General features: G+C 44.3%; 1 protein-coding gene across 2 annotated transcripts; it reads right to left on the bottom strand.

Moving 5' to 3' along the window:
• Positions 1-37,618: 37,618 nt before the first annotated feature.
• On the bottom strand, positions 37,619-68,088 carry ENDOU (endonuclease, poly(U) specific; the record flags this gene model as incomplete). 2 transcript variants are annotated; one of them, XM_081321964.1, is made up of 9 exons in its annotated part: positions 37,619-38,999; positions 39,928-40,070; positions 43,454-43,560; positions 44,658-44,777; positions 45,558-45,760; positions 46,914-47,079; positions 49,498-49,521; positions 52,905-53,039; positions 68,031-68,088. In XM_081321964.1, 9 exons carry the CDS (start codon positions 68,086-68,088, stop codon positions 38,891-38,893), a joined length of 1,065 nt encoding a protein of 354 aa, XP_081178090.1. In that variant the 3' UTR covers positions 37,619-38,890. The 2 variants fall into 2 exon arrangements, with proteins under 2 accessions (XP_081178090.1, XP_081178089.1); XM_081321963.1 differs by lacking the exon at positions 68,031-68,088 and having other exon boundaries at positions 52,905-53,733.
• Positions 68,089-72,089: the final 4,001 nt, after the last annotated feature.

Below are 72,089 nucleotides of genomic sequence, written 5' to 3'. Positions count from 1 at the left end.
GGGTGGGTGGGGGCGGAAGGGATGTAGGGCTCAGATGTTGCACTAATTTTACAGGGTCTTCAAATTCTCTTAGAACTGGTGATGACCATGTAAGTGGAGGGAAGCTAAAATGGACTCACGATGGGAGATCTGATCTTTGGACCCTGAAAATTAAGCTAAGGAGGACTAATGGTGGCAATTTAAAAGAAAAATACACCATTGTCCTCCAGGGGTTGTTCCTCTCTCTCAACCCTGTGAGGTAGGCTAATGCAGGAAAATCTACCCAAACCGCATGCAGTGACTTAAATTGTTGAGAAACTCTAGAAAATTCCTACTACATGGATAGGTAGATCTATGTTCTAGCACAGGGGTAGGCAACCTCGGCTCTTTTATGACTCGTGGACTTCAACTCCCAGAATTCCTGAGTCCGCTGACTCAGGAATTCTGGGAATTGAAGTCCACGAGTCATAAAAGAGTTGAGGTTGCCTACCCCTGTTCTAGTTAAACAGGAAAGAATTATACACTTTGCCTATTCTCTTCTACCTTGAATTCAAGGGTTAATATCTACTTACCTAAAACGTGTTGTGACAAAAGTACCTTAGCAAGCCTACCCACTCCCCACACCTCACCCCCCACATGCCCACACTTTAAGATATTGGAATGTTTCTCCAGATATCTTCCCTAAAGAAAAGTGTCAAAAAAGAAGGAGTCCTTTGAGGGATGGCACTGACACTGGACCACCCTCTGTGCCAACATTTTACACTTTCCCAGTTTTGAACACTTGTGCTTTTTCTTTTATTTTATTCAGCTGAACTCAAATAACTAAGCAAGGTTGACCTGATTACTCCTGGGATGGGAGACCACCAGGTATTTCAAGCTGTAGGCTAGATTAAAAAGGTAAAGTTTCCCCCGCACATGCGTGCTAGTCGTTTCCGACTCTAGGGGCCGGTGCTCATCTCTGTTTCAAAGCCGAAGAGCCAGCGCTTGTCCGAGGACGTCTCCGTGGTCATGTGGCCAGCATGACTAGACGCCAAAGGCACACGGAACGCTGTTACCTTCCCACCGGAGTGGTCCCTATTTTTCTACTTGCATTTTTACGTGCTTTCGAACTGCTAGGTTGGCAGAAGCTGGGACGCGTAACAGGCGCTCACTCTGTTACGCGACACTCAGGATTCGACCCGCCAAACTGCTAGATTAGGGAGCCAGAAAAAGAATCCTGAGGAAGCAAGTGGCAAACTACTTCTGTATTGTTGACGAGGAAAAAAAATGATAAGAACCTAACCAGAACTGAATTAAACTCAAAAGAGGCTTTATCTTAGTGGGATGTTGTTGTTTTTAGCTTTCACTTGGTTGAATCAATTCTGGTAGTATCTTTTTTTCAGTTTTATGGCTTGATTAAATCACTGATGGTTATTTCACCATACATAGATCTACTTTTGTGGATGAAAAGAACTCCAGAGGTTACTCGCTATCAGCAGCTTCCAGGAAAGATGGAAGAGGAAAGTCCTCCTCTGCAAAAGAGAAGCTGATGACTATGGCAAAGACCAAGGAACTGGTGAATAGAAAACTTGTCAGGTCCCCAAACCCTCATTGTTTCCCTTGCATAGTTATTCTACTTTTGGGGCCTGCCATTCTGCTGGGGGGAGGGGAAGCATGCTTTTGCTTGGGATAACTTTCACTTTCTACTTTCCCTCTCCTGTCTCTTATCATCCTGGGAAAGGAATGTGTCTCTCTTATCAGGGAGATGGTTACAGAGAAACGAAAGCTGGAGAAGACCTTGAGACAAACATACCAGTTACCCACTCATTGTGCCACCTGTGGATTGGCTGGATTTCAAATGGACATTATGACTTTGGCGGGAGGAGGAATACTGCTAGCTTAACTATACCGTTTGTGCAGGTTTTCCCCCAGATCTCGCCTTGACTTCCCTACTGTCACTGAACCCCCAATAAAAGTATCCTTTTGAGACGATGCCTGTTTGAAGAGTTCTGCTCTCTTGGGTGGTTAGTTGAAATGGGTCCTTACACAACTGTTCCTCACAAGGAGACTACAGGGCAGTGGTTTTCTGTGGGTTTGTGTACCGGGAGACTACAGTACTACAGGTAGTCCTCAACTTATGACCAAAATTGAGCTAAGTGAGAAATTTGTTAAGTGAATTTTGCCCCATTTTACAACTTTTCTTGCCACATTTGTTAAGTGAATCACTGCAGTTGTTAAATTAGTAACACCGTTGTTAAGTGAATCTGGCTTTCCCATTGTCTTTGCCTTGCCAGAAGGTCACAAAAAGTGACCACATGACCCCAGGACACTACAGCTATCATAAATATGAGCCAGTTGTCAACTTCCAAATGTAAATGACATGACCATGGGGATGCTGAATGGCAGTAAGTGTGAAAAATGGTCATAAGTCACTTTTTTCAGTGCCATTGTAACTATGAACAGTGACTAAATGAACTGTGGTAAGTCGAGGACCATCTGTCATCATCTTGCTTGAAACCACAGCAGAGACTGTTAAGGGACACTACATTCGCAAACCATACTTCCTAATCACTTTTAGAAATTTTCTACTAATTTTCTTAAAGCTATTAGAGATCTTCAAAACAACAAGCTTGAAAAGTCTTCATCAGGTGAGAAGGGAAGGGAAGGGAAGGGAAGGGAAGGGAAGGGAAGGGAAGGGAAGGGAAGGGAAGGGAAGGGAAGAGAGAGGAGAGAGGAGAGGAGAGGAGAGGAGAGGAGAGGAGAGGAGAGGAGAGGAGAGGAGAGGAGAGGAGAGGAGAGGAGAGGAGAGGAGAGGAGAGGAGAGGAGAGGAGAAGGGAAGGGAAGGGAAGGGAAGGGAAGGGAAGGGAAGGGAAGGGAAGGGAAGGGAAGAGAAGAGAAGGAGAAGAGAAGGAGAAGAGAAGAGAAGAGAAGAGAAGAGAAGAGAAGAGAAGAGAAGAGAAGAGAAGAGAAGAGAAGAGAAGAGAAGAGAAGAGAAGAGAAGAGAAGAGAAGAGAAGAGAAGAGAAGAGAAGAGAAGAGACATCTTTATTGGCCAAGTGTGGTTGGTCACACAAGGAATTCTTTTTCAGTACAAAAGCTCTCAGTGTACATACAAGCAACAAGTGATAAATCATTAATAAATAAATTATCTTTAACTTGAACAAAATAAAGATTAATTGCATGCTTAAGAACTTAAAGAATTTGAAATAAACAGCAAAAAGATTAATAAGATTATGATCTAAGAACGTTGTAACTCAAATAAGCGTCAAGATACATTTGGAATATTTTTACTATAAGAATTTGGAATTAACTGTAAAAAATAAGGAACCTGTTGTGGGAAGCAGACTTATTTTTGCTATCCCAGCAATTAGAAGTCATAAAGAAAGATTAATGATGATTTTAGAAACTGGACATTAGAGGAGATTAAAAATTTTAAGCAGAAAGAAAAAAAGAAAGAAATACAAGGTAACATCAATTAATGCTGGGATTTTAAAAATGATACAAAGCTTTTTAACACTGGAAATATTAAAGGGGGATCTTCAAAGAATGGAGCCAGAAATTAGTAGCTACAATATCAACAATGTCAATAATGATGTCTGACTGTTGACTACGTCCAAAATACGTTAACGAGAAAATGGCAGGTGTGGAGCAAATTTTATCTGACAAAACAAATTGAGTACCAAAAGTACAGCTACAAATGACAGGCCAAGACAATGTCTGGAAAAAGGAAAGTTTATTAGATATACGTAAGAAACTGGCTAACGTTTTAAAAATTAAACTGGAAATACAAATGACTAGTCAAGAGAATAAGCTGAAAAAATACTTCCTTATTGGGTCTATGAAACAAGCTTATTAAACCCTGAGGAAATACATGCAGTGGGATAAGGAAAATTGAAGAGAAATCAAAGGGGGAATGAACAGGGAAAAGAAAAGAATGAACACCAGCTCTTTGAAGCAGGCCAGGTCAGGAAAATTCCTCAAGTATGATAGGAATATTATGGTAGAAACCTGAAAGCCTCTGTTTCCCCTCCCTTCCTTTTACTATATTCCAGGGAACTAAACCAGAGCAAGTTCGAGTTTCTCTCTTATGTATTCTTCTGCTGTGGATTTAGAACAGGGGTGTCAAACTCAATTTCCTTGAGGGCTGCATCAGCATTGCAGTTGCCCTTGGGGGGGGCAGGGGGGCATGGCCTACTGGGTGGGCGTGGCTGGAGTGTATGTGGCCTACTGGGTGGGCATGGCCAGCTCTACATCTTTCACGTCAAGGGTACCTATGGGGGCCTGGGCAGGAGTGGGGCAGATCTGAAGAAGGAGATGGGACCGGGGCAAGTGCCAAGGCATGGTCCACTGGAGGAGCCTCACTGTTCCTCTTAGGCCATGTGGGGGGGAAGCTGGACGGTGGCGCAGAGGTCAAATGCCCAACCCAGCCCTCAAGCACTCGCGGGACTAAGCCCAGCCCCACTTCTCTAAGGGGGCACCCAGCTGCACTGCTGCTGCTGCTGCTGTGCTTGCTCTCCTTAGCCAGGTTGCTCATGATGGGTACGAGGGCAAAGTCAAGAGGGAAGCCCGCTCCTTCTCCATGTGAGGAGACCTGGCTTTGTATCCAAAGCTTCCTTAGCAATAGGATGGGAGACCCACCAGGATAGGCCAGGAGGAGGGGGCAAGGGGATGGTGAAAGGGCAGCAGGAAAGGACTAAGGCAGGACTTCCCTCAAACCCTCCCTCTCCTTCCTTCCTTCCTTCCTTCCTTCCTTCCTTCCTTCCTTCCTTCCTTCCTTCCTTCCTTCAGTGGTGGGAAAATATTTGAGATGAGGGAGGGAGAATGAAGAAATGCACCATCGCCTGGAAGTGGCCAGCACATGGCCCTCGCCTACTTCACATATCCAACAGTGTGCTCTGGTGGAGGGAATGCCATGAGCAGCATGAGAGTCGATGTTACCTGCGCAATGCTGCCCAGGCCCCAGCCTGCCCGGTTTTGGCAGGCAGCAGGGCGCTCTCCTCACAGTGCCGAGAGGCTGAGCCGGGTGGCATGAATCTGAAGAGAAGCGGAACGCTGCCCAGCCCCTAGCCTGCCCAAAATAGGCAGGGCCATGTGCTGGCCACTTCCAGGCGATTGTGCATTTCTTCATTTCTCACAAAGGGTGATACCTCCCCAGTGTGCACCCAGGGGGCAGTGCCAACACAGCATGGACCGGTCCCTCACTGTTTTCAGATGGCCTTGTGGAAGTAAGACTGAATGCATTTCAGCCTAGATGGCCACCATGAAATTGTACATTGGCTTCAGGCCTCCCTGAGCCAGGACCAAGGCAGTGGGGGCCGTTCCCTCACTGTTTCCAGGATGGGTTCGTGGGCCACATGAAACCACTTTGCGGGCCACATCCGGCCCCCTGGCCTTGTGTTTGACATGTCTGATTTAGAACATATTTTTGAAATGGTTAATTCATACCCTCTCTCCAAAGTCATCTATATAAGCTCTTTGCAATGAAAAGTCAAATGGTGAAAAAGATGAAGATCCTAAAGAAACCTGATTTTGCAAAGCCACTCTGTTTCTGAAGCCAATAGAAATTATTAGCATCTGTTCGCACAAGCTATTTGTACATCGGGGAAATTAGTTTGGATCTCAATAATTTTTGAGCCGTTTGGATTGGATTAGGTGTTCCAACTTAATACTTCTCCCTACTGAACTAGTGAGATAAACCATGAGAACTGGGCCTATAGCTAATTATTCTACATCTCTAGCTTTCTTAAAACTTTTGTATGTTAAGAGAAGATGATCTAACTCTCTCAGGATCTTACCATGAGTGGGAAAGTGAGCAGGTGCCATTTGCAAAATCAGAGTTTCAGACACAGCACTTGAGGACAGGACAAGAAGCAATGGTTGAAAACTAATCAGGGAGAGAACCAACCTAGAACAAAGGAGAAATTTCCTGACAATTGATCAGTGGAACAACCTGCCTCCAGAAGTTGTGAATGCTCCAACACTGGAGGTTTTTAAGAAGAGATTGGACAGCCATTTGTCTGAAATGGTATAGGGCTGTGGTGGTGAACCTATGGCACGGGTGCCACAGGTGGCACGCAGAGCCCTCTCTGTGGGCACGCGCGCTGTCGCCCCAGTCCTAGGCCTTCAGCTGGGTTTTATAAAATCTTTTCACTTCAGGCCTCCGTCACCATGTGCAAAAAAAAAAAAAGGTTCAATCAATAAATTTCAACTTCTTGCAGGAAAAAAAAGATCTCGCAAAGTTGGAATTGATTGATTGAACTTTTTAGTCCCACCCAGTCTGCCATTACCATGCCCAACCAATGGGCCACACCCACCCAATTGGCCATACCCACCCAATGGGCCACACCCATCCATCACCCGATGATACATAAGTGGGTTTTGGATTGCAGTTTGGGCACTCGGTCTCCAAAAGGTTCACCATCACTGTTATAGGGTTTCCTGCCTGAGCAGGGGGTTGAACTAGATGACCTCCAAGGTCCCTTCCAACTCTGTTATTCTGTTATTCTAGTATTCAGTTACTACTAGAACTGACACAGAGGTTCAACATTCAGAATTTCATAGCTCCCAGCTTCAACCCTAAGAATATCTTGTCCACCTCGGAAGATTAGTTTGGGGAATGATTTTAACGACAGGATTATGCCTGCACAAATTCTCATTAAACCATCCCCCAAATACTCATTGGGCAAGATTAAGAGAGCTCTAATCTCGTCAGAGCGGCAAGATTTGGAAAATAATTCCAAATCTCTCCTTTGTTAGTTTATCTGCCAGAGATTAAGTGGCGAAAGCTCTTGAACTGTGTGTTTATAAGTGGGACATGTTTGTTTGCTTGCAAATGACAGCTGTCAAGTTAGGAGTTTTAGAGGCAGGGGACAATTTTCTTTACCCCAATTATGGTTGTCATATGGTGACGGAGGTTTTAACAGTCTGGCCTTTCAGCTTTATCACTAGTCATATCTTGTGACTTTTATTTTTCATAAAATCAGGATGATTAAGTCCCCTAACACTACAGTGATCCTTCAGTCCTCTTTTTAGCCATGATTCAACTACATTTCCAGCATTAAATTGTGAAGAATATTTGGAATGGGCACGTGTGAAAATAGAGCATCATTAAAGTCAATTGTGATTACTTGAAAGAACCTTGGAAGAATTGGAATACCCTATAATAACAAATCATTGCTTGAGCATCTTAAATGTATTAAATGCTGTATCTTTTTATGGTCTTAAAATGAGATTAATTCAATAAAAGTTTTTTTTCCTATTTACTGTTTTAAAGAGTTTGTCAGCTTCATTTTGCTAGAAGTGTAAAATACTCTTGGAAAGAATAATATTTACACCATATTAGAGAATGAGATGTTCGATTATATACTAAATATTTGGAAGTTCTCTATATATGGAGAATTGTAGATTTACTGAACATGGGGCATATCAAGAGAATCTGTACTTTTTATAATGGATACACAGCACCACTCTGAATGTCATCATCAGACAGATTATATGAAGTTGCTCTTTGCATGTTAGCTTTTTTTTAAATTGATACAATGAAATGAATGTCATGAAATCTGGATAAGAGCTGGCAAAATATTTAACAGTTCATTTTGCTTATTTTATTATTGGGGAAGTTTTAAATGCAAGATTGGGTCTAAGTAACATGGTCTTTTAGATCCATTTTCAGCAGAGGAGTCAGATGTTGAATGTGATCCCCGTGTATTGACTGCAACTTTCATAGATATTTTGTTGATCTATACATGGCACCACTGGCATATACTGTAGGTAAGATTGTTCTTAAATGGAATTGTCTAAAGCAGGGGTCTTCAAACTTGGCAACTTTAAGACTTGTGGACTTCAACTCCCAGAATTCCTCAGCTGGCTGAGGAATTCTGGGAGTTGAAGTCCACAGGTTTTAAAGTTGCCAAGTTTGAAGACCTCTGATCTAAAGAGACTGTCTTGGCCAATAGATGCACTGGTCTAGGTGTAACCTCTCAATTGTTAATTATTTCTGTCTTTTTCCATAAACCTGAAATGATAATATTAGAAACTGCTGAAAAACCCAAGGACGATCAATTATCAAATAACAAAAACAGTAGCATTTTCCAATAGTATGAAGATGCACAAATGCTACACAGATAACTGGATTACATAGATGTATATCATGTACAATATGTAAGAGTGAGGTTCTAGAGTCCATATTTTAATTGGAGATATAGTTGGCACATTAGCTACAGTAATTTTCCAGTGCATTTCTTTCCTTTTTCCATTAATTCATTATTATTGTGCTAATCAAATACATTAATGGAGACATGTCTTGATGTGAAATTGAGTTTGAAATGTCTATAGCACTTTTAAGTCATTCATAATATATTAGGATATATTAGCCAAATGCTTTTTTTTAGATTTGCTAGTAATCCACCTGTATTTTGTCACTTATATTTCTTTTCCCCTTGTTCACTCTATTTGCTACATCCAATTATTTATGTATTCCTATCTGGAATACCCCCTTCATGGATTACTGCCTTGTCGTGGCGAAGGGGCTTGCGTAATTCAATGAAGCTATGAGCTATGCCGTGCAGGGCCACCCAAGACGGACAGGTCATAGCCGAGAGTTCTGACAAAACGTGATCCACTGGAGAAGGAAATGGCAACCCACTCCAGTATCTTTGCCATGAAAACCCTATGGACAGTACCAAAAGGCAAAACGATATGACGCTGGAAGATGAGCCCCTCAGGTCGGAAGGCGTCCAGTATGCTACTGGGGAAGAGCAGAGGGCTAGTACTAGTAGCGCCAGAAAGAATGAAGCGACTGGGCCAAAGCCGAAAGGACGCTCAGCTGTGGATATGTCTGGTGGTGAAAGGAAAGTCCGATGCTGTAAAGATTTTTTCTCCATAGGAACCTGGAATGTAAGATCCATGAATCAAGGAAAGCTGGACGTGGTCAAACAAGAGATGACAAGACTGAACATCGACATCTTAGGTATCAGCGAACTAAAATGGACAGGAATGGGTGAATTTAATTCAGATGACCATCAGGTATACTACTGCGGGCAAGAATCCCTCAGAAGAAATGGAGTAGCCTTCATAGTCAATAAAAGAGTAGGAAAAGCAATACTGGGATACAATCCTCAAAATGACAGAATGATCTCAGTTCGAATCCAAGGCAAACCATTCAATATCACAGTAGTCCAAGTCTATGCCCCAACCACCGGTGCTGAAGAGGATGAAATTGACCGGTTCTATGAAGCCCTACAGCACCTTATAGAACTAACACCAAAAAATGATGTCCTTATCATCATGGGGGATTGGAATGCTAAAGTAGGAAGCCAAAAGATAACCGGAATAACAGGCAAGTTTGGCCTTGGAGTACAAAATGAAGCAGGGCACAGGCTGATAGAATTTTGTCAAGAGAATACGATGGTCATAGCAAACACTCTTTTCCAACAACCCAAGAGACGGCTCTACACATGGACATCACCAGACGGTCAACACAGAAATCAGATTGACTATATGCTCTGCAGCCAAAGATGGAGAAGCTCTATACAGTCAGTAAAAACAAGACCAGGAGCTGACTGTGGCTCAGACCATGAGCTTCTTGTTGCAAAGTTTAGGCTTAAACTGAAGAAAGTAGGGAAAAGCACCAGGCCAGTCAGGTATGAATTAAATCATATCCCCGTTGAATATACAGTAGAGGTGACAAATAGATTTAAGGAATTAGATCTGATAGACAGGGTGCCTGAAGAACTATGGACAGAGGTTCGCAACATTGTACAAGAGGTAGCAACCAAAACCATCCCAAAGAAAAAGAAATGCAAGAAAGCAAAATGGCTGTCTGAGGAAGCTTTGCAAATAGCTGAGGAAAGGAGGGAAGCAAAAGGCAAGGGAGAAAAAGAAAGATACGCCCAATTGAATGCAGAATTCCAGAGAATAGCTAGAAGAGATAAGAATGCCTTCTTAAATGAACAGTGCAAAGAAATAGAAGAAAACAATAGAATAGGGAGGACCAGAGATCTTTTCAAGAAAATTGGAGAGATGAAGGGAACGTTTAATGCAAAAATGGGCATGATAAAGGACCAAAATGGCAGGGACCTAACAGAGGCAGAAGAGATTAAGAAGAGATGGCAAAATTACACAGAAGAACTATACAAGAATGAGCTTAACGTCCCTGATAATCACAATGAGGTGGTCACTGACCTCGAGCCAGACATCCTAGAATGTGAAGTGAAGTGGGCCTTAGAAAAGCTGAGCAACAACAAAGCTAGTGGAGGTGACAGTATTCCAGCTGAGCTATTCAAAATCTTAAAAGACGATGCAGTAAAAGTGCTACACTCAATTTGCCAGCAAATTTGGAAAACTCAACAGTGGCCACAGGATTGGAAAAGATCAGTTTACATTCCAATTCCAAAGAAAGGCAGTGCCAAAGAATGTTCAAACTATCGCACCATTGCACTCATTTCTCATGCTAGTAAAGTTATGCTTAAAATCCTACAAGCTAGACTCCAGCAGTATGTGGATCGAGAACTACCAGAAGTACAGGCAGGATTTCGAAGAGGCAGAGGAACTAGAGATCAAATAGCCAACATACGCTGGATCATGGAGAAAGCTAGAGAGTTCCAGAAAAACATCTACTTCTGCTTCATTGACTATGCTAAAGCCTTTGATTGTGTGGATCATAACAAACTGTGGCAAGTTCTTAAAGAGATGGGAGTACCAGAACATCTTATTTGTCTCTTGAGAAACCTATATGCGGGCCAAGAAGCAACAGTGAGAACTGGACACGGAACCACTGATTGGTTCCAAATTGGGAAAGGTGTCCGGCAAGGCTGTATACTGTCGCCTTGCCTATTTAACTTATATGCAGAGCACATCATGAGAAAGGCAGGGCTAGAGGAGTCAAAAGTTGGAATTAAGATTGCTGGAAGAAATATCAACAACCTAAGATATGCAGATGATACCACTCTAATGGCAGAAAGTGAAGAGGAACTGAAGAGTCTCTTGTTGCGAGTGAAGAAGGAGAGTGCAAAAGTTGGGTTGAAACTAAACATTAAGAAAACCAAGATCATGGCATCCGGCCCTCTCAATTCCTGGCAAATAGATGGGGAAGAAATGGAGGTAGTGACAGATTTTATTTTCCTGGGCTCCAAGATCACTGCAGATGGGGACTGTAGTCAAGAAATTAAAAGACGCTTGCTCCTCGGGAGGAAAGCCATGGCAAATCTAGACAGCACACTAAAAAGCAGAGACATCACCCTGTCAACAAAAGTGCGTATAGTCAAGGCTATGGTCTTCCCAGTTGCAATGTATGGCAGTGAAAGTTGGACCATAAGAAAGGCTGAGCGCAAAAGAATTGAGGCCTTTGAACTCTGGTGCTGGAGAAGACTCCTGCGAGTCCCTTGGACTGCAAGGCGATCAAACCGGTCAGTCCTAGAGGAGATCAACCCTGACGGCTCTTTAGAAGGCCAGATCCTGAAGCTAAAACTCAAATACTTTGGCCACCTGATGAGAAGGAAGGACTCACTGGAGAAGAGCCTAATGCTGGGAAAGGTTGAGGGCAAGAGAAGAAGGGGACGACAGAGAATGAGGTGGCTGGATGGAGTCACTGAAGCAGTAGGCGTGAGCTTAAATGGACTCCAGAAGATGGTAGAGGACAGGAAAGCCTGGAGGAACATTGTCCATAGGGTCGCGATGGGTCGGACACGACTTCGCAACTAACAACAACAAAATCTGGAATACATTAGATATTTTAAAGATGTATAGAATTAAGTTGTCTAGAATAGTAATTTCATCTTTGGTCAAAATACAAAATAAAAATAACACAGTATTTTCTTGAAATATTTAAATACATATATCTTAGAGAGCAGGTTAAGAATACTGCTCAAAAAAACCCCCCAAACCCTATGCTCTTCCTTAGCTTGAAAGAGGACTTTATAGATAATCATGCAAAGTATACATGTTTTACAACTATTTACAAGACATAGTTACTTAACCCATAGAAATTCTTTAATGCCCATGCATTATTTGTGATGGAGTTATTCACCTCCACTTATCCTGGAATCAGCCATTTCTGTTCCCAATAAAGGTTGGCTTTTAAGTGTACTTTTAATCATAAATGATGGCATTCCTGCTGCAATCAAATTATTTGTTGCTAAATCAGTAGCACAGTTGTATGAAGTGCAGCTAGGTCTTACCTCCAACTTGACCACTTGTGAAAAAGTGTGGTGTTGTTTTCTTTTTTCTAGTTTTGCCCTAGATGTGTCCCTAATGCATGACTAAGACTTAGGCCAGCCTTCTAAGACCTGAAGTCAAAATTTGGCAAGTAATTATTATCTGTCTAAGGATCAATCTTGCTCCAGCAAGAATTCCCCCACTAACAGTAATAGATAGCTAGAGATTTTAAAGGTAGGAATAAATGCTCTCTTCTGAGTCTTAACTTCATTCTGACCTAGATAAATGCAAGAAGGTGATTAAGAAGTTTCAGCAAAAATTAAGTCAAACCGCAAGGCTATTCTGTCCCATAAGAAGAGCAAATCAAAGCTACACTGTTGTGGACTAATTTTTTTAATCTATCCAAGATACTAATGGGCATTTTCAAGAACCCACTTTGATGTTGTGCCACCTAGTAGTCTTAGAAGACACATAGATCAGTTCCTCATAGACTGTGTTTGTGTGAATTGGAAGAGGTATAATTAATCAAGCATGTCATCCTAAGCCTATACAGAATCTTACAACACTATTATGGTCCTTAGGTAACTAAAGGCCAGACAATTTGCAAGAAATACAAGACATATTTATTGTAGAACAAATATCCAAAAATGACTTTTATGTTCATAAAATTCTGTTGTCTATCAACAAGGGCTCATAGCAACTCTGTATCTTCTGAAGCAGAATGATGTACATGGAAGTGTTATTAATCACCAGATATTTTTTAATGCATACCGGTATGTACTCTGTTCTGACTGTAATAAAATTAATTCAAGTGAATTCAGAACTGATCACTGTTTAATGCTGTATTTAAATTGGAACTTTTTAAGAAAATGCTTTGTATTTTTCTGGTTGGTATTTTCCCTTTATTTCTGTGTACTAAAACAATGTAAATTAAAAAGTGTTCTTTGAGAACTGTTATTCATACAGGGTTTACTCCAATCCCATTCTAACTGATCAAACAAACCGTGAGACAGGGATCCCAGTAGGCATTCATATGAAACATCAACTGGGAAATGGTCACGTTTTTCTTTTTATAGAATATCTATGTTAAGACATGATAGCATTGTTCCACTGTCAGTTTTCTTTATTTTTTTTCTCCAAATGGGAGATAAATGAATCTTTTGTTTATTTTTAAAATTTCAAAGCTAAATATCATTAATGCTGTATCTGGATTATTCTTTACAAGTCTCTCACATCACCTGGAGTAAATATTTGAGTAACTCTAAGCACTCTGCAATCTAGGTCAAATTGTCCTGTCCATCATTAAAAATTACATTCTCACCAAATATATTAGATATATATTTTAAAAAGACCTGCAAGGATCCATTTTGTGACCCCCAAAATTTTCCAAGAAAGTTCCTGGAGAAAATTTTCTGCCCATCCCCCCCACCCCCTACCCCTCCCAATTTGCATGGAATACAAAGGGATTTACAAGTTATTATTTTGAGAATGTGGTCTCAGCTCACCATTCAAAGACTAAGTGTGGCCCTTGCCCACCCACCAAAAAAGATGGCACATTTCTGGTTCATACCAATATCGAGCTTGATATCCTCCAAGTCTATTGGTCATAGACTTAAGCATTAAGATAGCAGAAGTCCAGCATGTTGAAGCACACGTGAATGGGGAAAACTGTTTCCATTTTTAATGTAAAAACTGCATTGATAGGAAAGTTTCGTGGCATTTAATAACACAGAATACCCTAAAACTAGATAGCTGGTCCTATCTAGATATCGGATAGAAACTGCTTTGTTACACTAATCGAAGACTTTTATCTGGACTTGGATGGGGACAGTACCCACATTCTTCTCCTAGTAGATATCTCAACTACCATTAATATCACCAACCATGGTCTCTTTCTGGACCATCTGCAGATATTAATGTCCTCTGTGTCCAGTGATTCCAGTCCTTTCTCAGAGACCAATAGTAGTTTGGGATAGGGAAAGTTCATCCTAGTGGTCTTGTGTATATGAGGTGCCACAGAACTCAGGCCTTTCACCCTTAATTTTTAATGTCAACATGAAGCCACTGGAAGCCATCAGTCTGATTGTGAGTATGGTCCATATATCATAAACTGAGGCTGTTCTTATGATGCAATTGAAGTCTGGTGCTGAAGGCTGTTGGGATCTAAATGGGAAGACGCAGGTTGAAAATGAACCCAAGCAAGTTGGAACTACTAAAAGCTTGCATTTTGAATAAAGGAGATATTTATTCAATGGCTATTCATATCTTATTGTGCTCATACTTCCATTTTAATTGTTGTTCCCATCTTCTCACCTTTTTGTCCACAACCTGGGTGGCTCTGCCCACTTACTCTCAACAGTAAGAATCGCTCCACTCATTATTGCCCAGTTGCCTGGGCTTGGAAATTAAGCAGAGGGTTTCTTGGTTTGTTCTTGAAGACAAGCCTAAATCTCGGGACTAAGAAGAAAGTTTAAAAAAAGAATATTCAGGTGACAACAAACCACATCTGCTCTGCGGCTATGAAGGCTATGCAGATGTGTCCACAGTAGCCAAGAATTAAGATTCCATTGAAGGAAATATGTATCATTGATGTCCATCAGCCTAGCCTGCCTCATAGGACAGTAGTATCCAAATTTTACTTCCAGGAGAAAATGTATGTGAAGAGTGAATGTAATAAATATTTATGCATTCTAACATTGTTTTCATATTACACTTAGCATAGCACAGAAAGGCTGACACAGCCTTGGAGAGGAGATTTTCAATCAAGAGCAAGAGGTGAAATAACACATTTTTACAGATGGACATCCAAATAAATATCTCATTCCCCACTATTTCTTTGCACGCGTCTCCAGTCCAGGCTCTCCACATTAACATCTGTAATTGCTTCAGTTATGCTACTGAACTATTAGCTGGTTTCACCCATGCTTGCAAAGCCCTTCGGGGCTGTTGGAGAGGTCTCGGAGGATGCAATTGCACTAATATAGAACAGACCTCGGAAGAAAGAGGTCAAGTCTCTGGAGGGTTGAAGGACATCCACCTCCTTCCCTGAAGGCTGGACAGTTTCCACGGGCCAGCCATGAGACATGTCAGAGACCCTGTCTCAAGTAAAGTGGCCCTTTCAGGACAACACAAAAGCAGCAGCCTGGTGGCACAGATGGTCCCTTTCAAACAGTAGGGCTTCTCTCCCTCCCTACCCACGGGCTGCATCCTACATCAAAATCCTTTTTAATTGAATCCACACTTTTATACTTCATTACCTTCCTGACAAATTGGATTAGGACGAAGGCCACTGCTGCTGCCTTGGCCTCCATGGGGAGTAGTTGGCGGTTTTCAGTACAGCGGAGAGGCCATGCATGAAGGGTGAAGGAGCATACAGGGGAGAGAGCAGATCTTGCAAAGCTACACCACAAGTTTTCTCTTCTGTTTCTTTCCCCCCCCCCCACACCCCCAGCCAGTGCTTCCACTTTTATTATTCATGTACATTTGGCAGAATCCAAGTTTAAGACCCTAGGAAGAACACAAGGGCAAAGCCAAAGAGCCACTTACTCATGGACTGGCATCACAAAGTGATTAGACGGATGCATTTGGAAGCTTGCAAACCTGGATTGGAAGCAATGCCCCCTTTCCATTGTAATTTCCTAGTAATCAGTACCGAAGGCATGCTGTCTATATTTCAAGAGAGTAAGCAGCTATCCATATTGATAGCCCGATCCACTTTGAATGTACCCAGTCCTCTCTAAAACTCACACTGATTGGCTGCTAGATGGAACTGGGGGAGGAGCTAATGAATATGGCAAGTGTTGCAACAACGGCACAAGAAGGAGTCCATGATCCAGGAAATCAAAGGCAGCATTGGATAGGATGTTGAAATCCAGGTCTAGCACAATGAAATTCTTGGACCTATTGCCTCTTCACACTCAGGCATGATCAGTGGAGTGGAGTAGATTTCTATACATGGAGAACATAGATTTACACTCTTTTGTAAGGATCACTAATTCATTATCCCAATCAATATTGGCTAGGCTAGAGAAAAATTATCAGGGTTTCCTGTCTAGTCCAATGCTGTAGATATTTAAGAATCTGGTTCAATTTTCATTTGGCAATGATAGTGACGTATTTAATGGAGTTTGGAGGGGGGGTATTTTTATTTGGGGGGAGGGGTGTTAGGACTGTTATTTATTTATTTATTTATTTTATTTTATTACATTTATATACCGCCCTTTCCCGAAGGACTCAGAGCGGTTTACAGGGTGAATTAAAAAACCAAGATACAAAAGTTAAAAACAAATTAAAAAAAAATTATATTTGTCCCTGCATAAATAAAACCCCAGTTAAAATAAGATTAATCCTCAGCCTGGGCTAGAGAGCTCAAAGAGCCAGGTCTTCAGGCCCCGGCGGAATGAACGGAGGTTGGGGGCAGTCCTCAGCTCCACTGGCAGCTGGTTCCAAAGGGCAGGCGCCCCCACTGAGAAGGCCCTATCCCTGGGTGTCACCCGCCGGCAATCTCTTACCGGTGGCACCCTGAGAAGACCCTCCCTGTGGGAGCGCACTGGACGAAGGGAGCTTGATGCTGGCAGCAGGTGTTCCCTCAGGTATCCCGGACCCAAGCCATGTAGGGCTTTATAGGTCATCACCACCACCTTGAATCTCACCCGGAGGGCTACCGGAAGCCAATGTTATTGTGAGGTGCCTGTGATTATCAGGTATGATAGGCAGCCATATAATTTTTCTGAACAAATAAATAATCAGATGTGAACTTTTCACATCAGAATGCAGTTCTCCATATTTCATACTTTTCCCAAGCTCTAGGCTAGCAAGTTAGAATAACCAAATAACAGAGTTGGAAGGGACCTTGGGGTCTTTAGTTAGAAAAGTTGGTTAGAAAGTTAGGAAGGACTGATATACCTATTCCTATGATTTCAAAATATAAGTAAATAATCTTCCTGCGTGTTCCCTGGTTGACAACTACTGTACTGATCAGTAAAATGTAACAACTGTCCTAACTAGGTGCACTGATGGTATAACACCCAAAGTTCACCAGCCAGGATAGCTCCAAGTTTTGAACATTGGCTAAAAGCATGACCGCTTGAAGCACAGCTTTTCATTGCTAGGTCAGCTTCATTCTTTGGATCATGATGCCAGGTGGGCAGGAAAACCTGGCTCACATCATGTAGATTGCCTGCACAAAGCATCTTTCAAAACAACTAATGTAACTCTGTGTGTACTTAAGAGGGCCTTTCCCACAAGCGGTGCTTCGGAAACCTTGGATTGCACTAGTTCAGATTTGATGCAATGTCCTAGGACAATTTTTGATTAATTCATGGTACGGGCAAGAGTTCTGATCTTTTAAAATGCCACCCCCACCTTCACCCTTCAGACATGCAAAGATTCAAGAAAGCTTCTTTCCAGGAGCTGGTGAAAGAGTTTCCTGTATCCATATGGAATAACTGCCACACGTTCTTCTGTTCAAAAGAGCGCTGTTTCCTCATTAACCTTTGCTCTGAGTTGCTTTGTTTCCTGTCCAGCTTTCAACAAGCTTCCAGCCGGTTTAAGGAACCGGCTGCCGGCCTACCCTCCCTGTTCCCCACCCCATGTGTCCCTTGCTACCCACAACAATAGCAGGGAAAGAAAATGCACATTGTGTGCACGCGGCGCCAAATGGTCTTGTCTGAACAGCGGGAGAACTCTGCTGGCTCTCCTTTTCCCCAGGAGGGTAGCAAGCTAAGCCCCGCTGAGGCTCTAGGGGATGAATGGTGGGCTCCTGGCATTGCCTAAGAGGGAAAACTCCCATCGTTAGGCCCAGGCAGACCCTGATTTAGCAGGCTATTCCTCTGGCAGGAGGAGGCCTCTTCTCCAACAGCCAGTTTCTATTCGGCCTCAGCAAGAAGGACAGCGAGTGGACTAAACTAAGGAGAGGGATTGATGGGGTTTTTTTGGGGGGGGGTGTCATTAGTTTATGTTTATTGAATTTATATACCGCCCTTTTCCCGTAGGACTCAGGGCGGTTTACAAGGAATTTAAAAACGTCAATACAATACAAAAGTTAAAAAACAATTAAAAATAATTAAATTTGATCCCTGAAAAATATAAAAACCCAATTAAAAACTCTCAGCCTGGGCCGGAAAGCTCAAAGAGCTAGGTCTTCAGGTCCTGGAGGAATGAACGAAGGTCGGGGGCAGTCCTAAGCTCCATGGGCAGCTGGTTCCATAGGGCAGGTGCACCCACTGAGAAGGCCCTGCCCCTGGGTGTTATCCGGCGGCAGTCTTTTACCGGCGGCACCCTGAGAAGGCCCTCCATGTGGGAGCGCACAGGACGAAGGGAACCTGATGCCGGCAGCAGGTGTTCCTTCAGATATCCCGGACCCAAGCCATTTAGGGCTCAGGCACCAGGCAGGTTTTACCTTCCACCCCTGCTCACTCCACAGGTTAGAGGCCACAGCCTCACTGAGATTATCATGCTCTCTCTCACTCGCTCTTTCGTAATCTCTTGCTGTCTCTCTTGCTGGGCCTCCTTTGCACAGTCTTTCTTTCCCGCTCTCTCGTCTCTTGCTCATTCGGTTTCTCTTGTCTTTTTCTCTTCCCGATTCATTGCTCTCTAACTTTCTCATCTGCCATCTGATAGCATCGTGACCAAGACCTCCCTCTGTTTTTGTAACCCATTTCTCATTCTTTCTCTCTTTCGCGTTCCCTTTCATGTCTTGGTTCACCATCCTCTCTTCCTCTACCAGCTGGTCTATCACTTTCCTATTCTGTTATCTGCTCTGCAATCAGTTCTCTTGCCAGCTCCAACAGCTCTGAATTTACCATTAGTTCTCTCATTGGCTTTACCAACACCATGTTTTCAGCCTCTCCATCGTCTGCTCCATCACTGACTTAGTTGCCTCTCCTTTCTATGATTGCCTATGTCCTCCGCCCCATCATCTGCTCCACTTTTTCTCTACCATCCCATCTATCCTCTGTTCCATTATTAGCTCCACTGTGAGCTCCATCGTTTTATGTTCTATCACCTGCTCCGTTGCCTTTTCTCATTCTGTTGCTTGGTCTGTCACTCAACATCCTCGCTTTATTGCTCTCTCAGTGATGCTCTGTCAGAAAGACACATAAGTATGTGTTTTTCTCACTGTTCACTCTTCTTCACTTCCCCTTCCTCACTTTCTTGCTGTCAGAAAATACCTATTGAGGCTTCGGCAGGTGGACTTTATTTCACTGCGCGGTGGCACAATGGTTAGAATGCAGTATTGCGGGCTAATTCTGCCAACAGCCAGCAGTTTGATTCTCACCGGCTCAAGGTTGACTCAGCCTTCCACCATTCCAAGGTCGGTAAAATGAGGACCCAGATTGTTTGGGGTATACTGACTCTGCAAACCACTTAGAGAGGGCTGAAAAGCAGTGTGAAGCAGTATATAAGTCTAAGTGCTATTGCTATTTCAGCCACTACTCCTTCACTTTGCAAGCTTCTTATCAGTCAAGATATTTATCTATGCATGCAAATACCAAGCTGATGCCTAATCAATGCTTTGCATTAGATGCCTTCTGCTTGTCAGACTTGCTACCCAGATCAAAATGTCTATGGAGGGAAGTAAGACAAACTTTTTGCTAGTCAATGCGTAATGGAAACTTCCTTTCTGTGACAAGGAACCCAAAACTCTACAATCAGGAGAAATGAATATAAATGGTTTTCCCCCTTCCCTGGGCCCAAAACAAGAAGGAAAAATCAGGACCATAATCAGTAACTACAGGTTGTATTCAAAACTTTTGAAGGGTTGAGATGTGATGCATAATGCCTACTGCCATATCGTATCTATGAGTAAGGACCTGGATTTCCTGGTTTGGGGAGGGGGGGAAATTGGATCATTTTCTGTGTTTAATTAAATGTGTAGTGCCTATTTTAGAGCTGAGAGTATAGTGACTATAGTCTTATGGAATTAATTTTAACATTAAAAAAAAATCAGAGACTCAGGAGAGCTAAGTATAATGGTATAATGGAATCACTTTCTGCCCTGGGAAATAAGGGATCCCATGCTAGTCTATTGATACAGATAGGAAAATAATTAATCAAGGTGCCTTTAATATACCCAGGCTGTGTTAAGTATTGCAAGAACTGAGTGAGATGACAGAATCAATACTGTGGCTCCTTCATGCTGTGTCTTTGATAATGTTGTTGTTGTTAGCTGCGAAGTCGTGTCCGACCCATTGCAACCCTATGGACAACGTTCCTCCAGGCCTTCCTGTCCTCTACCATCTTCTGGAGTCCATTGAAGCTCATGCCTACTGCTTCAGTGACTCCAGCCAGCCACCTCATTCTCTGTCGTCCCCTTCTTCTCTTGCCCTCAATCTTTCCCAGCATTAGGCTCTTCTCCAGTGAGTCCTTCCTTCTCATTAGGTGGCCAAAGTATTTGAGTTTTAGCTTCAGGATCTAGCCTTCTAAAGAGCAGTCAGGGTTGATCTCCTCTAGGACTGACCGGTTTGATCGCCTTGCAGTCCAAGGGACTCACAGGAGTCTTGTCCAGCACCATAGTTCAAAGGCCTCAATTCTTTGGCGCTCAGCCTTTTTTATGGTCCAACTTTCACTGCCATACATTGCAACTGGGAAGACCACAGCCTTGACTATATGCACATTTGTTGACAGGGTGATATCTCTGCTTTTTAGTGTGCTGTCTAGATTTGCCATGGCTTTCCTCCCGAGGAGCAAGCGTCTTTTAATTTCTTGGCTACAGTCCCCATCTGCGGTGATCTTGGAGCCCAGGAAAATAAAATCTGTCACTACCTCCATTTCTTCCCCATCTATTTGCCAGGAATTGAGAGGGCTGGATGCCATGATCTTGGTTTTCTTAATGTTAAGTTTCAACCCAAGTTTTGCACTCTCCTTCTTCACCCGCAACAAGAGGCTCTTTAGTTCCTCTTCACTTTCTGCCATTAGAGTGGTCTTTGATAATAGTCTTTGATAATAGCTGCTTATTTTCCATGTTTCTAAATCGACCATTAATAACAGGGACATACAGATGGGTGGCAATAAGCAATGTGTTGGTTTTGTACTTTTGCCACACTGAAGCTAACAATGACTTAGAACAGGGGTCCCCAACCCCTGGTCTGTGGACCAGTACTGGGCCACGGCATGCCAGCAACCGGTCCACACAAACAAGCAAAGCCCCATCCACGAGATGCAGGCAGCACACAAAATCACATCGCCTCCAGTCCAGAGAAAAACCTCTCTCCACAGAACTGGTCCCTGGTGCCCAAAAGGTTGGGGACCTCTGACTTAGAAAGTTATGCAATGGGATTTCCATGGTATATCTTTCACATAATTAAGTCACTAACCCACTATCATATTAAAGTTTATAATGCTTGCTAGGTCCATGTGCAAAAAAATATTAACAGACATTGAGTTTTCTTTTTAGCAATAGAAACAGCAATAGCACTAAGACTTATATACCGCTTCACAGTGCTTTACAGGCCTCTCCAAGTGGTTTATAGAGTCAGCATTTTGCCCCCAACCATCTGGCTTCTTCTTTTACCGACTTCAGAGTGATGGAAGGCTGAATCAACCTTGAGCCTGTGAGGATCGAACTGCTGGCAGTCAGCAGAATTAGGCTGCAGTACTGCATTCTAACCACTGTGCCACAATAAAATGCAGGTCAGTGTTTTGCATGAAAGCTCACGACTCATTCTTAATAGATCCTTATTAAGTGAAAGCCTGAGATAATATGAACTTTCCCAAATAGTAGAAATCTCAGTCAAACATTCTTTTTATCAATTTTTATTCTCCTAGAGTGGCATAGAAGGAATTGCATAGATAACATCATATGCCTAAATATGTGGTGGCCTTGCGCAGCATCTGCTTTTACAGTGTTCTCTCCCATATCTAAAAGTCTCAAACTGTGAAACAAACAGGTATTTATAACGTTAACATCCGCTAATTTCATAATCATCACTAAGTCTGATTTCCACTGAATTGGAATTACCAGATGCCACCCAACAGAATATAGGATGCTCTTGTTAAATTTACTGTTAACTTCTGCCTGGAAGCTTCTGCTACATTTTATTCAGTTTCATATTTTTTTCTGGAGATTTTTTTTTATTAAGTGATAATTCTTGGCTTTAAGCTAAGCTGCATTAGGAGGCCCTTCCTTTATCATACTTAGTAACTAAAATTGATATTTATGATAATGCAATCACAAAACTCTTGTGAGCTAACCCACAAATTATAGCATGAAATTACAAGTCCCTGGCACTTACGTAATTTTTAAACCGCTGTTTAAATTCTCTCTCTTCCCTTTCCTCTCTCCCAGATCCTCACTGGTTTTATTCGTTAGCATTTCCTAACCAGAAGCTCAGCAAGTATTTGTGCTTCTTGGCCATTTGGTCACTTCTTCAGTCCAAGCAAGAAGAGATTTTTTTAATTATTTTTTGCCAAAGACTACAGCTATTCCTAACCATTTCTGAGTGCCATTCAAGGTGCTGGTCATCCCCTCTAAAGCCCTGCCTGGTACAGAATAGGGTTGTTTGAGAAAATGCTTTCTCCAATAGTTTCTGCCCATCTGGTATGACTAGGCAGAGTGGGTAAGCTCAGGATTCCTTCAGTTAAATATTGTCAAGTTGCAGGACCAAGGAAAGGTACCTTTTCTATCACGGCATCTGCCATCTGGAACAGGATCCCCTTGGAGATACTAATGGTTCTTTTCTATCAGATGTTTTCTGAGAGTCAAGAACATGACTTGAGAGAAATACAGAACAATTTTTACATAAGCAAAGAGGGGTGAAACGTTTCTTAAGTCCTGGAAAGCAAGATGGTCCTTGGAAGAGACTCAACCAGGCCCCTCCCTATACCCAGTGGGGTATAAGAGGGTGGGAGATAAAGCAGGACCAGACTTGCAAGATTCTGTTGGACTAGCCTAGGGGTAGGCAACCTCGGCTCCTTTATGACTCATGGACTTCAACTCCCAGAATTCCTGAGACTCAGGAATTCTGGGAGTTGAACTCCATGAGTCATAAAAGAGCCGAGGTTGCCTACCCCTGGACTAGCCTATCTCAACAAAGTATAGTTCTAACATTCCTGTGCAGCTTTTTTCCTAATCCAATCTATCTTGTGGAGCTGATAATTTCTGAAGATCTGGGTCTAATCCCAAGCTTATGGTTAAAGTGTTTGTGGAGCACCTGGTGATTTGTTGGGGTTGTTTTTAGTGTGCTTCTGTCTGGCCACTCGTATGCCTCTTTTTATATTGTGCATTATTTTAAAATTGTAAATCGCCCAGAGGCCTCTTGGAGTCAGGCAAAGGAATAAATATATAAATAAAATTGACACTGGCGCTACTCTAGCCCTACAAATAAAGACATTTTGAAAGTTTTTCAAATCCCATAGAAGAAATTAGACTTCCGCCCTTCACATGAATTATTGTTATTTTCAATTATTTCATTCCACATGCATTATAGTATATAAATCTACATAGGCTTTTCTCATTCGATAGATAGATAGATAGATAGATAGATAGATAGATAGATAGATAGATAGATAGATAGATAGATAGATAGATAGATAGATAGATAGATGATAGATAGATAGATAGATAGATAGATAGATAGATAGATAGATAGATAGATAGATAGATAGTAGAGCAGATAGATGCTAGCTATGGACTATACTACCATATGTGCCCAAAGTCCCATCAGTGTAATTAGAGCCATATCATTTACTGGAAAGGATTAAATAATATCCCAGAGGGCTCCAGGATTAGCATCTAATATAACCAGATTTTTTGAAATCAGTGTCAGAGCAGGCAGTAAACCTCTTTTGGCCTCACATTACGGAAGCTGCATCAGCCTGGATTCATCACAATAAATTCTTGACAAGGCCAACAGCATATCTGCAACCTTCATACCCAATCAGTCAGTTCATTGGCTATACTTGCACCTGGTATAAGCTGTCCAGCTTTTATACAGGCATGAAAAAGAACAACGTGCAAATAAAACAAAGTCGCTTCAGAGTGTGGATAGGCATCCTAAACTCACTCTGCCTGTCCTATTCTGAGCTTGAGACTGGTCCAGTTCTGATTACTACTTAGGCTGGTGTGCGGTAGAGGGGGAGGAGAGTATGTTTTCAAACAGAGGAAGAATATAATCAGGGGACTGTACATTAGCCATGTTAAAGCTACAATCATTAACACAGGGAGATAGCGCACTCTCAGAATGTTTTTTGACATGGGGGACAAAAACTTCACAGTCAAAAATAGATGGTGAGATCTAATGAACAAACAAACAACCAAGCACACGTAAACCCACATATATTAGGCTAAAATCCCCTTCATTCAGGGAATGAACAAAACGGAGATACACGTGCAAAGGGAGAGAGAAAGCAAACAAAGATGGTGCATATTTTTTGGTTCATTTGGGAACGATAAAGCACAATGGAATCCTAGAGGGAACTGGAATATGAAAGTCTGCTTCTGTTGGGTGACCTGATCATGGCTACAAAAAAAATCCATATGAGTTCAACATGACAGCAAGGAATGAGAGTTTTCGATACTTCTTTTCTGTTTCCCTTTGCTAACTTTTAGTTGCTATCAAGTTTGTTTATTTGTTTGTTTAGTTTCAGAACTGCCCAACCTCCCGAATGATTTTGGGTGGCTTACAATAGTTAAATTGTAATAGTTAAGGAGTCTTGGTGGCGCAGTGGGCTAATGCCTCCTTAAGTAACACCAGCTGCCTGCAATTAGTGCAGGTTCGCGTCCCACCAGGCTCAAGGTTGACTCAGCCTTCCATCCTTCCGAGGTAGGTAAAATGAGGACCCAGATTGTTGGGGGCAATAAGCTGACTTTGTAATAATGCCGCTTGGGGGGTGTATGAAAGCCCTAACAAGCAGGCATATACATAGAATGAAGGCTACTGCTAAGCTTGTAAGCCGCCCTGAGTCTTCGGAGAAGGGCGGGATATAAATGGGATTAAAATAAAAAAAAATTCTTTTAAAAAAAAAACATAAACAGAGGAACCAAAAATATATGTGTGAACAAAAGTGTAACACATTACCACCACCACCCCCAGAAAAAAAAACCCAACAACAACCACCAGGATTGACAAACCCCACACCGGGGAGCAAAGTCATTTTTTTAAAAAGACTTGTGGAAGCCTTGAAGGATAGGAATCACGCAAATTGGGGGCGGTGGGTGGGGGGAGAGAAGGAATGCTTTTCTAGAGGGCAAGTGCTGTGATAGAGAAAGCACACTTTGGGCCTCTCATTAGGTGACTTTGTTTAACTGAGGGAATTAAGGGCATCCCCACTGGATAGGCAGAAACTATTGGAGACAAGTGATCCCTCCAAGAACCAAGCCATATGCCGTGAACAGCTTTACACACGACAACCAGCAACCGAACTGAATTGCACCCAGAAGCCTAACAGTAACCAGTGCAGCTCACAGAGAAGTGATGATACATGGGCATTAGGCCATTGCTGCCTGTGCTACCATATTTTGGACCATCTGTACCATCTGGGTAGTCTTCAGATGTACAATTCACTACCCTTATCTTCAAATATATAAATCCCCATTATCTTCTCCAAGGGTATTGCGGAGGGGAGTAGATTCTTAGCTTTAATTGCCAAATATATCCACTTTATAATGGTTCCACTTTGTCATCCACATAGATTAAAAACTCATGGGTTATCTTGCACTGTAAAAAAAAAATTTGCACTGGAAATCAGGAAACACTATGTTTTTATTTGTCAAGACGTGATGCCCGTAAACAATTCTTTTATCTATTGCTTTGGCTTGATACTCTTAACCTTCTACAGGGACTGTGGTATTACTAAACTGATATTTGCATTCATGGGAAATTAAAGCTCTTCCTCTGTTCTGTCAAGGGTCATTCATTCTGGGAAAACTACAGTTTCCTCACAACTGCCAAAATCCCTGGCAATTTTTTCTGCTCCCTGTACTGTTCTTCGAACAATTCAGACCACGTAATTAATCCCAACATTTGAAAATGTTGCTGTCAAGGAGGGTTTCAAACATCACTTCTGACATTTGGCTGTGGGATCTGTTATGTATTGAGCTTTTGGGAATACCTTATCACGTGTACGCTGGAAAGCTAACGGTTCTCCAGCAACACAGATAGGACTTTCCAGTCCTGGCTGCAGTCAACTTGGCGGGAATGATGGCTTCAATCTGATTGGTTGTTTAGACGATGGGAGACTATATGAAGACTGCATGGTTACCCTTAATCCTCAGTACAGTTTAAGTTATGAATAAAGCAACTATTCTTCTGTACTCATTTGCCTGGCGTCTTTCCTGCTCATCTGAACCCGAAACATAACAGGATCCATTCCCAGGGCAAAATTCTTAAATCTCCCCCGTCACCTACTCTCAAGTTCTAGGCATGTCATACTAGAGTCATTGGCTGTAACAGTACTGTTTAGAATTGCAGTTGATGGGTAGGTGGGAATTGTTTGTCATTCTGAGCCAAAATATGCAGAAAGGGTTTCACCGCCCCCTACTTAGAGAAGAATATGCCTCTCAGGACCAGCCATCTCTCATTAGAAGCCCCTTCTGCTGTTTCCAAGCTGTGCCAGGAAGCAACCTATAGGGACTACTCTCCAACTATCACCCAGATGCTTGGTTGGAAAGCCATTAACTAAACACAACTAAAAAGGAACTCATGGGAAGGGTTGGCTTCAGCACCCTTTTAAATTCCCCAACTTTGCTGCGCTCAGGTGGGCTATGATGCTTGAGCAAACCCTTTGAGATATGAAGCTCCCCCTGTCAGATGAAACCCTAGGGGAGCCCCATGGTGGCTCCCCCATTGGCAACAGATGTCTAACAATCCACTCGCCAGTCTCTGCCCCTCCCTCTCTTCTCAAGTCACTGCACTGAAAAAGTCATTCCTGAAAATGATGGCTGAATTAGACTGTCCTCGTCTTTACACTTTCCCATAAATGCATACATAAATATGCACAGTGCCTCCCCCTTCTGCCCAAGCCTTATAATGCCTACCTGAGGAAAGAAAGCTAAAAGCACACAGCACAGCCAATCTCTACTTCCCTGCCTCTTATTATTGCCAGAATATATAAAAGAACGCTAGACAAAATAAGAAGCTGACTTATGCTGGCGACTCAGAACGGCCTATTCTGATGGACAGCAGGGCCTTAAAGACAGAGTGCCAGGACTTGAAACATTGTCTCTGCCAAACATTGCTGTGGTTCCTTTCCAACAGAAGGGGGTAGGTCAGATTGATTGGGGAAGGGGAAGTAAACGCATTTCATTATCAGTAAAAGAATGATATTGTCAATGAATTGTTGTTAGTGAAATCAAACAGCCCACATTTTGTAATGAAAAACAATCTGCTGGGAACCACAAAAGCTATTCATCTGTGCGGATATGAGGAAGTAGTAGGAATGTGGTTTGGTATGACTTTTAAGAACTGACAAAATTGTTGTGTAGATGAAATGTGATTCATGTACAGTGTTGATTTATCTAAGCCTATTCTGTCCAATGTGATTGCTACCTAGCCTCAGAAAGGTCTCTATTTTCTAGCCTCTGCTTTCTGCTGTTCTTGGAATTACCAGAAGCATCTCTTTTCCAATATGTTTTGTATGCCAAGGATCTCAAAACACAAGAGGCTAGGAAGAAGGATTTGAATAATATTTCTACTGAAACTTATCACACCAGTGCTTGCAGCCAGCACATGATACTTAGGGCTTTATAATCCTGAGAAATGATGCAACTTTTTGAACATTTCTCATGATACACTAAGCTACTCTAACCGATGGATGTAAATCTGGATGCTGCCAACCTCTAGCACTAAGCAATAGCACTTAGACTTATATAGTGCTTTACAATGCTTTACAATGTAAAGCACTATATAAGTGCTTTACATTGTAAAGCATTGTAAAGCATAGTGCTTTACAATGCTCTCTAAGCAGTTTACAGAGTCAGCCTATTGTCCCCAACAATCTGGCTCCTCATTTTATTGACCTCTGAAGGATGGAAGGCTAAGTCAACCTTGAGCCGGTCAGAATCGAACTTCTGGCAGTGAACAGTGAGTTTGCCTGCAATACTGCATTCTAACCATTACGCCACTACAGATCATCCTCATCCTATGAGGTTAGTTGATCGTAGCTGGTGGCTTTCCTATTGTACTGATGTTGACTAAATTCAAGAGCAGCTATTTCCAATTAACACAAGTCAAGGTTTGAAAATATGCTCAGTTCTAGTTTATATTAACTACCCCACATTCAGATTATATGGTTAAATGTGAGAAAGCCACTGATGGTGGATAAAAAGCCACATAGGATTGTAAGATGGGAGCACCCTCATTTTCTAATAAGTTGACATAGTGTGTTGTACATGTATATCCTAATCCAGTGGTGGCAAACCTATGGCACGTGTGCCAGAGGCAGCACTCAGAGTCTTCTCTCTGGGCATGGGCACCGTCACCACAGCCCCGCCTCCCCCCGCAGCCTCCACCTCACCAACAGTTCCCCCAGAGGAGAGTCGCCCACAGGCATGGCCTTTGTGGAGCAGCACAGCAAAGGTCATGGCAGCTGGGCAGCAGGGACAAAACTTTGCCCTTGGGCCCTGTTGCATGCAGATAATGCTACAGGGTGTGGGCAGAAGGTGTGGCCACCATGGCACTGCAGGGCCACCTGGGCAATCTGCTGCGGTGGGCCGTGGAGGCGGTAGGTGGCCCTGCAGACGGGCGGGGCGGGGGTCAGGACGGGTTTTGGGCACTCAGCGTCTAAAAGGTTCGCCATCACTGTCCTAATCTGTATCACAAGGTAGGCTTTTGGTAGAAATCATGATGAAGTCATACCAATAGCCCAGATTATGTAATTTGCATCAGCTGCACCCCAACATCCTATGCCATGTGGCACCCAATTTGCATGATGATGTCATAATGTGATTTCATTTTCTTCTCTTGTGCTCCTGCTGCAAAAGGACTTATAGAGTTGTTAATAAAGCAGTTAGTCACTAAGCACTCCCTACTTATAAGCAGCATTCCCTCAAACCATTGTGTCTTCATTATGTGAAGACCAACCTCTGAGCAAAACAGAGGTATTTGGCAAAAGTCAGACCCTGCATGCTACAAGCCTCAGAGAGGCTTGGCCAATAAGTCAGCTAAGCACTTTGTCAGTATATGGTCTGTGCCCTATGGGCAGCTTGCCTCATACTCATACGTACCAGCAAATTTGCTTTCAGCCAGAGGTCCATGCCCCCCCCTTTCCTCTCCACTCAGGAAGCTTACACAGGCCACAGCTGTAAACTGTATGTAGAATCTTTTGGATTAAGCAAACTGTCCAGTTGAGCCCAACAAATGCATGCCTATAAATCAGTCCCTGGCATCTCCCTTTCTTTCTGTGTGATCACTCTCTAGCTCCCTCCCACACACAACCCCAATGTTTGGGTGTCACCTGTGACCCCCCTGGCAGATGGTGAAGGGAGGCCAACCCCTTTGCTGTGAAACAGTTGCAGCTGAGCCATCTGTCAAACTGCTCATGGCTCAGCGCTCTGCATCTCCAGCTTGAAGCTCAGCATCCACTAGGCTACTATTCAAGCTGCTGCAACTTTCACGCATACATTGTTTCCATCTACCCACCCTGGAGGCTGCTTTTGCTGCTGCTCCTCTCTTACACTGAGAAACTGGGAGGTGCAGTGGAGAATAGAGTACCAATAGAGATGGGACTAATATTTCTAACACCATTTTCTTGAGCATAGGTTCCCCTCAGGGCTGTGTCCTAAGTCCGGTGTTGTTCACCCTGTTGACCTATGACTGCTATGTGAGGTTTGCCACCACCCATATTGTGAAGTATGCAGATGATATAACAGTAGTGGGCCTTATTTAGGTTGACAGTGAGGGTGCTTACCGCGAGCAGATAGAAGATTTGTTGAACTGATCTAATAAAAACAGCCTCATTTTAAATGTAGGAAAAACTGAAGAGATCATTGTCGATTTCAGAAAAGGCAGGCACAGCCACACACCTCTGTGTATTAATGATTCACCTGTGGAGGTGGTTAGCAGCACCACGTTTCTGGGTGTGCAGCTAATGTGTAGGCTAGTTTGGTCTACAGGCACAGCCTGTTGGGGATGAGTCTGTGTGGTCTGCATCTCAAACTGAAGCGCAAATGGTTCCTGTAGTCTGCAATGTGTTCTGGAAATCCATTCATACTCTCGCACCATTCCAAGGGCGCACATCCCAAAAGTGCTTTTTCAGGTTGTCCTTCAGGACAGCCATGACCTGGATGACTGAGAATCTCCATAGACATTTAGCTATGCACTTTGGGATGAACACCCTTCAAATGGTGCGGGAGTATGAAAGGAGTATGAAGAGATTTCCAGAAAACATTGCAGACTACAGGAACCATTTGTGCTTTTTGAGATGCAGACAACACAGACTCATCCCCAACAGTCTGTGCCTGTGTTCAACAGTGAAGGGACACAGGGCAGAAAACATCCTGCAGCCAAGAACATTTGCACTACCTGAGAAGACAGGTAAACCTCCAAATGGCCTCAACGACTCGCTAAAAGAATGCAAACGATCAGCAGTCTGCAAGCAGTATAAATCCTCCCATTTGTTGTGACTCAGGGCCAGCCTGTGGGTCCGACAGCCGGCTCCGATGTATCGGATGACTCAGATGAGGGGGAGGAGGGAGACGAACCGGCTGATGATGGTTTGGAGGCGCGACCACGCCGAGCGACGCCATTCCGACGGTGCCTGTGAACCTCCACGGCATTTGATTTTGGAGGCACGACTGATCCTTCCTGGCAAGCCAGAGGGGATTCCGGTCCATGCCTTAATTGACTCTGGGGCTACCACTAACTTTATGGACTCGGCCTTCGTGGCCAAATGGGCTGTTCCCCAGTGTCCGGTGGATCCGCCCATGCTAGTGGAGACTATTGATGGTCGAGTGCTCCTGTCCGGGCCTATTACGGCCGCCACGCAACCAGTGTGTATGGCCATCAGTTCCCATGTGGAGGCCATTCAGTTCTACATCACTTCGGATCTGCACTTCCCCGTGGTCCTGGGACTGGCGTGGCTCCGGGCGCATGATCCACAGATCTATTGGTCTCAGAACTTGGTCACCTTCCCAAGTTTGCAGTGCGTGGACCACACCCGCCATATCTGTGCCGGCCAGGTGGAGGTTTCCTCAGGGGTTTCTTTGCCTCCCGAACTGTCCGACTTTGCTGATGTGTTCAGCGAGTCAGAGGCGGACCAATTACCCCCGCACAGGCCCTATGACTGTTCCATTGATCTAGTTCCTGATGCGCCTCTCCCAGTGGGGCGTTTGTATTCCATGTCGGAGCCCGAGTTGGCTGCATTGCGGGACTTCCTGACAAAGAATTTGGCTCGTGGTTTCATCCGGCCCTCGTCCTCGCCAGTGTCTGCGCCCGTGCTCTTCGTCAAAAAGAAGTCGGGCGAGTTACGGCTCTGCTGTGACTACCGGAAACTCAACGCCATCACGGTGCGTAACCGCTACCCGCTGCCCCTCATCCCCGAGCTCTTGGACCGACTCCGGGAGGCTAAGATCTTCACGAAACTGGACCTGCGTGGAGCTTACAACCTCGTCAGGGTTCGGCCGGGTGATGAGTGGAAGACGGCGTTTGGTACTCGCTATGGACATTTCGAGTACACGGTGATGCCGTTTGGCCTGACCAACGCCCCCGCTGTGTTTCAGCATTTTATGAACGACATCTTTCGAGATCTGTTGGACCAGTTTGTCGTGATTTACCTGGACGACATCCTGATTTACTCCCTGTCGCGTGAAGCGCATCATCAGCATCTCCGTCAGGTCCTGCAGCGCCTCCAGAAACATCGGCTGTTTGCCAAGTTGGAGAAGTGCCAGTTCTACCAGGTGACCATCGATTTCTTGGGTCACCGCATTTCTCCTGAGGGCATCACCATGGAACCGAGTAAAGTTGAGTCGTTGCAGAGTTGGCAACCCCCGCGTCGCGTGAAGGATGTTCAGCGACTTCTTGGATTTGCCAACTACTATCGAACATTCATCCCTGGCTTTGCTGCCTTGACAGCCCCCCTTACCCGGCTCCTGCAGAAGAAGACTCGGTTCCAGTGGAACGCCCCCGAACAACAGGCGTTCCAAGCTTTGAAGGACGCCTTCATGAAGGAGCCCATCTTGAAGCATCCTGACCCGCAACGGCCGTTTGTCGTGGAGGCGGACGCCTCCGACATTGCCATTGGGGCCGTGTTACTCCAGGCAGCGACGCCCAACGGTACCCTTTTCCCTTGCGCGTATCACTCTCGGAAATTGAACCCCTCGGAGCGCAACTATACCATCTGGGAGAAGGAGCTGCTGGCCATCAAGGCGGCGTTCGAGGCTTGGAGGCATCATCTGGAGGGGGCGCGGCATCAAATCGAGGTCCGGACGGACCACAAGAATCTGGAAAGCCTGCAGACCGCTCGGAATTTGAACCAACGCCAGATCCGGTGGTCCCTCTTCTTTGCGAGGTTTGACTTCCGGGTGCGGTACATACCAAGCGGGCACAACCAGAGAGCGGATGCTCTGTCCAGGAAGCCCGAGTACACCCAAGTGGAAGACAAGCTTCCGCCCAGGACAGTGATCCCCGTCGAGTCTTTTGCTGCGGTGCGGGAGCCGGTGGATATACGGGCTCGGATCCGGGAGGCGCAGCAGCAGGAGGCGTGGGTGGCTCAGCGGAAGGAAGAGGTGGGGCCAGATTCGCCTTGGTTGGTCACGGATGGACTCCTGTATTATCGTGACCGGCTCTATGTTCCAGGAGGGCCACTCAGGGGACTCGTCCTCAGCCAGTGTCATGATAACCCGGCTGCGGGGCATTTTGGCCTGTTCAAGACTCTGAACCTGGTCTCCCGTACCTTCTGGTGGCCCCGAGTCCGACACGATGTCCAGTCTTATGTCACCTCCTGCGTCCCATGCAGGCAGGCCAAGTCAGCGACAGGGGCCCCGCCTGGTTTACTGCAGCCTTTGCCAACGCCCAAGAGACCCTGGGGGGCTGTGTCCATGGACTTTCTGACGGATCTACCCCCATCCTCCGGCTTCACGACAGTGTTTGTGGTGGTGGACATGTTGACCAAGATGGCGCACTTCATCCCCTGTCGCGGCTTACCGTCAGCTCGCGCCACTAGTCGCATGTTCATCCAACAGGTGTTCCGGCTGCACGGCCTTCCCGATAGGGTCGTCTCCGATAGGGGGGCCCAGTTTACAGCCCGCTTCTGGCAGGAGTTGATGCGGGCGTTGGACATTAAGGTTTGCCTCTCGTCCGCGCATCATCCTCAGACCGACGGGGGTACCGAGAAGGTCATCGGCATCTTAGAGCAGTATCTGCGCTGCTACGTTAACCTGCAGCAGGACAATTGGGTGGACTATTTGGCCATAGCCGAGTTTGCCTTTAACAACTCGCAGCACACCTCCACGCAGATGACACCGTTCTTGGCCAACGTGGGTTATCACCCCAGGTTTTTCCCCCTTTCTCCCGTGGACTCACCGGAGCCGGCAGCGAACGAATTCATGGCGGAATTACAGGCGATCCATCGGTTGGTGCGACGGCAGCTGGAGAAGGCCAAGGCCAACTACAAGAGGTTCGCCGATCGGTCGAGAAGGGATACGCCTCCATTATCGGTGGGGGATCGGGTCTGGCTGTCCACCAGGAACCTACCATCCACTCGGCCGGCGAGGAAGCTGGACCACCATTACCTTGGACCGTTCCCAGTCGAGGCCGTCATCAACCCGGTCGCCTATCGTTTAACTCTGCCACGTTCCCTGCGCGTGCACCCCGTCTTCCATCGGTCCTTGTTGGTCCCCGAACAACCGGCTTGTCCACTTCGCCAAGCGGAACCTCCCCCATCAGGACCTCGTGATGGCGACAGCACCCCCGAGTACGAGGTCGCCAGCATCAGGGATTCCCGCTGGCTGAAAGGTCGCTTCCAGTACCTGATCGAGTGGAAAGGGTACGGGCCGGAGGACTTCACATGGGAAGACGCGACCGCCGTTCATGCCCCTGCGTTGGTGACTGCTTTTCACGAACAGTTCCCATCCCGACCGCATCCGGATCGGCAGACCCGGGGGAAGGGCCCTGCGGTGCGGGATAGTGTTGTGACTCAGGGCCAGCCTGTGGGTCCGACAGCCGGCTCCGATGTATCGGATGACTCAGATGTGGGGGAGGAGGGAAACGAACCGGCTGATGATGATTTGGAGGCTTTGCAGAGTCCTCAGCCGGGGACCTCTTCTCAGCTGCGTGAGCCCGAGAGTGCGGAGGAAGATGACCCACAGCTGGCCCTGTTCAAGGACGCCCGACGCAGGAGGCAGTCGAGCAGGAACAAACAAAGAAAGGCTGTGAGACTCCTCGGGAGGAGGCACAGGGAGACCACGCCCTGAGCTCTCTATAAAAGGAGTGTTTGGGGAGGGGCTGGTTGCTGAAAGCAACTTTTCCGCTTGAGAAGACAAGCTCTTGTGTTTTTGTTAACTGCGTAATTAAATCTTGGCAGATGCCTTTTAGCCTTGGAAGCTCTCCAGTCTCTTCTTCTTAAATAGGGGTTTGCCTTTACAAGGCCAGAAGAGGGCTGGTTCAGAACAGTTCCATCCAAAAAAGGTGCCGGAACTCCGTTCTGAGCGTTCTATGAGAAAAAAAGCCCTGTATATAAACAAAGAGCAAACCCCACACTCGCTAGCGCTGATGCTATTGTCTAGTTGAGTAATGAAACAACTACAAGCAAATATCAAACCTCAGAAAGTACCGAGGGCTGCATAGTTTAACCCCGGGTTACATGTATTCTCTTCTATTTATATATATGTATTAGCTTGCTTGGGATCCCTTTTCCGGCCAGTCCAGATTGAGAGTTCTATGATTGCTTCCCCTGGTATAATTAGTTTGGAAGTAAGCCACTGGCAATAGAAGGTGAAGTTCACTTAGTTCCAGAAGAATGTTATGAAGTCTTTTTTTTTTTTTAGTGCAAGCTTTGTGTTTTGAGGAAATGCATTTGATACATTATCAGCTGTGTAAGCCATCTCTTTCTGTATATTCTTTAATTAAAAAAAGAATGCAACGGAAGAGAGAGAGAGAGAGAGAGAGAGAGAGAGAGAGAGAGACTGACGAAGAGGAGAAAGGGAAGAATAAAAAGGGAAAGTGCTTATAAATGGGTATATTTCGGATGAATAACAATAACAATAACAATAACAATAACAATAACAATAACAATAACAATAACAATAACAATAACAATAACAATAACAATAACAATAACAATAACAATAACAATAACAATAACAATAACAATAACAATAACAATAACAATAACAATAACAATAACAATAACAATAACAATAAGTAGTAGTAGTTGGAAGGTCATCTAGTCCAATACAACAAATATTTTTGAAATATTTGAAGGGTCATCATGCAGACAAGGGAGATGTATCTTCTGTTGCTGTAAGGCAGGGGTGTCAAACTCAATTTGATTGAGGGCCGCATCAGCATTGCGGTTGCCCTCAGGGGGCCGGGTGGGTGTGGCCTGGGTTGGCATGGCCTACTGGGTGGGCGTGGCTAGAGTGCATATGGCCTACTGGGTGGGCGTGGCTAGAGTGCATATGGCAGGCATGTCCAAAGTCCGGCCCGGGGGCCATTTGCGGCCCGGGGGGCGGTTTAATACGGCCCTCTAACAGCCCTCCCTGCTCTGTGTAAATGCGGTCCTCCCACGGCCCTCCCTTCTGATTGAGGGCGGCAAGCAGAAGACTGTCTGCCACAGGAGGGAGGGCGGTGTGAGGGTGTTTCTGAGCAGCATATGGAGTCTCGGGTGCTGCCAGATCCCCTCCTTCTTTTCCCCCTTCTCTCTCTCTCTCTCTCTGTGTCTGTGTGTGTTGGACCCGCGGGGAACAGCTGGTAGGGAGGCGGCAGTCCGGCATTTCCCCCTCTCTCATTTGTCTATGTGTGTGTCGGACCTGCGGGGAACGGCTGGTAGGGAGGCAGGAGGCAGTCGAGCAGGAACAAACAAAGAAAGGCTGTGGGACTCCTCGGGAGGAGGCACAGGGAGACCACGCCCTGAGCTCTCAATAAAAGGAGTGTTTGGGGAGGGGCTGGTTGCTGAAAGCAACTCTTCCGCTTGAGGAGACAAGCTCTAGTGTTTTTGTTAATTGAGTAATAAAACTTGGCAGACGCCTTTTAGCCTTGGACGCTCTCCAGTCTCTTCTTTCTGAATAGGGGTTTGCCTACTACAAGGCCAGAAGAGGGCTGGTTCAGAACACCATTCCCCACCATCCAGTCAGAGCTGAAGAAGCTTCTTGGATGAGAAGCAAAAGTCTTCAAAGAAAAACAGGAAAGTCCAGTTGCCTCTTGAGAAAGCACCTTTGGGCAGTGGTGGGATTCAAATATGTGAACAACTGGTTCTCTGTGTGGCTGCCGCTTCTGGAAGTCCACTCTGGGCCTGGGCAACAAAAAATTAACTACCGGTTCTGCCGAAGTGGTGCGAACAGGCTGAATGCCACCACTGCCTTTGGGACAACCATGACCTGGATGACTGAGAATCTCCATAGACAATCAGTGAAACAGCTTGATTCCAGAAGTTCTGGGTGCTCCATCAGTGGAGGTTTTCAAGAAACCTCAATGGTTTCATCCATTTCTTCATTTTCCATTCTTAAATTAATTTTGTTTCACTTTTCTACTAGCCTGATTTTTTTAAAAATAATAATAATAATAAAGCTTGTATTACAGATTTTAGTTAGTGTCTGTTTCTTCTGTAGGTTGTTTTTTTCTTTTACAATAAGGCTTCATGTCCACAGAATTCCAGTTTTCCCAAATGCAGTTTAGCTTGGCAAATAGTTTTCAAGAAATTCTAGTGCATAGTTTTTTTTCCTAATATCTATTATTATTGTATTATTAAGGATTGGTTGCACAGACAGTCAGATGGTCAGACTGGATTTGGTATTTCTATACACCTAGCAAGAGCAAGAGCACTTAGACTTATATACCACTTCACAGTGCTTTACAGCCCTCTCTAAGTGGTTTACAAAGTCAGCATATTGGAAGGCTGAGTCAACCGTGAGACCCGAACTGCCGAACTGCTGTCAGCAGAAGTAGCCTGCAGTACTGTATTCTAACCACTGCGCCACCAAGTCGTTCCCAATGACCCAGGTTAAGCAGATGTTGTTCTTTCATGGTGTTAAAGGTGTCGTAACAGGATGTATTATTAAGCAACTTCATTGCAAAATTCAGATAGGTATGAAATTCCAAAGGTAACCCTGTTTTGGTTGTGCATTGATCTGAAAATCTGAAATTAAGCACGTTAAAACTCAGGTTTGTAGTGAGTGAATTTCTCTTCAATAATTATATTGAGCTGCTTGATAATGACTGAAATTCTCAAAACCCAATCTGCTGGCAAACTTTTGTCTGAAAATTTCTTCTTAGAGATTGTTACTTACTCTATCAGTGCAGTTGGAAAGACAGGCGGGTTCAGAAATAGAGACTCGTGAATCTTTGGTTTTTGAACTGAAATTGATCTCCGCAGATCAGTTACATATTTATCTTTCCTGAGATTAGACCTGGAATCCCATAGAATCAGTCAAATAGAACCACTGAATCTATTGGACATTTTATCAAGTTTTAATTGAATGCTACAATTAAACTCTGCCAGATTCAGTGAGAAAATCTGAAGAAACTGTACAGCTGAAAGAAATGCATATTTCTAGAAAGATATAATATCACTGCTGGGGATAAAAGGCTAACGTAAACATCATAATTGCTGTTTTAAAAATAAGTTACTCAAACAAAGATTTATTAATCAAATCATACAGAAGCATTGTATTATTAATGTATGATTTTTTGCATTTTATTATACATTTTTGCCATCAGCCTTTTACAACTTCACAACAGCCCTGTAAGGTAGGTAGAAGACCATTTTCTCCATCTGACGAAATCAAAGGCCTGAGAAATAGTGGTTTAATCAAAGACTAGTCATTTGGTCCATGGCTCAGCCACATTTTGAACACAAATGTTAAGCTTTTAGTGAAATTTCTTAGTTTTCTCAATTTTAATGCTGCTTAGAGGCTGGGCAGTATAAGGGAAGGAAGTCAAAGAACTCAAGAGGGTTTGACAGGTACATATGAACTGGTTTTGTTTTTTTAAAACAACATACCAAAAAGAAATCAGAGAGCAACTCAATGGATCAGAAACAGGTAATTAAGTACCATCCTTAAAGATTCCATTTTCATATTTCATACAGTTATATTGAATACTGATTTAGATTTTCTTCCCCTTCTTGTCCCCATTTCTTGAGTAGTTACCTGAGTAGCTACTCTTGGGGAATGAATGAATAAAGGAATGAAATGTGTGTGTTTGTTGTGTATATGTGTGTGTGCATACACACACGCACATACATTCAATGTACTACGAAGTTTCTTCTTTCTTTTTTGCCTAAATAGAAATCAGGTTTCTTTCAAGGAAAAGACAATGGCAGGTAATTTTAGAAATGTTCCTGCCTGCTGTCTGTTGTTTATTTTTTTAACCAAACATTATTTCACTTTCCTTTCTGTGTTTATTTTATGCGAAATGTGTGTGCCATCTCTAGAAAAAAAGTTACTTGCTACCTATGCCTTCTGGCTGAACTATAGTCTGCTAAAGACTTGTAGATTTGAAATGTCTTTTCACTATGGCCCATTCCAGCTATCACCAGTACCACATTAAAAGATGAAAGAACACATGCAATATACAGCGGTTGTGAAATGGCATGAACAGAGATTAACATTGGATGTTCTGTGGATTGTTTCTGGGTCTTTCAGGAGGGTGTTATTGTTGTTGTTGTTGTTTTTAATCTTGCAACCTCATGGGATAAACACATAAGCTGAGGCAATATACTTTTTGCCATTGTCATAAGTGGATTTCTCCCAAGTTTGGATATTCAGATTGTGGCCTCCAATTTTCAGGTGACACCTGAAAGATAGAAAACTGGTATGCAATCATCTTTCTTAAATAAAAGCTCTAGATAATTATTGGGAATAAACTACAGTTGAGTCAAATTACTAGCTGAATCAAGCCTTACCATCAACAATTCCACCTGTTCTCTATTGGATCACCTTTATGAATGTTGTCTGGTTCACCCAGGGCTTTTTTTCTCATAGAACGCTCAGAACGGAGTTCCGGCACCTTTTTTGGATAGAACCTTGTAGGGTAGGCAAGGTGGGTTGTATGACATGTGTGAGTTCCGGCACCTTTTTCTTTTACAAAAAAAGCACTGGGTTCACCACTTGGAAACCTCTTCATGAAAAGTATGAATTCAGAAGATCTCCCATGAATAAGATTGTTTATGGAACAAACCTTAAGAAATTGCTTGAATTAACCCACTGATGCGATTCATGCCTTGAGGCTGTTAAATTCTGCAAGGCGTACTATGTGCTACTCCTAAATTGTGAAGGTCATTTGCCTGAACATTACTGGGAAAATTCAGAACTTTTACTCTACCTTGAGCCAAGATCTTGAGATATTTTAATGGCCATTACTTTGCTCAGACTTTAATTTGAAGGCTAGGTCTACTACCATCTACTGACTAAGATAGCTAAATGAAACCTTTGTCTTCAAAAGTGACAGACCTTTTCACATCAGATGTCAGGGAGTATACAGTAGATGCAAGAACATTGCTATTTCATAACCCTGCTTGCCAGCTCTGCTCCTGAGAACAACTGAATGGATTGAAACGTCTCTTTCACTTGGAAAGAATTTCATTCAGAATGTGAATACTTTTGATACATGGGAAGTAGCACATCAAAAACATGCATTAGCTTCCAGACCATCCTTTATTGGCACTGCATCTTCCCATATGAACTGCTGTGAAAATAACTCTCGGCCCTAACAATATACTTACACTTTTCCAGGCCGAGCAATGAAACATAAGGAATAGAGTCCGAATTCAAATTCAGGACTGCTTCCAATAAAAGCACTTCCAATCTGTTTGTAAAATCCATCAAAGTTGAACTGCATTCCCAGAACATCTGGATATGAGGTCCACTAAAAGGAGGAGAGAGAAAAAAAAATATGCTGGAAATTTTCCAAGAGCTTTGATCTACAGCAGACATGTCAAACACAAGGCCCGGGGGCCAGATCCGGCCCGCGAAGTGGTTTCACGCGGCCCGTGAAGCCATCCTGGAAACAGTGAGGGAACGGCCCCCACTGCCTTGGCCCTGGCCCAGAGACCCTCCTCCTGCCAGAGACCCTCAGATCTGTCCCACTCCTGCCCAGGCCACTATTGGCACCCTTGATGTAAACGATATAGAGCTGGCCATGCCCATCCAGTAGGCCATACGCACTTTAGCCATGCCCACCCAGTAGGCCACGCCCAGCCAGGCCACACCCACCCGGCCCCCTGAGGGCAACCGCAATGCTGATGCGGCCCTCAATGAAATTGAGTTTGACACCCCTGATCTACAGTGTTTGCAACAATAAAATATTTCCAAGAAGAGTTTTACATTGCGAAGCCATACAAACCACAAATGCCTATACCCAGCTTGATGAGATCTAACTATTTGTGAAGACTAGTAACACATAAGAGGGATACCATATTCTATCAGCAGTGTGGGGCAAAAAAAACCCAACACATTGGTGCTTCTTTTGTGAGAAGGGAGGGAAATATTTGTCATATGTTATGGCAAGTAGAGTTCAATGTTTGTTCCACATAACCTCCCACTGGTACGTAATGCTGATCAGTAGGGCCACCAATGTTGTTTTGTATGCCCTTGACTAAAGATCAGTACACTCCTTCTGTCTGAGATAACTGTCCTCATTCAATGGACATGCAACTTCTGGCTGCACATGGAACAAAGAGGGAGGAAAGGGACACCCGCCTAGCCAGCTAGGTCAACCAAATCAACCCTGATAATCAATGGAGTGAAAAATGTCACAGCAGTGATTAAGATAAGTCACATGATGGCCTATGCCTAAACCAGCCCAAGAAAAGCTCAGGAGAGAAACGTTCCCAAACTCTTCTCAACCCTCTAAATGTTAATCCTCTTGGCTCATAATCTAAGAGTTCCAACATAGTCAATGGATATTAACATGTGACCATGGCCAGCCCTACCACTAAACAGAGATAACAACATGAACATGGAACAAAATAGTTATTTAAACTTATTTCAAGTGTATTGCGTGGATATAAGTACACACAGTCATATACACAGGAGCAGATATATTTGTAGGATTATCTGCCTATCAAAATAACATAGCCAAGCATTACACCTGGACTTGGTGAGGTGGGATGGCATTTATGATTTTATTTCAGCCTCCTTTTGGGCTAGTCCCACAAATGACTAATACCCAATATGTTCAAGCTCCTTCCGATAATCTAGAAATCATCCCATACCAAGATGTTATCTGGTCTTGACTTGCCTTACCACCTGGCGATGCTAACACAGTGTTTCCCAAAAAGAAGGCTCCAATGGAAGCCCATTATAGGTCTTGCTGCTCCATATCTGAGCCAATAGCAGGGGAGAAAAGCTCAGATGGGCTGGGGAAAGCAGTAGTGTGAAAGTCCAGCTTGGTAAAGAAAGATGAGACAGCCTGTGGAAAGGGGGACTTGAAAAGGCTGGTGCAGTGGGGGAAGGAAGGAAGGAAGGAAGGAAGGAAGGAAGGAAGGAAGGAAGGAAGGAAGGAAGGAAGGAAGGAAGGAAGGAAGGAAGGCATGCTGCTGTATACCCTTAGAGAAAAATCAAACCATCATTTCTTTGGAACGGAGAAATTGCTACTGTGTCCCAAAAGTCCCTAGAACAAGAGGGCATGTTGGGAATGGAAGAGGAAATGAATGAAGGCTCCAGTGCTGTTCTCATTAGTCTTAGAGAGCCCATTCTTCATTACTAAGAGAAGAGGGAGTCCACAAAGAAACATCTAAGATGGACTTAACTCATTGCATTCCCTGGAGGCTTGAATCCAGTCAAAGACTATTTTTGTGACATTGTGTATGCCCAGAATGTGTCACCAGCCACAGCTGGATAATTATGTCTAAGTTGTTTCTTTTTCTTTCTCCTTCTTCTTCTCTCTCTTTTGAACCATCATTTTTTATAACATACTTTCTGCAATCTGTTTTAGGCAGGGGGAGCAGGCATTCCTTTTGCCCAGTACCACACACCTCCCTGCTAACCAAATATCTGCAACATTGGGCTACAACCTTGCACCCATAAATATTTATTTATTTATTTATTTATGGGACTTATATCCCGCCCTATCTCCCAAAGGACTCAGGGCGGCTAACAACAATAACATACAATAAATACAGAAATTAAGATAAAATTGAAATTAAAGGCCTCTGTACAATAAATTAAAATTAAAAAATTAAATTAAAATAAATTAAAAATTAGAGTTAAAAAATAGTAAACATAATTAAAAACCCCTGTCAGTCCAGGTCAGCCAGGTGGAAAAGGAGTGTTTTGAGGCCGCGGCGAAAGGACTGGAGATCTTGGGCCATCCGAAGCTCAGGGGGGAGCTGGTTCCACAGGGCTGGCGCTCCCACAGAGAAGGCCCTTCCCCTGGGGGTCGCTAGCCGACATTCTCTAGCCAACGGTACCCTGAAGAGGCCTTCTCTGTGTGAGCGAACTGGGCGATGGGAATTCGTTCCCGGCAGCAGATGGTCCTGCAAGTATCCCGGGCCTAAGCCATGTAGGGCTTTAAAGGTAAGTACCAGCACCTTAAATCTCACCCGGAGGGCAACCGGTAACCAATGCAGCTCATGCAGGAGGGGTGTAATATGGGAGTATCGGGGTGCTCCCATCACTACCCGTGCAGCCGCATTCTGCAACAGCTGAAGCCTCCGGGTGGTCTTCAAGGGCAGCCCCATGTAAAGAGCATTGCAGTAGTCTATACGGGAGGTAACGAGTATACTTTCATGTATATACTTTCATTGGGCTACAACCTTGCACCCATAAATATACTTTCATGTATACTTTCATACTTTTTTTGCAAGCGGGTTTTTTAAAGGACTTTTCTTATAGTAGTGTTGTCATAGTTATGATACTGTTTTTTCATTAGAAACAAATCCAGATGATCCTGCCTTCATCAAATACTAAAAACAGGAAGAAACCTGAAAGATACCTTGTTAATGAAATTAGATGATAGATAGATAGATAGATAGATAGATAGATAGATAGATAGATAGATAGATAGATAGACAGACAGACAGACAGACAGACAGACAGACAGACAGACAGACAGACAGACAGACAGAATTTCACAGAGAGGTTAAACAGATGCACAGTATGCTACAGTATTTCATCAGGGAATGTGCTGTGACCTCCTGGGGAAAGTAGCAGTGAATTAACAGCTGAATTGGAATTTCTTCTCTTCCCCAAGTGGGTTAATTTTTCCCCAATAATGGAAGAGTATTCATTTTCTCCAGTGAAACATACCGGACCATCATAGCTGTGGCTGAAATAATCAACAACACCCTGTTTCTCCAGAAGATAGAAACGAATCCAGTTGTGAAATCCAGATACTTTTCCTTTTTTGATTTCTCCTAAAAAGAACCATAGCCATAAGAACATATTAATTTATGTTAACAACAAATTATAAGTCATAATTCCTGTGCAAAGAAGCTTTAGACAATTAACAAAGAGCTTTCCTCCATTCTATCAATAAGAAAAGCCTAAGAAAGCTGTTCAGGTTTGGAATTCTTCAAAGTTCTTTTGGAAACGGAGGAGACGTTTACAGAGTTCATCATATTACAATGGAGGGATAAATAGGAAGGATGATAGTAGCAAAAAGGAAGACATAGGTAAAGCTTAATGGAAAGGTGAAATGAAACAGAATCATCAAAGGATATGATGGTTGGAAATTCAGAGAGATGCAGCTCAAGAAACCTAAGGAACTTCTTGCGCAAGTTGAACTACATAGACCATTCTCCCCCATTGGTGAGCCTCAACTACACTGAATTCATATGCAGAGGGATTGCACTACAACTGTATTTTAAGGAACATGGAGGGGGGCGAATAGGGAATATCTTTAAAAATTAATACAAATCAGTTACTATTGGCAAGGTATTCATGCCACCAAGGTCATCAGCGTCGCTTTTAGCAGACCTGTCTTCACTTTGCCATAAACCTCCAGCTTTTAAGGGGGGGAAATGTGCTAAAGCAATATCACACAGACAAATTGTGGTTCTACTGGTAGTCTTCAGGTTTCAAGAGCAATTGGGACTGAGAACTCCCTCACTAACAGATGCAGTTGTAAAGCGCAATAACGTGTGATCGTGTTGCTTAATGACAGCAATCCAAGCAATCCCAATTTATGATTGTTGTGAGCTATCCAGAGTTTACAATAGGCTGCCACATCAATCTAATAAATAAATTAATAACGACCTCATATGATCATGACTTGCAACTTCCTGCTGGCTTCCCCATTGACTTTGCTTGTGGGAAGCTGGCAGGGATCACCCTAATTGCAATCACATGACCATGGGGTGCTGCAACAGCCAGAACTTCAAGAACGCATTGTGAGTCTCCCTCATTCAGCTCTGTCATATCTTTGAGTAGTTGCTGAATGAATACTCGTAACCCGAGGACTACCTGTAATTAAATGTATGAAGGAATATCAGCTTGTTTTAATTAAACCTACCTACAAAGACATGTTCAAAGCCACTGGAGTCATTATCATTAGCATCCTTGCCTCTGGAATAAAGACCAAACCACATCTTTTTAAGATCCTCAACGAACTCTGGTTCTGTATCATAATGATCTAGGATGGAGATACAGATGGATGGCAAACAATCATTAATTTCTTGTTACATGAAGACATCACAAACAATTCTCACATCATCCCAACAATGCTCTGTGGTCCAGAGATATTATGAAAGAAATCCAAAGTATACATGTTTGATAGAGATGGGAATAAGGCTGGGAGAAAAATGTGCTCTTTGAAATTGTCAATAACTTTCACATTAATTCTGAAAATGTCTAACTTGTTTGCTTTAGGAATCATAGTTTATAAGAGTGTTGTAAATCATCTCATATTTTACTTTCCTCAATCACAAAACTATTTCCAGGAACTTCTGAGAGGATGAAAACTTTGTCTATTCATACACACATTCAGCAAAAACAGGTACAGCTTCCATGTGATACAATATTATATTGTAGAAGAAGTTTGACAGCGAAACCAATTTTATGGAGGAATTGAGGGTTCCCCACACTAAGCATAATTATATACTAAAATTGCAGCAACCCTGATCACATTGTAGGTTTTAGTGACTCCCCAAGAAAATAGTAAGCACATTTCTAGAAAGATATGTCTAGCTTTGTACCATGTATGTCGGCTTCTGTTCACTTGGAAAGTCCTTGGAATTAAATTTGATTAGGGCTGCCTAATATTTCTTCATACAACTGTACACTCTACAAAGTCTACCTGGGATAACTTTATTTGGATTTCTCCACTGAGCAGAAGATTGAGGTTGACCACCTCTATGGTTTTATGATTCTGTATAAAAGCACGCTGACCATCTCTCAATTACCAAAGACTTACTTTTGCTGTGAAGAAACCTATATAGCTCTTTCATGACCTCGGTCTTCATGATATCCTGAAGGAAAATGTCTTGTTCCTTCATCTGTTCTTTCGTGAATTTCTCCTCTGTCCCAACATGTGCTTGATAATTATCCAATAGCTTGATAAAACTGGCATAGGTTGGCCTTGAGAAGAGTTTCTCATGGTTGACATAAGTGAAGAGCCTGCCCAATGAAAAACCATTTGGTGTGAAGCTGGTCCACAGTTTACCACAGGCTCAAGATTCATCCCACACTCCATAACAGATTGAAAGAGTGATTTCATTCATAACCTGTGGCATACAGCCTCTTGGCTGTGTGTGGGACTGGCAGCTATCCCGTTGTAGTACACATAGACATGATGGATTTCCTACCAGAGAATTGTGGTGCTGAGAGCCACTCAACCTCCTTCCCTAGTTCTACCAAGCATCCATGGACATATCTCCTTACAGGATCCATTCCAAGTGGATCGTAATTAGTCAATATTTTGCCTTAGATAAAAGACAGTGACAATTGGTTCTTCCTAATCACCTCAGCCTTGTCTGATGTGGATTTTATAATATTGCAGCCCCTAGGTTTGAACCTGTCTTTTTTTCTACCTGAAAAAACAACATTTTGTCATCAAAATTGGGCTCCTCCTTTGACTCCTATGCTCCTGGAATATATTACTATGGTTGAATGAAGATAAATATCTAATAAGTATAGTATAGTAAGCCATTTATTGATATAGTCATCAATAAATATTTCCAGTTCCAAATTTAGAAACAAGAGCACTAAATAGTTATTTTTCCATCTCTGGAATTTTGGTTGTCTGTAATTAAGGGTCTACCATTCCTTCATGGCATGGGTCCAGATTACCTACGGCAACACCTGCGGCCGGCGTCAACTTCCCTCCGTCCAGTGCGCTCCCACAGAGAGGGCCTCCTCAGGGTGCCGCCGATCAAAGAATGCCGATTGGTGACCCCCAGGGGGAGAGCGTTCTCTGTGGGCGCGCCAGACCTTTGGAACCGCTTACCGGTTGAGCTCTGGATGGCCCCCGACCTTCGCTCCTTCCGGCGCGATCTCAAAACATTCTTTTTCGAACAAGCTGGCCTGGTCTGACGGGACGGGGTTGGGTTTTTAAAACTAGTTTTAACTTTAATATGTATTGATTTTATGGGCATGATGTTTAATGGCTTTTTAATTTTTGTACTCGATTTTTATTGTGTATTGCCCTGTTCACCGCCATGAGTCCTTCGGGAGAAGGGCAGTATAGAAATCAAATTATTAAATTAAATTAAATTAAATTCCAGTTGCCTATGTTTGCTGTGTAGTTTACATACTAATAGGTTAAACTCACTGATCTGGGGAATTATCTTCATGCCCATTTGTTTTGGAAGTGAAGTATTGCTTGTTCAGGACAATGTCAGACTCCTCTGCTCTGTTGTGGTCAGTCTGGTAAATCTTCTCTGATGCTTCTTGTAGTTCTTCATCTGTTATAGTATCGTCTCTGTATGAGAATTCTTCTGATGGAAAAATAATGATTTTAGCTTACGGTCATTTGAATCAGTCGCTTGGCAAAGCTGCTTAAAACGAGCAAAGAATGCCATCCACCCACAATGATTCAAAAATTGCAGATAAAAAGCTTCTGGAGAATTTTAAATACAACTTTGAAAAGTATACAAGTATGCATATTGAGAATGCATAGCTGAAACTATTTCTGATTTGTGTCAGTTTGTCATTTCATTTAACATCTACCTCTGAACATGTTTATTTTTAAGTGTAAAGATGTTTTAATTTCAGAAGATACATCACTAAATGTAGTTGTATATTAAAACACATCATATATTATCTGGGTTTTGCTTTTACTTTTTTTTAAAAAAACCAGTATCATAAGATTTATATTCTGATCAGCACCTGGCTGTAAGAAATGAAGATACTGAGAATGCAAAGTTGCAAAGACTAAATAATACCCATGCATTCACACAACAGCACAGTAGGTTTGGGGGCAAATTTATTGAGTAACAGTGGTTCAGCTATTCATGTGGAATCAACACAAAAATTGTTAGAGCAGAACAAGCTAGAATGTGGATGATTACTTTATAATGTGCACAATGTGTCTTGTGTGCAAGACTTAATTCTACCAAGGATTCTTTTTTTTCCCCAAGGAGTCTACTCCAGCTTTTTCTTTACAGCTATTTGGTGAGCTATTTTAGGCTGAACAGCAAATAACAAAAGAGACAACTGGCAGCAGTCCTTGGCTGCAGGGGATTGAAATCTGGCTCTGCCTTTTTCTGTTCTTATACTAGAACCAGTAGATCAGGGGTAGGCAACCTTGGCTCTTTTATGACTCGTGGACTTCAACTCCCAGAATTCCTGAGCCAGCCATGAGTCATAAAAGAGCCAAGGTTGCCTACCCCTGCACTAGATCATAAAGCAGGAAGGATCCAATCTGACTGTTCCATGTTCTGATCACCATGGAGAGCTCCAGGCAGTCTTACGGTCACCTGGCAACATCTGAGAACATATTCAAATCCAAGTAGAGTTGACTGTGCCGTTTGTTGAATTTCCTCATCTTATTTCACAGCAAAGTCTACCTAGAGAAGTGGCTCTTATACTGTGGTTATTTGTACCTATCCTGATGGTAATGAAGTTCGGGATTTCTGCTTTTGAGACACTTGTATAAAATAACAGCCTATTTTTTTAAAATCCCATTTATATCCCGCCCTTCTCCGAAGACTCAGGGCGGCTTACAAGCTTAGCAGTAGCCTTCATTCTATGTATATGCCTGCTTATTAGGGCTTTCACACACACCCCAAGCGGCATTATTACAAAGTCAGCTTATTGCCCCCAACAATCTGGGTCCTCATTTTACCTACCTCGGAAGGATGGAAGGCTGAGTCAACCTTGAGCCTGGTGGGATGCGAACCTGCACTAATTGCAGGCAGCTGGTGTTACTTAAGGAGGCATCAGCCCACTGCTCCACCAAGGCTCTTTTATTTGGGGGTTGGTTTTTTTGGGAGAGGGGGTATTAATGGCGTTATTTAAAACTGGGAAAAGTTTAAATAGTTTGATAATAGGATCAAACTATTTAAGAACCAGTCTTCTAGAAAGACCCCAGAACTTGGGATTTAGGATGATGAATTGGAAAAGACTCGTGATAAAGTGGTGCTGTATAGTAAGTCCCTCTTGGATTCAAGTATACATTGGATTTTAGTTTTCTGTTCACTGTAGTTCCTACTGGTGTCAAAAGATCCAAATGCTTCTGGCTATATATTGTTAGAGGGGAAGCATGTTTTAAAATCCTTTTTTAAATGTAAATTTTTCTGCAGAACCCTTAAAATTAAGGGAACCAAGACCATATAGGCACATGGATGAATTCAGTTGTATAACTGCTAATGTTTGATTGCAATTATAAGCAATTTGTTATCTTCAAGGTATTTTGAACACAATTCCTATAAACTGCAGCCTGCAGAGCCAATTGCAAAGGGTGATAGAACTGTCATCCAAAATTTCCCTATTTTGACCAACTGTGACAAATGAAATTATTTTCAATAGAAAGGAAATCGTTGCTGCCACTAGGTGTCAGTGAAGAGGAAGTGAATGTTTGTTTTAACTGCAAGAAATAGATCTGGGGAATGTCTCTATCATCACTGAAGTACAATATACAACTGTTGGTGAGCTAGCAATTACTATTGATAGAAGCAGTTTCTACTCCCTGTAGAAACTCCAAGAGCAAAATTAAGCAACTAAGAATATTTGGTAGAGGAGGTAGGGGTGCTGATTGGCTAAGAAATCCTTGATATTAACAGCTCCTACCCAATCAGCTCAATTCTGCCTTCGTTACCTCCTCAAAGGATTCACCAATAGCTCTGTGGCTTTAGCAGTTAGCAATTTTCATTGCACGTTTCATGTAAAGATGAAGAGAAGGTTCCAATACTTGCCCTTTTTTTGGTCATCTGTGGTACCTGTTAAAGAAGGAAGAAATCTGGCATGAATCTTCTGGTCACATAGAAACATCAAACTTGTCATTTATTTCTACAGATATGGTCTTCTTGCCGACAGGGCTTTTTTTGTTATAGAATGCCCAGAACGGAGTTCTGGCACCTTTTTTGGATGGAACCTTGTAGGGTAGGCAAGGCGGGTTGTATGACATGTGTGAGTTCTGGCACCTTTTTTTTTTTTTTTTTACAAAAAAAGCACTGCTTGCCGGTAAGGGAAAGATGGCTGCAATTTCCACCTATCCATTTTGGATTTTTGCATATCATCTGGAGGAATATTTCCATGCTTTCCAATTTATTGATTCCTATTGTTTGAGCTCACCGAATCAGCTCTTAAGGATGTGTTGGAAGTCAGCACCCACCCACCCTCCTAGAGAAGGAAATATTTTTTGGGGGGGATATTAAAAAGGACATAATATTATATTTCCCCAAAGGAATAATAGAAAATCTTAGGCAGAAACCACCTCGCCCCAAGTCTCCCCGCAGAAACCAAGCAGGCCAGGTTTTAGAAATGTAGATTTGATAATCCTTTCAAAAAGACTGTAGCCAGGAAGCTTGGAGCTGATGGGATTACAAAGACAAAAATCCCTAGAACCAACAACCCCTCACCCAAAAAATCCAACACAGGACATAGCCATCAGCCCCAGCCCCAGGGAAGCAGGATATGACCTTTAGGACATAATAGGATTAACCCACCACCACCAGAATACCAAAAAGGACACACTCAAAAGTTCAGGTCAACGTTCATGCCACAGGAACAGGAAACAACTCCAAACACAAAAGCCCAAGAAGTTACAAAAACCCACCACTCCCTACTCCATGCGGTCAGCTTTCCCAGAACCACATTTCTGTCTGGTTCTGCTCTTCAATAAACTACAATCTTCTTTCTTAAATCAGTCTCCATTTTCTTTATTCCCAGCTTGGACTGGACTCTGATGGAGACTTTTTCTTTCAACAGATGCAACCAAGCAAGGATTGAGGCTGTGGAGATACTTTGCATTAAGAAGATAAACCCCTTAAACTAAGCTAGAACTAAGTCTAGACATTTTCTTCCTCACTCCCATACTCAGCCATGACATATTGTGGGGGAGGGGGTTTCCTTAAATGCCATGATTTGGTGACATGCTTGCCCCCTACCTCCAGGATATCCTTTTCCTTGGCCTGTGGCTCCAAACTTGTTTGGCTTCTCTTGGGAATCACCTTTTATATTTTTGGACAAAAGGCTGATGGTTTTATTTTGTTTCTTTCTAAAGTTGATATGCCACTCGTCAATGTTTCTCAGGATGGCTGATTTTATTCTGCCTTCTACCAGTGATGAGGCCCAACCATATTACAGGTCAGTTGCCTTGGTAAAAAATGTAAAATCTCCTTTGTGTCAAGTTCAACACTAGATGATTTCATGGCTCTGTTCATGCAGCCTTCTTGGAAGCAATATAGAAATGATTGGACACTGCTTTCTTATTTTTGCATTTTTTTTCCTACTTCCCAATCAAGCCTATATTCCTGGGATTCTCTGGTGGTTTCCCATTCAGATACTCAATCCTGTGTAACATCCAAATGTAGCAAGATCATCCAGGGGCTGCCATTGCTTAGATTCCTTATGTGGGTGAAAACACCAACCAGATTGGTCAAATTGCATGACCAGGTATGAAAAACAAACCCATTGAGTCCAACTGGGTCTGGTTTCTTTCCATTCTCTAGAGTTCCCAAACATATCTGTGGCTCCAGAGATTTGTGGAGGCCCTAGGATCCCCTTCCCTTGGCCACTCTGGTTTATTGCCCAGAGTATTGGCAGAGGCAATATCAATAGCAACATCACCTTCAAAAAAAACTAATACTCCTTCCATGACATTTTCTTCCTCACAGCACCAACATTCTTGTTGTCTTCTCCCTAATAGTCCTATGTGGTCACCAGGGATATCCATAGGGTTAGGGTCAGAAAAATCAAGGTAGTGGCTGCCACCATTGCAATTGAAGACCTTCTTGTGTCATGCAATGCACATGAAAGGGAAGGAGTTTTAATTGTATGGTAACAGGCACCATCTTGATTTTTCTGATCTATGTCTACCACATAGACATGCTGGGTGACCACGCATCTAGCCAATCAAAGCTACAATGTCTGCACATTCCTTTTAAGTAAGAGAAAGAGGGGGAGAGCGAGAGTGAGGAGGGCAGGCAGCTTAACTGTTTAGGTGTTGCCCTTTGGGACTATATATTCATTTTTTTAAAAAAAAATAAGTGTCAGCCTCAGGTTTTCCTAGGGAGACTTACAATAGTTTAAAATCAGCCAATGAAATCCCAAGCACTTAAAATATAATATCATAACATGGAAATTTAAATACATATTGCTAAAACAGGAAACCACACAAGTAGCTACCCACGTCCAAAGCATGTAACAATAGTATCTTGCAAACTCAGGGTGTTAGTTGGCAGAATCAAAATTGTTTTTCCTGGTAATGAAAAGACCATGAATTGCTAGTTGTTCCTCACTTGATACTTCAATGTCCCGTTTTGCTTTGCATCCTCAAAGACAACAGTTCATTGATTTAGGGATGGACACAACAGGAAGAAAGAAATTTTTCAGCAAGACCAACAATGCTGCTGCTGAAAAAGTCCCATGGATGGAGTGATCTCTTGAGGTCTTCTCTTGGCATTTAAATGAAGTAGAAGACGTGTACAGAGGCTGTATGGCTTTGACTTCTGAGAGTTATTTGGGGTCTTCCTGGATTGTGAGGCTCCAGACATGCACCCCAGAGTCCATCCTTCAAAATGGGGTCTAAGTTGGCAAAAGAAGGGACCCAGTTTAAATAGCCTAGTAAACCCCTTCTTCCATTGGTGTGGACTCACATGCTTTCTTTGACTGGACACAAACAGCCACAGCAACAAGAAGCAACATATCAAATTTCTAGTCCATATTATGTGTCTCTAATTTGACAGTACAGTGTTTTTATATATGACCTTAATTATTTTAAAAAAGGAATTATTATAAAACATTTGATCTTATCTCTTGTTAAATCTACACAAACTTATGGATATGCATGAAGACAGTCACTTTTTTCTATGAGGAGGGGCGTATTTGGTGTGTGTGTGTGTGTGTGTGTGTGTGTGTGTGTGTGTGTTCAATAGAGGGCAGTTGGCTGCTAATCCTGGCTAATTTAAAAAAAGATAAGTTAGGTCAGACCAGAGTAGCTAACATGGGTGACAACCAGTATACCAAGTCTGTGGCTAGATTAAATGGTTTAATATGTAAAAAAAAAGGCAATGTGTAAACTATTTCCATTCTGATCTCAGGACAAGTAATATATAGTAGTGACATCCACTTAGTCAAGCTTGATCTGAGAATGCTTTACCTGTTCTGCAGTGGATGCGGTAATCTTCACAACAGTTCTGATTTTGTTCACAGTTATTATCACAGTGGCACTCATCTTCCCGGTTATATTTTTCATTACATCGTCCTTTGCAGGAATCTGCAGGCCCATACAAAGCTGTAAAGTAGATTGGGAGAGGCAAAATAATTAGCAGGGCCAGGATTAGCAGCAAGTTGGACCAAAAAAGATGATCATGATGCAGTATTTGAAGGCTAATGGATGGTCTCCCTAAGCTAGAAGCTGGCTTCAAGAACATTTAGGTTCTGTTCTTTGACTAGTGTCCTTTGAATATTGTCAACGAATGGAGAATATCTCTAAATGTATAGAGATTGCAACACTTCAATGCTGTGTGGGTGGTGTATAGAGCACACTTGATTGAATTGGCTTCCACGTTGGTTTTAGGTACTAGCTCAAAATAATGGTGGTGATCTTTAAAATGCTGAAGCCTAGAAGATATCAAGGTCTATTTATTCCTATAACTCTATCCATTTACTGAGATCAACCTGAGAAGACTTCCTGAAGCCTTCCTGCATCTAAAGCTTTGAGTCCCACTTCCAAGGGAGGCTTCTCCCATTCCCTTAAGAATCAGTGGGAGATGGTCAGATACTTTATTCCATCAGGAACTTCTTTCTCATCTTTAATCTACATCCTGTTTTTGTTATCTGAATTCACTTGTTTGGATATAATCCCTTACAGCAGACATGTCAAACACAAGGCCCGGGGGCCGGATCCGGCCCGCGAAGTGGTTTCATGTGGCCCGTGAAGCCATCCTGGAAACAGTGAGGGAACGGCCCCCACTGCCTTGGCCCTGGCCCAGAGACCCTCCTTCTGCCAGAGACCCTCAGATCTGTCCCACTCCTGCCCAGGCCCCCATAGGCACCCTTGATGCGAACGATGTAGAGCTGGCCACGCCCACCCAGTAGGCCGTATGCCAGGGGTGTCCAAACTTTTTTCAAAGAGGGCCAGATTGGATGAAGTGAACATGCTGGAGGGCCGAACATTTTTCCGAACATTCTTTGAACAATTACAATTAAATGCAAATGAATTATTTTATGCCAAGTTAATTGCAAATGGCATACTTTTCATTTTATAACATTAAGATCAACTGACAGCTGAGTTTTCACAATGTGTTTTATGTGCAAAACAAGAGGCTTGACAGAACAGTGGAGCCTAAGGGGAGACATACAGGCGCCCTGCCCCCTCCGCTCTCTTTCACTCACCTTTGCTTGGAAAAGTTTCTCTCTCGGTCTCATTCACTCATGTTTTGTTTGCAAAAGCTTCTCTCTCGCTCTCTCATTCCCTCACTCTTGCTCCAAAAAGCCTCTTTCATGCTCTCATTCACTCACACTGCTCAAAAAACGTTTCTCTCTCGCTCTCATTCACTCACCAACTCAAAAGGCCAGCCACGGCGCCTCCATTGACTTCCATGGGGACGCTTGGCAATTAAAACCACTCCCGCTACTGCTGCTAACTTTTTCACTTGCTGCTTGGTTCCGATTTAACCTGCAGAAACAAATCCCCGAGCCGGCCCCCATGGCAGCAGCGAGCCCCAAGGAGCGGGGCGGCCCAGTGTGCTCGCCGAGACGCTGGAGCGAGATTGCCCCCAACAATCTGAACACGAGATCGGCATTTCTCAGCCCGCGCTGATCTCGCGCTTCTTACAATCTCCCTCTCTTTGTTTCAGTTTGCTTTCTACATTTGGGATGAAGACTCGAGGTTCGGCGTTTCTCCGTGCCCTCTGATCAGCGCATGCGGAGAAATGCACATTCCCTCTGCTGAGCCATCCCAGTTACTTCCCTGGAGCACCTCCATATCTTGCAAGGGCGCACAGGGAATCCGCGTTTCTCTGCGCTCACTGATCAGCACGTGGGGAGAAATGCCCATTCCCTCTGCTGAGCCATCCCAGTTGCTTGCATTGCAGAAGGCAAGTTATTTGGGATGAAGACTCGAGATTCAGCGTTTCTCAGCCCGTGCTGATCTCGCCCTCCTTACAGTCTCCCTCTCTTTGTTTCAGCTTGCTTTCTGCATTTGGGACAAAGACTGGAGACTTGAAAGAGGGAGATTGTAAGGAGCGCGAGATCAGCACTTTCTGCATTTGGGACAAAGACGAGATTTGGCGTTTCTCAGCCCGTGCTGATCTCACGCTCCTTACAGTCTCCCTCTCTCGAGTCTTCATCCCAAATGCAGAAAGCAAGCTGAAGCAAAGAGAGGGAGACTGTAAGGAGGGCGAGATCAGCGCGGGCGGAGAAACGCTGAACTCGTGTCTTCGTTCCAAATGATTGCCTTCTGCAATGCAAGCAACTGGAATGGCTCAGCAGAGGGAATGGGCATTTCTCCGCACGCAGGAGAGGTTTGTTAGGGAGGCGGTGGTCCGGCGTTGTTTACCTCCTTCCTGTGTGTGTGTGTCAGACCTGTGGGGAACAGCTGGTAGAGGTGGCCGTCCGGCGTTCCCCCCCTCCTGTGTGTGTGTGTGTCGGGCCCACAGAGAGATGCAAACACCAGACTGCCACCACCTCTACCAGCCGTTCCCCGCAGGTCCGAGACACACACACACACACACACACACACACACAAATGAGAGGGGGGAAAATGCCAGACTGCTGCCTCCCTACCAGCCGTTCCCCGCAGGTCCAACACACACACACACACATACAAATGAGAGGGGGGGAAATGCCAGACTGCCGCCTCCCTACCAGCCTCCCTACCAGCCGTTCCCCGCAGGTCCGACACACACATAGACAAATGAGAGAGGGGGAAATGCCGGACTGCCGCCTCCCTACCAGCTGTTCCCCGCGGGTCCAACACACACAGACACAGAGAGAGAGAGAGAGAGAAGGGGGAAAAGAAGGAGGGGATCTGGCAGCACCCGAGACTCCATATGCTGCTCAGAAACACCCTCACACCGCCCTCCCTCCTGTGGCAGACAGTCTTCTGCTTGCCGCCCTCAATCAGAAGGGAGGGCCGTGGGAGGACCGCATTTACACAGAGCAGGGAGGGCTGTTAGAGGGCCGTATTAAACCGCCCCCCGGGCCGCAAATGGCCCCCGGGCCGGACTTTGGACATGCCTGCCATATGCACTCTAGCCACGCCCACCCAGTAGGCCATATGCACTCTAGCCACGCCCACCCAGTAGGCCATGCCAACCCAGGCCACACCCACCCGGCCCCCTGAGGGCAACCGCAATGCTGATGCGGCCCTCAATCAAATTGAGTTTGACACCCCTGCCTTACAGCAACAGAAGATACATCTCCCTTGTCTGCATGATGACCCTTCAAATATTTCAAAAATATTTGTTGTATTGGACTAGATGACCTTCCAACTACTACTACTTATTGTTATTGTTATTGTTATTGTTATTGTTATTGTTATTGTTATTGTTATTGTTATTGTTATTGTTATTGTTATTGTTATTGTTATTGTTATTGTTATTGTTATTGTTATTGTTATTGTTATTGTTATTGTTATTGTTATTGTTATTCATCCGAAATATACCCATTTATAAGCACTTTCCCTTTTTATTCTTCCCTTTCTCCTCTTCGTCAGCTCTCTCTCTCTCTCTCTCTCTCTCTCTCTCTCTCTCTCTCTCTTCTCGTTGCATTCTTTTTTTAATTAAAGAATATACAGAAAGAGATGGCTTACACAGCTGATAATGTATCAAATGCATTTCCTCAAAACACAAAGCTTGCACTAAAAAAAAAAAAAGACTTCATAACATTCTTCTGGAACTAAGTGAACTTCACCTTCTATTGCCAGTGGCTTACTTCCAAACTAATTATACCAGGGGAAGCAATCATAGAACTCTCAATCTGGACTGGCCGGAAAAGGGATCCCAAGCAAGCTAATACATATATATAAATAGAAGAGAATACATGTAACCCGGGGTTAAACTATGCAGCCCTCGGTACTTTCTGAGGTTTGATATTTGCTTGTAGTTGTTTCATTACTCAACTAGACAATAGCATCAGCGCTAGCGAGTGTGGGGTTTGCTCTTTGTTTATATACAGGGCTTTTTTTCTCATAGAACGCTCAGAACGGAGTTCCGGCACCTTTTTTGGATGGAACTGTTCTGAACCAGCCCTCTTCTGGCCTTGTAAAGGCAAACCCCTATTTAAGAAGAAGAGACTGGAGAGCTTCCAAGGCTAAAAGGCATCTGCCAAGATTTAATTACGCAGTTAACAAAAACACAAGAGCTTGTCTTCTCAAGCGGAAAAGTTGCTTTCAGCAACCAGCCCCTCCCCAAACACTCCTTTTATAGAGAGCTCAGGGCGTGGTCTCCCTGTGCCTCCTCCCGAGGAGTCTCACAGCCTTTCTTTGTTTGTTCCTGCTCGACTGCCTCCTGCGTCGGGCGTCCTTGAACAGGGCCAGCTGTGGGTCATCTTCCTCCGCACTCTCGGGCTCACGCAGCTGAGAAGAGGTCCCCGGCTGAGGACTCTGCAAAGCCTCCAAATCATCATCAGCCGGTTCGTTTCCCTCCTCCCCCACATCTGAGTCATCCGATACATCGGAGCCGGCTGTCGGACCCACAGGCTGGCCCTGAGTCACAACACTATCCCGCACCGCAGGGCCCTTCCCCCGGGTCTGCCGATCCGGATGCGGTCGGGATGGGAACTGTTCGTGAAAAGCAGTCACCAACGCAGGGGCATGAACGGCGGTCGCGTCTTCCCATGTGAAGTCCTCCGGCCCGTACCCTTTCCACTCGATCAGGTACTGGAAGCGACCTTTCAGCCAGCGGGAATCCCTGATGCTGGCGACCTCGTACTCGGGGGTGCTGTCGCCATCACGAGGTCCTGATGGGGGAGGTTCCGCTTGGCGAAGTGGACAAGCCGGTTGTTCGGGGACCAACAAGGACCGATGGAAGACGGGGTGCACGCGCAGGGAACGTGGCAGAGTTAAACGATAGGCGACCGGGTTGATGACGGCCTCGACTGGGAACGGTCCAAGGTAACGGTGGTCCAGCTTCCTCGCCGGCCAAGTGGATGGTAGGTTCCTGGTGGACAGCCAGACCCGATCCCCCACCGATAGTGGAGGCGTATCCCTTCTCGACCGATCGGCGAACCTCTTGTAGTCGGCCTTGGCCTTCTCCAGCTGCCGTCGCACCAACCGATGGATCGCCTGTAACTCCGCCATGAATTCGTTCGCTGCCGGCTCCGGTGAGTCCACGGGTGAAAGGGGGAAAAACCGGGGGTGATAACCCACGTTGGCCAAGAACGGTGTCATCTGCGTGGAGGTGTGCTGCGAGTTGTTAAAGGCAAACTTGGCTATGGCCAAATAGTCCACCCAATTGTCCTGCTGCAGGTTAACGTAGCAGCGCAGATACTGCTCTAAGATGCCGATGACCTTCTCGGTACCCCCGTCGGTCTGAGGATGATGCGCGGACGAGAGGCAAACCTTAATGTCCAACGCCCGCATCAACTCCTGCCAGAAGCGGGCTGTAAACTGGGCCCCCCTATCGGAGACGACTCTATCGGGAAGGCCGTGCAGCCGGAACACCTGTTGGATGAACATGCGACTAGTGGCGCGAGCTGACGGTAAGCCGCGACAGGGGATGAAGTGCGCCATCTTGGTCAACATGTCCACCACCACAAACACTGTCGTGAAGCCGGAGGATGGGGGTAGATCCGTCAGAAAGTCCATGGACACAGCCCCCCAGGGTCTCTTGGGCGTTGGCAAAGGTTGCAGTAAACCAGGCGGGGCCCCTGTCGCTGACTTGGCCTGCCTGCATGGGACGCAGGAGGTGACATAAGACTGGACATCGTGTCGGACTCGGGGCCACCAGAATGTACGGGAGACCAGGTTCAGAGTCTTGAACAGGCCAAAATGCCCCGCAGCCGGGTTATCATGACATTGGCTGAGGACGAGTCCCCTGAGTGGCCCTCCTGGAACATAGAGCCGGTCACGATAATACAGGAGTCCATCCGTGACCGACCAAGGCGAATCTGGCCCCACCTCTTCCTTCCGCTGAGCCACCCACGCCTCCTGCTGCTGCGCCTCCCGGATCCGAGCCCATATATCCACCGGCTCCCGCACCGCAGCAAAAGACTCGACGGGGATCACTGTCCTGGGCGGAAGCTTGTCTTCCACTCGGGTGTACTCGGGCTTCCTGGACAGAGCATCCGCTCTCTGGTTGTGCCCGCTTGGTATGTACCACACCCGGAAGTCAAACCTCGCAAAGAAGAGGGACCACCGGATCTGGCGTTGGTTCAAATTCCGAGCGGTCTGCAGGCTTTCCAGATTCTTGTGGTCCGTCCGGACCTCGATTTGATGCCGCGCCCCCTCCAGATGATGCCTCCAAGCCTCGAACGCCGCCTTGATGGCCAACAGCTCCTTCTCCCAGATGGTATAGTTGCGCTCCGAGGGATTCAATTTCCGAGAGTGATACGCGCAAGGGAAAAGGGTACCGTTGGGCGTCGCTGCCTGGAGTAACACGGCCCCAATGGCAATGTCGGAGGCGTCCGCCTCCACGACAAACGGCCGTTGCGGGTCAGGATGCTTCAAGATGGGCTCCTTCATGAAGGCGTCCTTCAAAGCTTGGAACGCCTGTTGTTCGGGGGCGTTCCACTGGAACCGAGTCTTCTTCTGCAGGAGCCGGGTGAGGGGGGCTGTCAAGGCAGCAAAGCCAGGGATGAATGTCCGATAGTAGTTGGCAAATCCAAGAAGTCGCTGAACATCCTTCACGCGACGCGGGGGTTGCCAACTCTGCAACGACTCAACTTTACTCGGTTCCATGGCGATGCCCTCAGGAGAAATGCGGTGACCCAAGAAATCAATGGTCACCTGGTAGAACTGGCACTTCTCCAACTTGGCAAACAGCCGATGTTTCCGGAGGCGCTGCAGGACCTGACGGAGATGCTGATGATGCGCTTCACGCGACGGGGAGTAAATCAGGATGTTGTCCAGGTAAATCACAACAAACTGGTCCAACAGATCCCGAAAGATGTCATTCATTAAATGCTGAAACACAGCGGGGGCGTTGGTCAGGCCAAACGGCATCACCGTGTACTCGAAATGTCCATAGCGAGTACCAAACGCCGTCTTCCACTCATCACCCGGCCGAACCCTGGCGAGGTTGTAAGCTCCACGCAGGTCCAGTTTCGTGAAGATCTTAGCCTCCTGGAGTCGGTCCAAGAGCTCGGGGATGAGGGGCAGCGGGTAGCGGTTACGCACCGTGATAGCGTTGAGTTTCCGGTAGTCACAGCAAAGCCGTAACTCGCCCGACTTCTTTTTGACGAAGAGCACGGGCGCAGACACTGGCGAGGACGAGGGCCGGATGAAACCACGAGCCAAGTTCTTTGTCAGGAAGTCCCGCAATGCAGCCAACTCGGGCTCCGACATGGAGTACAAACGCCCCACTGGGAGAGGCGCATCAGGGACTAGGTCAATGGAGCAGTCGTAGGGCCTGTGCGGGGGTAATTGGTCCGCCTCTGACTCGCTGAACACGTCAGCAAAGTCGGACAGTTCGGGAGGCAAGGAAACCCCTGGGGAACCCTCCACCTGGCCGGCACAGATATGGCGGGTGTGGTCCACGCACTGCAAACTTGGGAAGGTGACCAAGTTCTGAGACCAATAGATCTGTGGATCATGCGCCCGGAGCCACGCCAGTCCCAAGACCACGGGGAAGTGCAGTTCCGAAGTGACGTAGAACTGAATGGCCTCCACATGGGTACTGATGGCCATACACACGGGTTGCGTGGCGGCCGTAATAGGCCCGGACAGGAGCACTCGACCATCGATGGTCTCCACAAGCATGGGCGGATCCACTGGACACTGGGGAACAGCCCATTTGGCCACAAAGGCCGAATCCATAAAGTTAGTGGTAGCCCCAGAGTCAATTAAGGCATGGACCGGAATCCCCTCTGGCTTGCCAGGAAGGATCAGACGTGCCTCCAAAATCAAATGCCGTGAAGGTTCACAGGCACCGTCGGAACGGCGTCGCTCGGCGTGGTCGTTGTGGGTCGCCCGATCTTTCACACCGTCTAGATCGGGCTCGGGCCGTTTCCCGACAGCAAAGCAGGGGACTTTCTCAGGGCCGGCTTGGTCACTGATGCCCGCTGACGCTTCTTTGGACAAGAAGCAGCCAAATGTCCAGGGTCCCCACAGTAAAAACACAACCCCTCCGATCGTCGTCTGTCCATTTCCGTCACCGATAGACGGGACCTGGCGGCACCCAGCTCCATTGGCTCCTCCCTCTGGACTGGGGGCTCACGCACAACAGGGGCGGCAGGGGTCTGTGGGGTGGCACGGCGACTCTTTCGCTGCTGCAACCGGGCATCGATCCGCAGACAAAGATGGATCAGCCCATTCAGATCTGAGGGAATGTCCACGCGGGCCAGCTCATCCAACATCTCCTCTGACAAGCCATCCTGAAAGGCATCCACGAGCGCAGCCTCATTCCAGGCGGAATCCTGGCTAAGCAGCCGGAAATCGCTGATATAGGCCTGTAGAGGGCGCTGACCCTGCCTCAAAACTTTCAGGCGTCGGGTGGCAGTCTGCGCCTTAATCGGGTCCTCGTACATGAGGCGCATATGGTCACAAAACCCCCCAAAGTTATCCAACAAAGGGCTAGGCTGTGCCAACAGAGGCGTGCCCCAACGAGCTGCATCTCCCGACAGAAGGCTCAACACGAATCCCACCTTATCTCGGTCAGTGGGGAAATCAACTGCTCTCACGCTGATAAAAAGCTGGCATTGTCCCAGGAAGGCAGGAAACAGTTCTGGATTACCAGCAAATTTATCCGGCATAGCTATCTGACATTTCCTCCTGGGTGGGGGTGCAGCATGTACCTGAGCTTGCAGTTGAGCCACCTGAGCTGCCAGCAAAGTAAGTTGCTGAGTGAGCTGGGCATTCTCGGCAAGAAGCTGCTCCATCGTAGTAATAAGGGGTGGGGGCTGAAAGCAAACTGTTCTGAACCAGCCCTCTTCTGGCCTTGTAAAGGCAAACCCCTATTTAAGAAGAAGAGACTGGAGAGCTTCCAAGGCTAAAAGGCATCTGCCAAGATTTAATTACGCAGTTAACAAAAACACAAGAGCTTGTCTTCTCAAGCGGAAAAGTTGCTTTCAGCAACCAGCCCCTCCCCAAACACTCCTTTTATAGAGAGCTCAGGGCGTGGTCTCCCTGTGCCTCCTCCCGAGGAGTCTCACAGCCTTTCTTTGTTTGTTCCTGCTCGACTGCCTCCTGCGTCGGGCGTCCTTGAACAGGGCCAGCTGTGGGTCATCTTCCTCCGCACTCTCGGGCTCACGCAGCTGAGAAGAGGTCCCCGGCTGAGGACTCTGCAAAGCCTCCAAATCATCATCAGCCGGTTCGTTTCCCTCCTCCCCCACATCTGAGTCATCCGATACATCGGAGCCGGCTGTCGGACCCACAGGCTGGCCCTGAGTCACAACAGGAACCTTGTAGGGTAGGCAAGGCGGGTTGTATGACATGTGTGAGTTCCGGCACCTTTTTCTTTTACAAAAAAAGCACTGACAGTAGCTTATCCTGCCCATGTTGGGGTGAGTGTGGTTTTCTCTGTAGTTCCTTGATTAAGGTATTGTTTTCCGCTTGATTGTTTGCTGTCTGCTTAGCTGAAACCACATTCACTAGCATGGATGATGTTTGATAGTCAGGTAATGAAACAAGCAAGCAAACAATCAAACTCAAAGCACACCAAGGACTCTACAAGGAAAAAAAAGTACTTTCTACATTTTTCCGTGGAGAATTGCTATGAAAGATTCAAAGTTGGGAAAGTTTTTTTAAAACATTGGAAAAGCCAACTATTTTCTCCTTACTTTCCTTTCCTTTCTCCCTTAGTATGTTATACATGCAACAATTCTACCGTATACCTATCACCTTCCTATATCACAAAATAAAGACTTCCCTTTGTATTCATTTAATGCATTACTTGCGGATGTTAAATATTACATAATACATAATATTAAACTCTTCCCGTTGTCTCCTCTCATATTTTGAAAGTTTAATTCAAAAGCCCAACCTTAGAGCAGTTAATTTCAATTCCAGGAAATGTGATTTATGGTTTCCCATAAATCTATGAGATGTTCACTTCTTATTATCATCGCTTTGGTGGTGATTCATATTTCATAGTCAACATTGAACACTTAGCAATCAGTTGCCAGATCAACATGAAGCAGAATGATGAAAGAAGCACTTGTGCACTGTAGCAACTGTGATGGCTTATTAATCATCTTGAACAACTTGGCCAAGTGTCAAGTAGGATCATTAAGCCATAAAAGTGTTTTGAAGGTCCAAACTGGGAGTGAGAGAGAGAAGATAGTTTACTTCAGACCATTACTCTTGGGACATCTAACCCAGATTACATCTTCCTGTTGGATATAGTTTCTGCCAGGACTATGTGATCCTTCCTATGTAAGGAATTGATTATATTAACCAACCTTAGCTGACTTAGAAAACTAAGCAGCCTAGTTAGAGTTTGGATACAGAAAATCCCAATCTATTCTATTCTATTCTATTCTATTCTATTCTATTCTATTCTATTCTATTCTATTCTATTCTATTCTATTCTATTCTATTCTATTCTATTCTATTCTATTCTATTCTATTCTATTCTATTCTATTCTATTCTATTCTATCATTACATTACATTACATTACATTACATTACATTACATTACATTACATTACATTACATTACATTACATTACATTACATTACATTACATTCTGCTCCGCTCTACTACTACTAATACTACTGTTGTTGTTGTTGTTGTTATTTCTGTAGCTGCCCATCTCAACAAATGACCATGTTAACCAAGTGCACTTAGTTTAAATTCCCATAAGGATTTTTGTGCTTTCTTTACAGAAAGGATATGAAATATTGCACAATATCATAAATCATTAAATATATACTGAAGCATATCAGTTTTTATAATACCTATTGTTTATCTACCCCGGCTTTATTATCAGTATGTTATTTTTTGCTTTCTTAAATGTTCCATGTTTCTCTAACTTTTTTAAACTAAATAAAGTTTTTCAAAGGGAAATCCCAGGGTTATTGTATATGCTGGAAAATTTTAAAAAAACCCCCACAGAAGACAGCATTGGCAAACTACCCCCAAAAAGTGTGAGCTCAGATGGAGGACAATTTTTAACTTGATGAAAAACATAAATGTTTCCAGCTAACTAAAGTTAACTCCTTAAAGCAGGGGTGTCAAACTGCCGGCACGCGGGCCGGATGCGTCACAAGGAAACCGTGCCCACCCCATTGCCAGCAATGGGGGGAAAGTTCCAATATGTTGCGTGATGTCACGTGACGTCACGAGTTTGACATGTCTGCCTTAAAGCAAATAAACACACCCTGCTGCCCAGGCAGCTATTTTTCTACTGTTCCCCCATTTCGAGCTCTTCTTCTAGGTTTCTAGCATCTCTGTGCCACAATGAGCTTTTGAGGTTCATAAACACTTTGACAGCTGATATGTCCATTATCAAAATCAGAAATTGCAATATGAAAAGTACCCCGCCCCTCGTAAGAGGGGGGCATCCATCCCATTGCATAGCCTAGGTCAGAGAAAGAGGTAAATTGTCTGAACATTGATTTTGCTAAGATTCAGGCTTAATACACAGCTGTCACTGGAACCTTATCTTAATCACTTCTTAGCTTTTCTACTATAAAACTCCCAATCTGATATGCCTGTTGAGCTGGTTCCAATGTAGCTTGCCAGAAGAAGCTTGATACATCTGCATTTCTTGCTTTGCACCCAAAGACCCGTTGAACACCTCATTGCTCATAGTTTCTCATTGCTGCCATGCTTCCACCCACACCAGCTACTTTGATTTCCACCCTGTTTCAGTTTGAAGGAAAAAAATGTTACCAAATTGTTGCTTGAAAACGCCATCTGACTCAGCCTAATTCACTGAAGACTAATAAGGAACCGATTTGCTAGTTTCTGTAGGTAGAACTGTAGGTAGACTTTCTGTGAACATTCACAGGCTGGTTTTTTTTTAATCTAACATCCTAGGAGAACATTTTATCACTGCATAGATCAATAATCATTACTTCAAGGAACAGCCTAGCCCTCTTACCTAACATGTGATTCCTATATAGACTATGTCTTTGGAATTTCCTACCAATTCCAACAGTATAATCCTCAAAAAAAATAGCTATTTTTTTTAAAAAAAAATTACAGTTGAATTCTGCAGTACACTACAAAAAGCTAAGACATTTTTATGGTCAGAAAAGAAATCAAAGTATTCGAAGCTTGCTTGAGAAATTGTGTGTACGTGTGGGAGGGGGCATTCTGGATTGTTCCATTTGAGGCAATTCTGTTTGTCACCCTGTTCGTCCATATTGTTATGCCCTTGACAGTCATACCATACAGGTAGTCCTCGACTTACAACTGCTTGTTTAATGATGATCTGAAGTTACAACAGCCCCATAAAAAATGATTTATGACCCATCCTCAAAATTGTGACCATTATCCCACCCCCACAGTCGTGAGATTGAAACTGAGGCATTTGGCAACCGGCTCACATTTATGATGGTTGCAGAGTCTTGTGGTCACGTGATTACAACATTCCCAGCTAGTTTCTGACAAGCAAATCAAACCACAAGGGAGCAAATTCCAAGTGTGACAGATACGGCAATGATGTGCAGAGGTTTCTTCCTTTAATTAATCCCTTCAGTATTCAGCCCATTTTGCTCCTCATTATATCAGCAATTTGGGGCAAGACTGTCCAACTTAAAATGGAACAAGAAGTTCTTTTTGGATCTGAAGAATGGATGAGAAGGAAAATGTCTTCAAGGAAAAAGCAAAGAGCGTCCAGCTGCCTTATGAAAAGCGCCTTTGGGACAATCATGACCTGGATGACTGAGAAACTCCATAGACATGCATGATCTACCATGTTCTGAAGCCACTTTTACAAGGCTACATATCCATAGACTTGCCTTCCTTGAAAGGGTAATCAAGGAGTCATAAATTATAAGAACTGAACAGATTCTTAATACATTCAATCTTATCTTATTACAGGGATGTTGCAATTATGGCATCCTTAATGAATGCCAATTTCCGCTAAAATTTCTCCAGTGAAAGTATTTTCCAATTCAATTCCATTGCTCACAGTCTACAATGAGGGCTCTTCTTCCAGCAAGCTATGGTAGTAGTAAGACAACTGATGTCAGGTTACCACTCCCAATCTGTGGTACAAGCAGTTTAATACTTTCCTGAATCATAATGAAGCAAAAATGTGATATAACCCCCAAAGTAAATTGAAAATTCTAATATTGAGGAATTTTCAAAGGCCTTAAGAGAGTGTGGACTCATATCTGATCCTACACATATCTGCCTAGAATTGGAATGGGCAACTATTTGATGGCCAAAGGGCACATTAACGTTCTTTGGGTAGCTAAAAGCCCTAAAGTTTTGGAGCCACATAACATATTTAAGCAAAACAGTTTGGGAAACAGAGAGTTGGAAGTTAGGTGAGTTTAATCTGATATGCTTACTTTAGGATTTGAATTACAGGTACCCTATGCTTCAGGACTCAAAGTGATGGAAAACCTTGCTGTTACTTTTCAGCAGTTATGGATGTGAGAAGGATTTATACCAGTGGTGGGATTCAGCCGGTTCACATCACTTCGGCAGAACCGGTAGCTAATTTTTTGCTACCCAGGCCCAGAATGGACTTCCGAAAGTGGCAACCACACAGAGAACCGGTTGTTCGTATATTTGAATCCCACCACTGATTTAAACATCAGAAAAAGGGCCCTTGAGACAACGTGCTATTCCTATTTTAGATATAAGACTAATTGAGCTTAGAGATATCACATAGAAAACATAGATTTATATTTTCAAGGCCATGGTTTGAAAGCTGGAACATCAGAAACATTGAACAATGAAAAAGAAATCACACTGGACCACAATGAGAATAAGTTATTGATTCTTAGATGAGGTAAAATCATACTGCTCACTGAAAAGACTAATAATGAAATTAAAGCTTAGATAGTTCAGATACATCATGGAAAGTTGCAAGTCATTGCCAAAGACTAGAAAAGCAAAAACAATAAAAAAGAGGCCACCAGAAGAATATATATGGGCATTATTTCAAAAAACAGCATGCATCTTACCTGGACATGAGTTTATCTGCTACTATGAGTTCATAAGTAATGTGACAATATATAAATAAAGCAAATAATTTTAAAAGGTGGAAATTACAGCCCAATGTATACAGTACCTCTGTGTGTGTGTGTGTTGAAGGGCTATATGTGTGTGTGTTGAAGGGCTATATGTGTGGGTTTCCATTGAGGGAAAAATAACAAAAGCAACAGATTTGTGGAATCCTTGTTGCTCCTTGATCTTGGTTGCTTTCTTGCAGACATTTCTTTGCTCTCTGTTAGGTGTTGGCGAGCCACTGTGCATAAATAGAGAGCAAACATCACTCCCTTCCAGCACTGAAGATGTTACCTAGTTGGGTAATGAAACAACTTCAGAAAATAACCAAGCTAAGAGATTCATCAATTCAACCCTGAGCTACAAGTATTCTCTTCTACTGGCAACAGACTTTATTGGGTTACAACAAGGTTGTATGATTTGCAACAGTGGCAAATATATGTAGCTCGGGTGTAGGATGAGGATGAAGGTTCATTCTCCGAGCTTGTTGTATGAATCAAGCTGGAGAAATGTTCCTCCTTCTAAGTCCACTTGATGACTGCAAGAGAGTGTTGACATTCATGCACACCTCATCTAATCGTAGTGAATCTTTCCTATTACTCAGCATCAGTTTCCTATCAGTCAACTCAATCATTTATTACAAAATCAGTACAGCTGTGGCTTTTTGAGCATGTCATCATAAAAAATGTAAAAACGCAACTGACATGCGTGTATACCTGATCTACAGCTTTCTTACCTGCTTTCTTCCATTTTGGCTTCCTCCACAGTAAATGTATCGTGGAGTGGCAGCCTAGTGATCACTGCCTATACATAACTGAATTCAGTGTTATTCCCGTATGGGATTACAAAGAATGGCAATTTAAATATTTCTTCCGATTTGAAATTCCCCTAGTAAGTTCTTTCTCAGTATCTTAAAGAATCAAACTTATGAAGGCACCATCTCCGGTTGCAATTCTTCTAAACAATACACGGTCTATTTACAAGCAAACTTACATCCATATGCTAGACTGGAAATCTCTACTAGCAGGAGAAGAAATGCCCAACTCTTCATTATCGCCACAGCCCAGATGCTGAGTCTCCAAGAGGTACAGGAAACAGACTCAACCAACTTCAGCCGGTTGTCATTGCTACATCAGTATATATTACATGGGTGGTTCATTTGGAGACAAGCTAGGAGGAGCTTGAGGTTCAAGGATAGATAGCACAGCATCCCACAAGGAAGTAAGAGGTGTGTCCGTCAATATCAGCCCTTGCCATAGGCATGAGTCTATGTGTTCCAATGTGATATAAATCAAATTAATCCAAGCAGGAAATTCCTGTTTGCAGCTAATGTGACACACGTATCTGCCCATAAGACAAAAGTGTGTTGAGATACAGCTATTTGTAGTTAATTCATTTGGAAAGGTCCCTATCTGTGTAGGATGCCCATTAAATGCCTTCAAAACATGATGCTAAAATGATAGTGTCACCAAGAAGTTGATCTAGGTCAGTCTTGCGACAAATCTCACCTCTCAGCCAGAAAATTTGTGGCATTATTTAATACTTATTTGTTATGTATATGTAGGGCTGTGGGTCTATACATATGTTGTATATACTATGTTTAGGTGTGTGTCATGCATGTGTTTCACTTTGAGAGCAGGCAACTAAATTTCATTTTTGATGTGTGCCGTTGTGCCCGCAGCAAAAAAATGACAATAAAGGTTATCTTATCTTATCATCATCTTATCTTATCAGACAAGCTACATACTTTCAGCCATGAATCCTCATGCCCATTAGCAATGTATGAGGATTCTGCAAATATCACTGGGTTCCTTAGAGCAGGGCTTTTCAACCGGTAGTATGCGTACCACTTGTGGTACTTTGCCACATGGCAGGTGGTACGTGATTGCTAGCCAAGTGTAGTAGGGGAGCGGAATGAGCCTAAGCGAGCCAAGCCTGAGGGAGAGGGAGAGGTAGCTGCACCTGCAGGACTGTCTGGGCTTGGCAGAAGCCCCAGGAGCCGGCAGAGCTCCAGCTGATTGGCGCTTCCAGAAGCAGCTCAGAGCTGGAGGTGAACTGAAGAAAAAAGATGGGTGGGAAGCAGAGGAGAGGCTATAAAAGGAGGTGGTTTGGGCGGGGGAAGGGGAAAAAAGACAACAGGAAAGGTTTAATCCCTTTAAACAAATGTAATTAGTTTTACCCCCTTGAATTGAGTCTGTCTGTGGCTTTTAGAAAGTTTTCTTTGAAGGTAAACGGGCTTAATTTAAAGCTAAAGGATTTTGCAATTGCCGGAGCCTTTCCGTCTAAAATTGCAACATGGTGACACGTGGCACACCAGAGGCAGCTTAAAGAGAAAAAAAACAGAGTTTGTGTTTCTTTATTTTCTTACTTACTTACTTACTTACTTACTTACTTACCTCCGTTCATTCCGCCGGGGCCTGAAGACCTGGCTCTTCGAGCTCTCTGGCCCAGGCTGAGGATTAATTTATTTTAACTGGGGTTTTAGTTGCACAGGGTTAAATTTAATCTTTTTTAAACTGGTTTTAACTTTTGAATTTTTGGTTTTTAATTCCCTGTAAACCGCCCTCAGGGAAAGGGCGGTATATAAATGTAATAAAATAAATAAATAAATAAATAAATAACTTTGCATTTGATTCCTGTGTCTTTAAGGATACAGGGAAGGGATGGGGGGGTGCATTCTTACTACACTGGAAGAGCTCAGAAGGGCCAACCAGCTAGCTTAGGACTCTAGAAACTTAGCAACTTTAAGACCTGTAGACTTCAACTCCCAGAATTCCTCAGCCAGCCATGAGGGCTAAGGAATTCTGGGAGTTGAAGTCCACAAGTCTTAAAAGTGCCAAGTTTGAAGACCCCTGAACTAGCTGGTAGTGGTGCATATTAATAAACATGGATAAATTCATCATACATTTGTCAGTGCAAAAGGAAAGTGATTCACCAAAGGAACAGCCACCGAAGAAATTAAAACTGATACTTTTTTACTTTTTTTCTACAGTTTGTAATATTTTATTAGATTATAGAATAAAGTACAAAAATACAAAAGCAAATAGTAGGACACAGTGGGGAGGAAAAAGTGGGGGGGAAAGTGAGGGGTAGAAGGGAAAAAGAACAGAGTTCCTCTGTTGCAGTAGAAGGAAGCATTAACATTGAACCTCAAGTTTTTACTTTTCCATATTATAAACTAGCCCAGGGGTAGGCAACCTTGGCTCTTTTATGACTCATGGACTTCAACTCCCAGAATTCCTGGGAGTTGAAGTCCATGAGTCATAAAAGAACCGAGGTTGCCTACCCCTGAACTAGCCATTTCTATAACAACAAATGAATCTAGTCAGTAAAACTCAAAATCCCCCCCCCCTTTTTTTTAGTCATCAAGTTTTTGACACCTTGCTAAGCACTGGTGGTACTCAAATATTGTCATGTCCTAAAAGTGGAGCAATCTGAAAAGGTTGAAAAGTCAGAGAAGACTTCAAAGACTAGCTGCCTTACAGACAGTGAATCCCTGCATGGGTGGGGAGGATTACCCAAGGAGGAGGAGGAGGAGGAGGAGGAGGAGGAGGAGGAGGAGGAGGAGGAGGAGGAGGAGGAGGAATGGAGAGATAGATGGATGAACAGACAGATGGATGGACATGTGGAAAATGAAAATATTGACTATTCTACACAGGATTTAGGCCCAGGTGAACTAAATCAGGTCTCATGGAAAAGGTATTGAACCAAAGTCTGTGTTATGCAGTCCAAGGGAACTATTTGTAATCTAAACTGTTATGTCCGGGTGCCGCGACAGATGACTCGGAGACAGGGTTAGGGTAACTCTGTTTTATTTCACTCCACGTGGCCGAACTGGCCTTCCTTGCCCAGGTTGCCCTTAAATCCCCCAGGCTCTACCTAGCGCTAGCCAACCCGCTGGCTCCATTCTCCCGCCTTGCAGGTGTCACCCAACCCGGTGCCCAAGAATTCCCGCCGGCCAGGTGAACCAATCAGGTGGCTGGACAGGTGCCTGCAGTACACCCCTTCCCCCCCCCAAATGTGAACTGATCTATAACCCTGTTGTTCTTACCACCCTCCTGATTCACTCTCTTACATAATCTTTTAGGTATGCCGGAGCTCTGTGTGCCCTGGTAGGGTATCTATCCGGTGGAATGTCTGGCCTCCCTTCCTTGAACTGCCCCCGTTGACGCTGGGTGCTCCCCCCTCTGCAGGTGACCCTCTTGCTGCGAGGTTTCGGTGAGTATTCTTGGCACTACCCCGTTGACTGGTGTTCTGAACCAGCCTGCTACCGGCCTTGCAATAAGGCAAACCCCTGTTCAAACAGTAGAGACTGGAGAGCGTCTGAGGCTGCAAAGCGTCTGCCAAGATTTATTACACAAACAACAGAACAAGAAACAAAAACACTGGAACTTGAATCCTCAAACGGAAGGGTTGCTTTCAGCAACCAGCCCCTCCCCAAACACTCCTTTTATTTAGAGTTCAGGGCGTGGTCTCCCTGTGCCTCCTCCCGAGGAGTCCCACAGCCTTTCTCTGCTTGGTCCTGCTCGACTGCCTCCTGCGTCGGGCGTCCTTGAACAGGGCCAGCTGTGGGTCATCATCCTCCGCACTATCGGGCTCACGCAGCTGAGAAGAGGGCCCTGGCTGGGGGCTCTGCGAAGCCTCCAAGCCGTCATCAGCCAGTTCGTCTTCCACACCCTCCTCCTCCCCCTCATCTGAGTCATCCGAGACATCTGAGCCGGCTGCCGGACCCACAGGCTGACCCTGAGTCACAACAACTGGTTCTGATGACCTGTGTCCTGTTGTTGGAGCCCTTGGTGGTCCTGCCTCTGATTGTCCTGTTGTGCCCGTGGTGTTTGGCCAGGGTGTTTGCACTGGGAGTGGTTCTAAGTGTAAGTTACTCTGCTGCTGTTGTTGCTGCGTCTCTGTGGGTGCCTGTGGGGTATTCTCCGGGGCCCTTTTTCTCAGTTGGTCAATGTGTCTCCTGACTTGACGCTCCCCTTCCCCTTCCATGATGTAAGATAACGGCCCCAGCTTCTCTACAACCACTCCCTGTGTCCACTTGTCCCCTTG

Source organism: Vipera berus, assembly GCF_964194415.1.
Source record: "Vipera berus genome assembly, chromosome: 2".
Lineage (NCBI taxonomy): Eukaryota > Metazoa > Chordata > Lepidosauria > Squamata > Viperidae > Vipera > Vipera berus.
The sequence above is the reverse complement of the archived record's forward strand: the minus strand, read 5'-3'. Positions and strand labels throughout refer to the sequence as shown.